Raw genomic sequence first — 71,160 nt, 5'->3', positions numbered from 1 at the left:
GTCTTGAGTTGCAAGCAAAAACTTGAGTTGAGTGTTAGGATGGTGCCAGCCACCAAACTTTTTAAAAGTTAAGTACTTAAAGGTCAGAGGACAAAGATTTTAAATGTTTTCTTGATAACTCTAGAACCCCTGCGATTGGCTGGTGACCAGTTCAGGCTGTACCCCGCCTCTCGTCCAAAGATAGCTGGGACAGGCTCCAGCACGCCCGCGACCCTAGTGAGGATAAGCGGTACAGAAAATGGATGGAAACTCTAGAACCCCTTTACAAACCACATCTGCCATTTCAAAGTGATTATATAGCAGATATGCAGCAGTTAAATCAATAACTATGATGCAGAATTCTTCTGCTTTCTGCATCCGGCGCTGTGACGTCACACGAGCCAAACGGCCTGTTCATTCGGCATTGTGTGCTATTGTTCCATGCTGTTGTTCCCGTTCTTGTATACTTGTTGTCGTATGATTTAACGATGCCACAATGGTTTATTGTGTGGCATTTGGTTGTACAAATGGTTCAGGCAGTGGCAAGAGTTGTTTTTGGCTTTCCAAATGAAAAAGGAAAAAGTGACCAGTGGATAGGGAAAGTCACTCGACAGGGGAAGAAACGTGGTCACCTATGGGTGCCAAGCAAGCATTCCAAACTGTGCTGATCACTTCAAGCCGGCGTGTTTTGAGCAAGACTTAGCAGAAAGCGTTGGATACAGAGGGAGAGGCTGAAACCAGCTGCGGTGCCAACTATTTGTCCTACGGCCATCGGGACCTCAATCGCCAGCAAGAGAACTCAATCTCGCAGCCGCCACGGTGCAGACAAGAGGTGAAGATTTCCTTGTATATACCTAGGGCTCTATGGTGGTTACTATGCAGTGGGGAGTAGGGGAAAAAAAGACCCACGCAGTACTTTTCAGTACTGTCGTCTGTACTTGTGCCTACATGACAAGCCAACAGACACGGCAAAAACTTTCTGTACGGCTCGTTATAACGCAACTCAAGCGAGGGGCACACAATAGGAATACTGCATACTCTGTAAAAGCTTGTGCCGTGTCACTGAATCATATATGAATATATAATACTTATAGTCATGTTAAAAAATATTGGCACCCCTGGGATGCCATTATTTCAAGCCATGACTGTATAAAAAGACATGCTTTTGACATACCGTCACATGGAGCCAGTGGCCAATCTCTTTTTCTGTCGTGCAACTGCTAATTGGCTGCTCGTCGTCGTCGCTGTCAGGTTCCGACCTCCTGATCGGCTCAAACGATGCCAAGTTTAGTTGGCTGCTCCTGTACGTCGAAATCCTCCTCTTCCTCATATTCCAACACGTTGCTCGCCATTGCGTATAGAGTGGAGCGCGCTGTGTTTGTCAATTGCAACGTCACTTCTGGCAGCCCTTGCGCTGGATAGAGTAACCACACCCCACCCCGGTGTCTTGAGCTTCGGGTATGTTCTGGGAGGACTCATTATGCGTCATAAAAAACTCATTTTTAGCTAAACTGTGGTTGAAAACTTGCTGGAAGTTACATGCATGTATTACGTAACATATAAACAATGCAAATATGAATTTTAACTGACCCCATAACATCTTTGTCATCTGACCCTTAAACAAAACTGCGCAACTTTGTCTGACAAAAGTCTACTAGCTTAATGCTAACACACAATACAAAATGTCATAGATGGGCTACTGAAACTAGCATCGATGTTGCAGTGTTATAACGCTTTTAGCAAAATGTGATATTCGAACATTAACAGCAGTGCAACACAGGTAGACGCACGAAACAACAACACGCACAGGCATATATTCTTTATCCTCTGTGCAAAACAAATAACATTACTTCATCTTACTGAGCAGTTGTGAAAGTCATCTTCATGTATACACACATATATATTATACTGCAGTGACCATATTTTGTTTTACACGTGTTAAAATGTAGGTTTTTTGCGAGCTGGAAAATTGCATTACAGGTAAATTCAGAGGGTTTGGAGGCTAGCACGTCCGCCCCACAGTTCTAAGGTTTCGGGTTTGAATCTGGACTGATATTAATAAATGGATGATTAGTCCTTAATTAGTGTTTCAGAGAAAAGGGAACGTATTTTTCATGTTTTACATGACTTGTTTTGGGATTTTAAAAAAAATCTACTATCAAACAATGTTATGTCCTATTCATGTGTGATCATTTTTATGCTGTTTTGCTCTTATGGACTGGACTTTTTTAGTTTTTTTGTTTTTACTTTTGTACTGTTTGGAGCATATGCATGTCTCCACAGGAACCAGTGCAAATGTGGTGGAAACAAAGACACTTCTCTGGACTGTTTCTAGCACACACTTGAATTTCCCATTTAAAAAGACACATTTATGACGGTTCCACAGTTTCAGGATTCCCACCATTCCCGCCATTTTCCTTGATACAACACAGACTTGACATTTTTAAATATTTGCATTTGTGTACGTTTTGGGTCACTTTAGGAAAGGTCATCCAATTTCAGGGTGAAAGGAATGACATTTAGGTTATTTTTATTGTTGTCAAATGTCAAAACAGGTCAAATGTGAGCCAAACAGTATGCAAGGGTTAAAGATACAAGCTTCAAGTGGGGAAATCTGCATTTTGAGTTTAAAAAAATACATGTAGGTTTAATGTATGGAAGTTTGCATTCTGGGTGATCGTAATAATTATAATGTAAAAAAAAAAAAAAAAAAAAAAAAAAAAGGGAAAATGTGGGTTTTCATGTAAAAATAATTTCCTTACAGATAAACCATACAGTACGTTTCATGTGTGGAAATTTGCATTATGGGTAAAAGCATGTGGAGGTTTCATGTATAGAAGGTTGCATTGTGGGTAATAGTATTCTTAATGGCTTAGAATGTGGAGATTTTATGTGGGCAAGTCTGCATTTATAGTAATGTGAGGACGTTTGCATTCTGGGCAAATCCCTGTGGTAAAAAAAAATATATATACATATATTTCATGGGATGAACTTTGTATTATGTGTAAAAATGTGGTAAAACATGCAGGTTTCATGTGGGCAAGTTTGCATTAGGGCTAAAATCACATCCCTAAACATGTTGGCTTAATGTGTAGAATATTGCATTATGTACTATATATATCACGGCTAAAACGCTGTAAAAGTGCAAACGTTTGAGCGCAATGCAAAAAGAATAAAGGGTGCAAAGTACAAATCAAGGAGAAGGTTAAGGGAGCAGTTGCAACAGGCGCCTCTTTGACGTCTGCCAAATGGTAATGCTAAAAGGTAATAATATAGGTTTCATGGGAAGTCTGCATCATGTGCTGAAACATTTTTTGTGTGTGTGTAAGTTTGCATTAGGTAAAGCAATGTGGTAAAAAAAAAAAAAATACAGGAAAACGTAATTATGGGTGCAAAAAAAAAAAAAAAAAAAAAAAAAAAACATGCGTAAAACACAGGTTTCATATTGCTGCCGTCGGGCTGAAACCGCCTATGTCCAAATGTAGTCAATTTCATATTTTTCTCACAAATCGCTATGCGTGGATCAGTCATTTTTTCCCAAATCATTATTAGTATTTTTTTTTCCGGGCTTCCAAAAAAGTGCTGGTTTTGGAGATGCGAGGATTCCACCCAACGCCAACGATAATGAGGAAATTTGCATCTTGGGTGAAAGCCTGTGCTTAAACATACATATAGCTTTGTGTGGAAAATATCATTATGAGTTGTAATTATATGTAGCGCTAAAACAAAACATCTGGAGTCTGCATTATGGGTAATGATGTGCTTAAACACGCAGGTGTTATATGTGCTTTATGGGTAAAGCGGAGCAGTCAACCTATAAAAATGTACTTACAGAACAATTTGTCCAAAGTTCCATATTTTCAAAACTTTGTCAAGAACATTAACCTTGTGACAGTCATAATCATAATCATTAATAAGTGCCATTATACGAGATTTCTATAACGTGGTTGCAGCCAGACCAATGCGACAAGTATACTGTATCACCCAATCACTTATTTCGGTGTTTTGCGACTTCATGACACGATAGCTTAGCAATTAGCATCATGCTTTTCCGTCTTTTCCTACCTACTCCTCGCCCTCTCTTTGTGATAACGTAAACGATACGTGTAGAAGCGTGGTAAGAAGTGTCGTTTATTCGCTGCCATGGAGGCGATGATTTGTAACTTAGAATGCGTCGAGACCGGACATAAAGAGAACTTTCGCCTCCGTGACTTGGCACCCGAGGGTCGAAATAAAATAACGTGTCCCCAAGCAGCTTTTTTTTCCTCTTTTTTTTTTTTTTTTTTTTTAAAAACAACATAGTGTTTATTTCATCGAATTTATTTATGAAATGAAATCTTCGTCCAGTGGCCAGACACAGCAGAGTACCGGCCTGCAATGTCAGAATGTTTTTTTCTACCCCAAGTAATTTCCGTAACAAAAATACGGACGTTCCGTAACATTTGGCAGCTCTGCAATATGGGAAAATCTTTGCATTATGGGTAATGAAATGTGTTTCTCCATATACTGTATACAGTTTTGTCACTGATTGTTTTAAAATGAATGGATGTGAAACGATGGTAATCTCTTAATCTACATGCTCACTATTTTATGCATTTACAAAATGTACTACTTTCCTGCTATTTTTTTCGTGTGTTTTTTGTGTTGGATGTCACGCTTGTGTCCATGTGTGTTTCAGACGATGCAGCAAAAACAAAGTGATGCACATCTGATTCTTTTCGGGTCTTTTTGCGGTCTGGGCTTGCTGTCAGATGTCCGTAACCAGGAAGCCCTTACCCCAAAAAGCATCTGCAGAGGATACTTACACCCTGCTTTGTCAGTGATGGCTCCCTCTAGTGGTTCGCGAAAGAATCACTGCCTGTGTACAGTTCGGTTGGATTTAACTTTTTCCGACAATACATCTGCATTTAATTTTTACGAACAGTTTGTTTGTAAGCTTTTATGTGCAATTTCTATTTATTTTTAAGTACACTATATTTTAATGGAATCATTATGACGTAGTTTTTTTCCTATATTAATGTGCATTGTTAATGTTCAAACTGCAAAATATTAAGGCTGATTACAAAAATATTAAATATACCTTTTTAGGATTAAAGCTCGGCCTGATATTTCTAGGTGGTACTTGGTGTAAAAAGGTATGAGAACCGCTTTCTTACACTATATACAGTATTTTTCCAGAACCCGTTTCGCTCTTGAATTATGTTGTGGTAACTCATTCATCCACAAGAGGGCGATATAGCACAATCCTCTGAATTGGAAAAACATTTTGTCACTGATGCAAAAATATTTTGAGCGCAACCTTGCTTGTTGCATCATACATTTTCATCATTATTACATCTAATGATGCATGGAACTGCACATTCCAACACTTATGACGTATATATTATAAATATATAAATATAAATATATTATAAATAATTTATTTGAAACAAGGAAATTAACACAATTTATACAAATTAATCATGGTTGACTTCCACCTTGCTTCAAATAATAACTTTTTAAGTATTTAATATTTATAATCTTTTGTACAGCAAAATAGGGTTTAGAACAGTGATTCCCAACCAGTGTGCCGTGGCACATTAGTGTGCCGTGAGAGCCGTGGGAAATTATCAAATTTCACTTAATTGATCAAAATATTATTTATTTACAACATATAATGTATCTTTGTTCATGTATGCCAGCGACATATAAAGACAAGACATAACAAATCAATGCTCTTTTATTAGATAGCAGAAAGTGTATAGTTGACTTGTGTATCCACTTTTTGTGACATTCTTGTTTGCTGATGTGCCGTAAGATTTTTCAAATGTAAAATATGTGTCTTGGCTCAATAAAGGTTGTGAATCACTGGTTTAGAAACAGCTGTTCAGTATAGATGCATTTCAATTTCCAAGCAGAATTTTGATAAACATCTTCAAATCAATCATTACAATGACGATTAGCTCTCATTCGAGTGTGCAGGCGTACCTAATATTGTGGCCACCTTTTAACCTTGGGAGTGCGTGTGGACTCCCATTCACTCAACAGCATCTCAATGCAATGCACGTCTCACCACACATTACAGCAGTAAGACATCACTCAAGTCTCTGGAGGGTGTGGGGGGCGCGGGGGGGGCGGGGGCGGGCGGTAAACGGGGGCAGTAGGGAGGCGGTGTAGAAGTTCAAAAACATGCCGAATCAGAATTTCCGTCATTTCCGTGACTCACCCGGCCAGGTCTTGCTGAGCGGAATTCCTGCGGAACGCATCTGGAAAAGTAACGTGATGCCGACTGCATCAGCCCCCCACCCAGCATTCACACGTTATTCTGCACCCAAAATTGATTATCGTAATTATTGCTTTTTTTTTTTTTTTTTGCACCATTCTCCTTCCACCTTTCTCCACTGATTCAAACTATTCAAACACCAAAAGTTAAAAAAAAAAAAAAAAAAATCAGGACATGATTAGGGATTGATTTGCACATTCCAATAATTCCACAGTTTCCTGTTCAGCACATTCACAACATTCTCAAAATTCCAACTTTCCAAATTCAATTCCCAAATGTGTAGCTCCTCCTTCCTCATTTCTTTCCTAATTCAAACTTCAGAAAGTTTGCTCATTCAGAAATTTTGATAACTTTTTTTCCCCCCACACTCCCAAAAATTACACCATTTTCACAGTACAATTCCCAAATGAAGAGACAAAGATACTTTACATATTTACCTCCTCCTTCCTCATTTCTTGACCAATTCAAACTTTTAGAATTCCACAGCATTCCAGTTCAACTTTTCCAGCATTCACCCACAATTTCTACCCAAACTGCATTTTTTGGTTACTGGATATAATCCTTCAAAAGTGCAGCTTTGTGGAATGGCTGGATGCATTTCTCCTGAAGATGTGACTCACAGGGTCCCACAAGTCACATGACTTATGAATAATTAATGAGAAGTGTCCCATCCTACCTCAAGAGTTGATTTCCTCGTCATTGATCCTCCTTTGTGGCTTGTAAATATGCTGCAAGGCATAAAATAAACAGAATAGGGTTCAAAAGATGAGTAGTTGTTCTTTGGAAACGTTAATGATAGGTAATAGCTTTAATTTCAAATTTTTCTTCATAGGAAATCATGTCAAATCAATTCGTCATAAAACCTTTATTTTAATAAAACTAAAAGTTATGTTTATTTAGTAATTTTAAATAAAGGGTGGTCTTTTTTCAAATGGCCACCACATTACGAATCATTTTAAATAAATCAAATCGGTACTCACCTAAATGGCGGCCTTTGCTGACTTTGATCCGAAGTGGGGAAAATGCTCAAATTTGGTTTGATGGTCGGTGCGGGTGTACACCACTTCAGGATTTGCAATCGCACATTTTGACAGGTTTAACATTGACGATTATCAGCCCCAAGTCTTTTCCAACAAGATAAGGGAGGGAAAATAACTCTAAACACACTCCACACCGTAGGATGATTGCTCAGGATAATCTTTGAGAGAGATGCATCAATTAAGCCTTTGGGTGGAAATGCTCAAATGTGGCACGATTATCGGTATGCGTGCTCTGCTTAATATTTCAGAATGTCGGACTGACCATTTTCCGAGAAGATTGGGGAGAAAAAATACAAAACTCTCTTCACACCCCACACCACAAGATAATTACTCCGGATAATCTTTCACAGACATTCCATAATCAGCCCTTTGCAGATTTTGATCTGATGGTGGTGAAAATGCTGAGATTGGGTCCGATTATCGGTATGCGTGTACCGAGCTTTTACCTTGAAGTGGTTCCTGTTAGTGATGTCACATTCTGGCAGGCAAAAAAACAAAAACAAAAATAAAATTCCTTGGTAAGAAACATTTTAGTGAGCGGCAGCTGTTATTAATCCCAGATGTCAGCGTTTATAACCCAGTTTGTTGCTGGCACAGAAGTCTCTCTTTTCTTTTTTTCTCTCTCAAACGTCAGCATCCAGTTCATTCCTCTATGTTTTTACTTTCATGAATAATAGATGATTCCCGGTGAAGTTTAAAGTGGAATTAAACTCTGCCACCGCTTGACTCTCATTCCCAGAAGCGTGTCCTTTACGGTACCTTTTCTCGTCAAGTTCCTTGATAACGTCACATTTCTGCTCGAGCTAAGCGCATAATTAAAGGCGATGTGCGATTTTTACGAGACCTCTGTTTTCTATCCCCCTCGGTGTGCGTGTGTGTGAGGTATGCAGGCTTTACAGTAAATTACCATGAGAGAAACCTAAAACAAACAACTGTAACAGGAATATTTGTTTTTTGTTATTTTTTTTAAGTTCCCATAAGACCTCCTTGAAGACACGTGGCTCTCTTTTGGCCTTTTTTTTTTTCTTTTTTCTTCTTGACGCATCTGTGTCACAGCACGAACACTCGTCCAAGAATAGCAACTCTGGATGATGAGAAGATAATGGGAGAAACGCAGTGCAACCAAGCAAGCGCAAGGCCTCTTGAGTAATATTTCGGGGCCAAATTGATTTTTTGGGTGGGGGGTTGTTCATCTGCTCCTCATTTACACTTGAAATAGGCCCAATTTGGACAGTTTCATTTAGAGGTGTACTCTCTTTTGTTTCCAGTGGTTTAATTAAATTTTTACTGATCACTTCAATTGTATTAAATAATCATCATTAGTATATATTACTTCCTCATCCAGCAGTGGCCCAACTAACGAAAAAACAAACGCCTCACTTGAAATAAATGCCTTCTTTCTATACTGTATATTATTTTATTTTAGTAACATTATTTGTAGAACATTACAATAATATATGCAATACATTATGATAAAACTTAAATAATAAATAAAATCCTACTCACTGATCACCACATTTCCTCTTGTAAATCTAAAATACAATAAAAATGTGGGTTAAAAAAATATAAAACTAAATTCATGCAAGTAAAGGCTTTCACTCTAAATAACAAAATGGGGCTGGGGGGGTGGGAACTCACATTTAATTCAGCTAAAATGTATTTTAGAGTATTTCAACGGTAGTCTCATGTCTGTGTGCGCTTCAAAATGATCAAAAACTCACTGATTCCTATTCCAGGGTTCCACGCTTACAAAATGAACACCTCACCTCAAATAAATGGCTCTTTACTAGTATATTATTTTACATCCGTAATCTTATTTTTGGAACATTACAGAAACATATGTAGATGTTTAAACTCACTACATTTTCTAAAAGCTTGTTATTGTTTTTCACTCATTATTTTTCTAATAATTCGCCTCTTCCAGGATCTCTGAACTGAGTTTTGTAGTCAAATGTGGCGAAAAAAGGGGTTGGAATGTTGAAATACCATTACGCTTAAAAAGACAATGTAAAATAATTATTTGGATTAAAATACTGACTGCATTGTCTAGACAATAGTTACGAATTTTTTACATTGCGTGTACTCCTTTTACATTGCGTGTACTCCCTTTTGTTTAATTTGGCAATAAATTGCCCACAAACTAGACTTTTTTTTACTCTTTTTATTAAGTACTGTGTGTTGTTAAATAAAAAAATATTTTCTTAAAATTTTAATTGTCCTGAAATGAAAATAATCATTAAAAAAAAGACAATCTATATTTCTGCTCAAATACTATTCTAAATAGTGATTTCAATATTAATAGATACAGTAGTTGTATGCTTTGCTAAACAAACACCACTGACCTGCTGGCTGGCATAGGGCAATATTTGGAATGAGCAACGGAGAACACCTCACCAGGAAGGCGTCCGGGAGGCGTCCGAATCAGATGCCCCAGCCACCTCATCTGGCTCCTCTCGATGTGGAGGAGCAGCAGCTCTACTCAGAGATCCTCCCGGATGACCAAGCTTCTCACCCTATCTCTAAGGGTGTCATGGGTGTGTGTTCCGGTTTTTGTCTTTCCCCTGTTTCGCACACACCTGCTCCTGTGCGCATCTTCACCACCTGTGCCTCGTTCACCCTAATTACCCCTTGTATTTAACCTCGTGTCTCATTCCCTCTCGTCGCCAGTTCGTTGTACCTTGTCGTCGCGTTCCAGCATTCCTTGTTTCCACGTCACAGACTCACAGTAAGACTTGACCCTGTTCCGATTATCGACCTCACCTCTTTGCCTCATGTTTTTGGATACTCTTGCCTTTCTTGGATTGCCTGCCTGTGTACCGACCTATGCCCGTCTATTAAACCTCTCTTTTTGGAAACTGTCCATTTGGTTTGGAGTCGTGCATTTTTGGGTACTATCCTCTGTTCCGTTCATGACAAAGGGAGAGCCCGGACACCCTGCGGAGGAAACTCATTTTGGCCACTTGTATCCGGGATCTTGTTCTTTCGGTCACGACCCACAGCTCGTGACCATAAGTGAGGGTAGGAACGTAGATCGACCGGTAAATCAAGAGCTTCGCCTTTCGGCTTAGCTCCTTCTTCACCACAACGGATTGATACAAAGTCTGCATCACTGCAGACGCTGCACCGATCTGCCTGTCGATCTCCCGTTCCATTCTTCCCTCACTCGTGAACAAGACCCCAAGATATTTGAACTCCTCCACTTGGGGCAGGATCTCATCCCCGACCTGAATTGGGCACGCCACCCTTTTCCGACTGAGGACCATGGTCTCAGATTTGGAGGTGCTGATTATCATCCCAGCCGCTTCACACTCAGCTGCGAACTGCTCCAGTGAGTGTTGGAGGTCACGCGTGGATGAAGCCAACAGAACCACATCATCTGCAAAAAGCAGAGATGCAATACTGAGGCCACCAAACCGGACCCCCTCTACGCCTCGGCTGCGCCTAGAAATTTTGTCCATAAAAGTTACGAACAGAATCGGTGACAAAGGGCAGCCTTGGCGTCGTCCAACCCTCACAGGAAACGAGTCCGACTTACTGCCGGATGTGTGGACCAAAATCTGACTCCGGTCGTACAGGGACCGAACATCCCGTATCAGGGGGTTCGGTACCCCTTACTACCGAAGCACGCCCCACAGGACCCCCCGAGGGACACGGTCGAACACCTTCTCCAATTCCACAAAACACATGTAGACTGGTTGGGCAAACTCCCATGCACCCTCGAGGACCCTGCTAAGAGTTTAGAGCTGGTCTACTGTTCCACGGCCAGGACGAAAACCACACTGCTCCTCCTGAATCTGAGATTTGACTTCCCGACGTACCCTCCTCTCCAGCACCCCTGAATAGACCTTAGTATAGAGGCTGAGGAGTGTGATCCCCCTGTAGTTGGAACACACCCTCCGGTCCCCCGTCTTGAAAAGAGGGACCACCACCCCAGTCTGCCAATCCAGAGGCACTGTCCCCGATGTCCACGCGATGTTGCAGAGGCGTGTTAACCAGGACAGCCCTACAACATCCAGAGCCTTGAGGAGCTTTTTAACCACCTCGGTGACCTCAACCCCAGAGATAGGAGAGCCCGCCTCAGAGAACCCAGACTCTGCTCCCTCATGTGAAGGCGTGTGGGTGGAAATGAGGAGGTCTTCGAAGTATTCTCCCCACCGGCTCACAATGTCCCGAGTCGAGGTCAGCAGCGCCCCATCCCCAATGGTGCACTGCTTCCCCCTCCTGAGACGCCGGATGGTGGACCCTGAATCTCCTCGAAGCCGTCCAGAAGTCTTTCTCCATGGCCTCACCGAACTCCTCCCATGCCCAGGTTTTTGTTTCAGCGACCACCAAAGCTGCATTCCGCTTGGCCAGCCGGTACCCATCAGCTGCTTCAGGAGTCCCGCAGGCCAAAAAGGCCCGATAGGACTCCTTCTTCAGCTTGACGGCATCCCTCACCGTTGGTGTATACCAACGGGTTCAGGGATTGCCGCCACGACAGGCACCAACCACCTTACGGCCACAGCTCCGGTCGGCCGCCTCAGCAATGGAGGCGCGGAACATGGTCCACTCGGACTCGATGTCCCCCGAAACATTCAAAGTTCTGTCGGAGGTGGGATTTGAAACTCCTTCTGACGGGGGATTCCACCAGATGCTCCCAGCAGAACCTCACAATACGTTTGGGCCTGCCACGTCGGACTGGCATCTTCACCCACCATCGGAGCCAATTTACCACCAGGTGGTGATCAGTTGACAGCCCACGGGAAGGAAGACCCACATTACCCTTTCGGGCTGTGCCCGGCCGTGCCCCATGGGCGCAGGCCCGGCCACCAGGCGCGCGCCTTCGAGCCCCACCTCCGGGGGGGACCCTAATATTATTTAATTTAATACAAATGTTTTGCGCAAAAGTGGTCTAAGTCCAAATGATGTTCACTTATACTAACACACAGCTAACCAAATACCATTTCCAAGTTTTGGCTGTGTATACTAACATACAGACAAAACGACCATCTTGGAAATGGTAGTTGGCCAAGTGTTGCTGATGAATCAGAAAAAGTGCAGAGTGCAAAATGGACTGCCCCCTCTAGGTCAAAATTGGAACTACACCTTGATTTCGTCCAGTATTCACCTGAGATATGCCTTTTTCTCTATTAATTTATTAATTTAACTTAAAAATTACCAAAATGGAGTTAGCCTACTTTTATTATCATTGGGCTATTTTTGGTACACCAAAACAAACAACTGTACTTAAATAACGGTTAAAAAAAAAAAGGATGACTAATAACTACTTTTACAAGTGTTTAACACGAACATCCGTATTTCTACTTAAGTACAGAGCGTGAGTACTTATGCCACCTCTGTAAACTTGTTGTATTTTAATGCATTTTTGTCCGGTGACTCAAATACAGCAGGTTGATTGTTGCGAAAAATAATATGTATATATAAAAAAAAAAGGCTATTGCATATGTAAACATGCATATGATGCGATCGGATGGGAAGAGGAAGGTGAGGGGATGGACGAAGGGAACGGGGGGTCGGGGAAAGTGATGAGTAAGAGGTGACTCAACATCCCATCACTATAAGACACGCCGATGGTGGCCCAACAGTGGACACACTCACCAGGCAAAGGTAAGCACAACTTTCCTCCACAATGTAGCCTATGGGTTTCTTTATGATTGGATGTTGGTTTGATTCATAACGAGACATTATCATGAGCAACTTTGGTATGAATATTATAATTAATAATAATTATAATAATATAAGATATGAATATTTGTTTGTCATAGCAATTATTTTAATAGATTTATGTGACAAAGAAGGATTGTGATTCGGTGTTTTGATTGCTAATTGGCCAAATCAACCTGATTCCACTGCTTTAAAATATATATACATATTTTTATTATTATTATTACCTAATATTCAATGCAATTAAAAAACAAAATTTCCTTAGGTTTATTGTACTGTTTTTTCCCCTAAAGTGTCTTCCAAGAACTCAGTACTGAATTTTGGTCCTTTTTATCTACCTTGTTGCTTTATCTTTCTGCATTATTTTTCTTTTGTTTAAATACATTTAAGTATTTGTAATAAATAGTGGAAATTTAAAAATGTTGTAGCCCTTTTTATGTACTTTGTGTTGTTAAATACATATTTCTTAGATAGTAAATACAAATACTCAAGAAAGATATAAACAATCAGACATAATTATTGCTGCAAAAGTAAGATCGGTTTAGTTTTTTAAATTAGTTTTTTAGTCCTTAGAACATACAAAAAAATTAGTTTATTAAATTAACTAAGAAAACAAACGAGTATTACAATATAACAATACTGTAAAAGTACTAGCCAGGATTTGACATTTCATTTTTGCTGCTGCTAGCTTTATCTGATTTCATAACTTATTTTTATATATTTATTATATAGCATTCACAATAAAACCAGCAATTAGTAGATATAAACAAAAACATTTATGAAAAATAAGAGTATTCAATTTGCTTAATTAAAAAATTGTACCTCATGTTGTATATATATATATCTATTACTAGTCTCATCAGCACAACAATACTGCAAAATTCTTTTAAATTAAAATCATACATAATCCCTAAAAAAAAAAGGCTAATTTTTATTAAAGTTATGAAATATACAACAAATACTGCGATTGATAATCATAATATGATGGTGAAGGTCTTGAGACTTTTTCTTCATTTGCCCATAAACAATGCATGACTCCTAGTGAAAAGGAGGGAATCCAAGTAACATTTAGCCTGGGCGGAAGCGGTCGATTTTTGTACCCAACATTTATTTGGAGGAATCTCAAATATTTGCACACACAATCAAACCACATTGCGTCAATGAGTGGAAGGAAGTGAACAGTTATGTTGGTTGGGGTGGGGGAAGTACACAAAAGACTTGAATTCTAACACTGTTGGCATTTCTCCAGGGATCCGCAGCAAAAAACAAAACAAAAAACAATGGACTGCATCACCTTCGCCGTCCTGGTGTCCATCTCGCAAATGTGGGGTGCGGCCACGGCAGCCCCCATGTCAGTGAAGTTCAGAGTCAAGTGGAGGTCCGAGCAGCTGGTATTGAAGCTCAAAAAAATCCAGGTAACAGCTACAGTCAGTCTCGACCTTTTTATGTTTGCAAACAATAGGTGACGGTAGGCGTAATTCCAGCTAGCACAGGGGTGTCAAATTCCTTTTTGTCTCAGGCCACATTGGAGTTACGTTTTCCCTAAGGTGGATGTTATGACTGTGAAACCATAAAAAAAGTTTAATCGCTTCATCATTTTATTACATATTAACAACAATATCATGGAAAAATTGTTTTGAAATCTGAGGGTCAAGGATAATAGTTTCTTCTACTATTGTTCAAGTAACTGTAAAAAGGGGTTTGGTAATCAAACATAAAAAGAGCTTGCTATATCTCAATGTTATTTATTAATTATATCAATTTAAATTTTGGTATAGATTTTAGTCAGAATCATGGAAGTTGACGCATATGAGTTGCTTTCGCGGGCCACATAAAATGATGCGGCGGGACAGATCTGCCCCCTCGGGCCTTGAGTTTGACACCTGTGGGCTAGCAGAAGAACTGGTTGTGTGTGGGGTTGCATCGCCAGATGTGTACTCCGAAAGGTTTAGGTTAGAGCTGCAAGTATTATTCGAATAACTCAAATAATTTGGTCACGAAAAAAAGTCAAAGCAAAACCTGTTCTTTTCTCCTTTTAAGTTTTTTTTTTTAAATGTTCATCGGGTCACATTGACCAATGAACATTTGAGCCACTGAGAGGCGCCACTCTTTTTCGACCACCATAATGAAAGAATCATACCCAAGTTCAGTTCAATTGTAATTAACTTTTTGTACAAAAAATATTTAACTCATTCACTGGCAGTTGGCGTATATACTGGAAAACGTAAATGGCAGTGAATGAGTTAATTGAATCATTAAGCAGTTTTTCTTTCATTTTGCCATATTTAAGCAGTAAGTGAGAGTGAAAATGACAAACTTGACTGGTTGTCCTTGGCGTGGCAGGTTCCTGCTGGCATGACGCTGACGCAGCCGGCTGACCAACTGGACGGGCTCTCCTCAGTGGTGGCGCTTCTGGACGGCTACGGCGAGCTCATCTCGGACTCTCCGTACCTGTCGCAGGTGAAGACCGAGATCTCGTCGCTGAAGGGTTCCCTGGCTTCCTTGAAGCAAAGCCGCTGCGGAGGAGAGGGCAAAGCTTACAGGACCTCCGCAGCAGGGGGAGCACTGCAGCGGTTGCAGAGTCAGCGAGGCTTCGTCCTCACCGTCAGCATGGAGGCGCTGGTCAGAGTCATGGAGATCCTCACTCGGTTGCTGGCGAACATGGAGAACCTGGACAAATGCTGAGAGACTGAAACATGCATGTTAGGTTTGTTGAAGACTCTAAAACAGGACTCTACCCCCACCCCCCCAAAAAAAATAAGTATGCAATGGCCAGTTTGACCTTTTTCACCTTTAATTTATTGAACAAACTAAAAACCAATCCATCATCGATGGTGAAGCTATGCTAAGCAAACAAAGAAGATATCCAAAAATTCACTGTACACTTCATTTTTTATTTTCATTTCAGCTATCATTCGGATAGACATGAGGCCAGCAGCAGTTCACAGTTTAGGCTTTTATCACTCTCTGAAGAATCTGTTAAATCGAGCTTTTGTTGATGCCGAGTTCCAGTGTAGCCCTCTGGGTAGATTTTCTCTGGATTTGCACATACGCCTGCTGTAGAAGTTCAGTGTTTTCATCAATTGTGGCAGGCCTTCAGCTGCGTAGTTTGTCAAGAACAGAAGCTGTTTCAAGAAATTTGTCGTGAATAGCATAAATTGCTATTGCTATATAAATTGCGCAGAACCGCAGTCGAGGAAAGAAACGTTTTTGCAACACTTATCCAATGTCAATGCATTAGCCCTGGGCAACGGATTGCTATGCTTACAAAAACTGCAAAATCTAAGCTCTCAAATGCTGATGCCCTTCTGTCTGCATGAATAATATCAGAAACAAAACAGAAAAAATGAATTATATAGTGACTTTTGGGACACGCAGTATTGATTTTTTTTTTTTTTACATTAAAATAAACAGTGGTGAAGCAAAAAGTGGATTTTTCTGAATTTTGGCATCATTCACAAACATGGACAATTTAGTCTTCAATGAACCAAACATGCATGTTGGAATATGGAAGGAACCCAGAGTACCCGCAGAAATCCCATGCAAGTACAGAGAAAACGTAAACTCCACACAGGAAGGCTGCAGTGCGGATTCAAACCCAGAACCTCAGAACCTTGAGGCAGATGTGCTAACCACTGGGTACCCACAACTCTTATTTAAATACTGGGATTTTATGTATGTCACCAGCTCTTCCAATACTGCTATTTATCACCTTCAAATGTGCATTTTGTATATTTTTGTACTGTATTTGCCTTTTATAAAAACAATTTAAGGAAAAATAGGTGGAATAAAGTGCCACTCTTTCAATTCAACTGTTGTGATCCGTCCATCCATCCATTTTCTTTTTCTTTTTTCCTTTTAGAGGGAGTTTCCATAGTTTCCTTATTGTTGCGTATGACAAGAAAGAAGCCTTCATGTTGGCAACTTTAGACCTAATTTATGTGGTTCCATGCTGTAAATATTTTTTTTACCAAGGTCGGACAACAGATATATGAAGCCATGCAGTTTGACGGCTCATTCAAAAAAAGAAAAAGTTTATTAAATATAACATTTGAATAATGGGACACATTTTCACACCATCTTAAAAAAAACAAAAAACATTCTTTTGTGTCTATAGAAGTTGATGCAAGTTAATGTTGGGAGGGAAAATCTATTTCAGAGAATGTTTGGTATCAGGAGAAAAAAAACTGGAAATACAAACTCATTTTGAATAATGTCATTGTCATTTATAAGCAAAGGCGAAAAAATATTTAGGAAAAACAGAAATCTGATTTTTTTGACATATTCACACCTTGGCACGATGGACGCCTGGTTAGCACATCTGCCTCACAGTTCTGAGGACCGTAGTTCAAATCCCGGCCCCGCCTGTGTGGAGTTTGCATGTTCAACCCGTGCCCCCGTGGTTTTTCTCCGGGTGCTCCAGTTTGCTCCCACATCCCAAAAACATGCAGGGTAGGTAAATTGAAGACTCTAAATTGACCATAGGTGTGAAAGTGAGTGCAAACAGTTGTTTGTTTCTATGTGCCCTGCGTTTGGCTGGCGACCAGTTCCGGGTGTACCCCGTCTCTCGCCCAAAGATAGCTGGGATAGGCTCCAGCACCCCCGCGACCCTAGTGAGGCTAAGCGGAACGGAAGATGAATGAATGAATATTCGCACCTAATTTAGAGTCTTCATGAACCTGATGTGCATGTTTGGGAATGTGGGAGGAACCCCACTTACATGCAAACTCCACACAACCACACCAGAGCTGGGATTCGATGAGCAAACATCAGAAGTGTAAGGCAGATGTGCTAACCACTTGTGCATCTTGCTGCAAACACCTATCATCTTGCAATAAAAGTCCACTGTCAAATTGAGTAGACAAATGTAGAGCAATTTGATTTCATAGTTTAAAAAAAAAAAAAAAAGACAGACTAGATGTAAAAACACTTCTTTCGGTGGCAGGGAGCGCCACAATAGTTTAACATGAGGTTCATACAAATATGGTGTACAATGATAACACCTAACCACAGAATCAGCATCTTAGGATAGATGCTAAATGTCCAAATTAACAAGTTTAGTTATCAAACCACTTGCTTTTTCTCATACTGGAGCTTTTCTCACTCCTGGAGAGAAGTTTCTTCTTGTACTGCTCCACTAGGCTGTCAAAACTATCGCCGTCCCTATTCCTCGAATGCCTCGTTGCTCCTTTAGCGTTCTGGGAGAGAGCACAGTAACACACAATACGTTTACTTACGTATATTATATTATTACATATTATTATATATATATATATATATATATATATATATATATATATATAATATATATATTATAATAATATATAATATATACATATTATTATTACAAAATCAAATAACTGATTCTGATTTATGAATGTAGAATATATATATATATATATATATATATATATATATATATATATATAAACACAGGCAAATAAAATGATGTGTAAACCTGGTTTCTTGTCTGTGTGGGCTTCTCCATTTGCCGCGTTTGCCAGTCTCTCTTGCTTCCTCCACGCTGCGCTTTCTTGGGGGGCGGAGCCTTCTGCTTCCCTTTGTCGCGCATTCTGGAAGAGCCCAAAAGCTCGTCATGATTCAAACTCTTCCGTCTGTCAACCACTTACCACCACACCAGTACCTGATCTTGGGTCCTCGGTGGGACGGGAAGGCCAGCACCTTCCTCCGCTTCTTTCCATTCTCCAGGTCTACGTGCTCCACCTCAGGCTTGGTCTGGAAGCCACAGTGCTTGCTTGGCCTCTGTTTGGCGTGAGGAGCTGATGATGAACACACAAAAGCAGATTGAGCAGGGCCGAGAGAGGAAAATGACAGTATGACCATTGGACAAAAGTATCAGAATACCTGGCCATGACAACTACAGTTGGTGAAAATGCTTGAAAATATGAATATTTGTACAATGTGTGTCCAGTTATCCAGATGATTAGAGGTCCAACTAGTTTTGCAGGTCTTTTACAGACCGTGATTTGTGCATTAGAAAAGGTCTCTTATTTAATCAAATCAGTAATTGTCTCAAAACTTGTGCGCAAATTGTCTACATACAAACACATACATATTTTGTAATGATTACTACTTTTGAATACCCTGTGTTTTATTTTGTATGACTGGTTTTGGTTTTATATTCATTCAAGTGGTTTTATAGATAGATATAAAGGGGGCCCGCGATTCACAGGACACAGGGACTGAGCTAGACCGTAAATAGTGAAAACCCTTGGATAAAGCACGCCCATTATAAAGTGCTGCGGAAAAGCCGCCCTTCTCAAATTATTTTTTTATATTTGTGCATAGTTTCACCATTTTAATGTTTAAGATCATCACACAGATGTAAATTGCATTGGGGAAAAAAACTAAAATAAGAGGGGATAATCCGCCAATATGTAAATATAAATAAACAAATAACAAACAAACAAATGTGCAAATAGGTGAATCCGCGGGTGCCGAACCACGAGTATGCAACAATAAAAATAGTTTTATAGATTTGTTTTCTATATTATGTATTTTATATACCAGTATTTATTTTTTACATACAGATACACATTTCAATACCTTTCTTCTTAAATAAAATGTATTTTACATTCTATTTAATATTCTTCAAATAGTTTTGGTTCAGTACTTTTATCTATTTATTTGTTAATATACTTTTAAGCATGAATAAATACATATTACCTTTGCTTTTATGTTTGTATTTTATGTATTTGGTTTATATTTTTTACATAAACATTAAATTCCTCTCCTTTCATTTATATTTGTTTTAATTTTTATATTATTTTATTTCTATCTTTTAATATAGTTTGAAATACTTATACAAAAATACACATTTTAATACTTTCTCCTTTTGTTTAGTGTTTAGTATTTCTAGTTATGTATATGCACTGTATATATTTTTTATTTATACTGTATATTTAAAAAATATTATTATGTCTGAATATGAATATTATGTTACCCCTTTTCACTGGTTTATTAATATATTTTTATCTAGGACACAGTTTTACTTCTACCTCGGTTGGTTTCTTTCCAATCTCTGCTCTTCTGAGGCATCACATTGCCTTTTCCACCTTGCTGTTTCAAATTATGTTCCTGAAGAAATAAAAAAAAAAAACAAGTCAGACATAATTTTAAGTTAAACAGGGTCTAAACCAGGGGTGCCCAATATGTCGATCGCGATCTACCAGTCGATTGCAAAGGTAGTGTGGGTAGATCACGTCATGCAGATGTACACAGACAGGCATGCGCAGGCGCACACAACGGCGCCTTCCCTGCAAGCTAGTGAGTTATCGTTTAATTTCAAAACTAAACTTAAGGGGTAAAAATGTGTGAGGGAGCTGGACCAAGTTAAAAGACGAAAACGTACCACTTCCATACGGAATGGGAGGAGGACTATTTTTTTACGATGTCACTTTCAAAGTCCGTTTGCCTCATCTCCCTGTCCACTATCGCTATTCCGAAAAAAGGAAACGTGGAGTGGCATTTTCGGACTGTGCATAAAAACTATGACATTGACTTTCCACCGAAAAGTGCGCTGAAAAGGAGAAAGGTAAAGGAATTAAAATCCCAATTGTCCGGGCAGCAATCATTTTTCATGCAGCGAACTTCGAAAGCAAAGGCAGCCACCGAAGCTTCATTCCGGGTGAGCCACTTAATCGTTAAGAACAAGAAATCCTTCCAAGATGGTGAGATGGTGAAAGAGGCATTCGTTGAAGCAGCGGACTCGTTGTTCCAAGACTTTAAAAACAAAGCGGAAATACTGTCCTCGATCAAAGCTCTCCAACTATGAAGAATGACAGTCACACGGCGCTGTGAAACCATAGCTGAGGATCTGACCCAGCTACTTTGGAAGGATATTGCAACCTGCAAGTGCTTCTCACTGCACCTGGAAGAGTCTACGGACGTGAGTGACACAGCGCAGTTGTGCATTTTTATTCGGATGGTGTTTTCTGATATGACCGCAAAAGAGGAGTTGTTAACGGTCCTAACCATGAAAGAACACACTCGAGGAGAGGACATATTTCAGTCTTTTAAAAACTTTATTGAGAAAACTCAGCTCCCAGTGTTGAAATTGGTGTCCATCACCACAGATGGAGCACCTGCGATGGTTGGCCGCTTGAATGGATTTATTGCCAAGTGCAGGGAGGACGACACTTTTCCGGACTTCCTTAATTACCACTGCATAATACACCAACAAGCACTCTGCGCGAAAATGCTCAACATGAAGGAAATAATGGATTTAGCAACGAAGATTGCCTGTTCTATTCGTGCCAGATCTCTTCAAAGACGGCTTTTCCGTGCGCATCTGGATAACGCTGACAGTGATTACTCTGAGTTACTGTTGCACACTGATGTCAGATGGCTTAGTCAAGGGAAATTCCTGCAAAGATTTCGAGACCTCTGTCCAGAGATTACGGTTTTTCTCAGTGAAGCTAAACATGAACAATATAGCCAATTAAATGATGACCAGTGGCTGCTGGACTTGCCATTTTTAACTGATCTGACCAAAATGCTGAATGAACTGAACCTAGAGCTGCAAGAAAAAGATAAAGCTGTGATCAATATGATAAGCTCAATTAATGCTTTCAAACGAAAAATGCGACATTTCTCCTCATAGCTCCAGCACCTTGATTTGGCAAACTTCAAAAACCTTGTGTCGGAGTTGGAGACGCAAGGGAAATCATGTGTGCAGCTTGACAGTGTATGCTACACAGAACAGATTGATTATTGTCTGTCAGAGTTTGACAAACGATTTCAAGACTTTGCATTACTCGAGCCAATCGCTACGTTCATGTGCTACCGCTTTCAGGAAGATGCTGAGGTTGTTTGACTTGCATCAACAATGGCAACACTCTTTGACCTAAATTCTACTGTAGTAGAGGAGGAGATTTTGACATTACAAGCAGATCTTGAGCTGAAGTCCAGCGCTCATGGACAGTTCTAGTGCTTCCTCACAGAGGAGAAGTACCCCAACATGAAGAAATGTGCAACCTGTTTGACTGCATTATCCGGCTCAACTTATTTATGTGAGTCAGCCTTTTCTCACAGGAAGATCATCAAGTCCAAGTACCGTTCCACCATGACTGATGATCATTTGGAAGTGTGCTTGAGGCTAGCTGTCAGCAGCTACTGTCCGGATTATTAATCTCTGGCTGATTCCATTCAGTGCAAGTCATCAGAGTAAGGTAAGGACAAAAAAATTGTTGTGTTCAGCAATATAGGTTCACACAGTTATGCAAGGTACACTACCATATATGGTTCATATAAAGAATTCTGAATATATTTATAAATAAATGTATGTTGTGCAATTTTATAGTAGATAGATCATTTTGACTTGGTAATTTTGTAGGTAGCACGCATGTTAAAAAAGTGTGGGCACCCCTGGTCTAAACCTTTAGGGTAAACAGGTTAAAAAGAAAACAAAAATCCCACCTTGCTTTTTTGCCGTCGCATTTCCTTGATCTTGAGCTTGCGGGAATCCTCCAGCGAGAACTCAACGATGGGCCTCTGGAAGATGGCAAACAAAAAGTCATAAAATAATACAGTGTTCTACCGCTATATTGTGGTTTATCGTTAATGGTCCTGCTATATTATAGATGCTATACTGCCTTAAAATAAAATGTCCAACTTTTTTCACAAAAATCCGATAAGAAAAGAAAAACCAAAAGAAAATGACGATATTCAAAACAAGTTTCGCTTTTTTTTTTTTTTTTTTTTTTTCTTTCCTCCGGATTTGCTTTATCTTGAAAACAAAACAAGGGACTACAGATACAAACTAACCTGGCATATTTACATGCAATTGTATGAATATGCTCCATCTTTTTAAAAATAAATCATAACAACTGTAAAAACACACGTTTTCTAAGTGCTCCGACAGACCAGGTAAAACACAAAACATAAACAAAGAACACCTGAAGATATTAAGTTGTAATCATATAAAAACAACAAACAACCACAAATGAGAAGCCCGAGGCTTCTAAATCAATCAATCAATCACACAGGCTTGTTAACTATTTTTTTATAACAAGACCACAGAAGGAACGTTTTTTTTGTTTGTTTTGTTCTGCTTACAGAAAACGTGAAAATAAAAGATAAAAGGGCTTCCTTTTGGAGAAAACGGCCTTTTCAACACAATACTTCATTCATATAAAACATTTGGCAATTTAACATCAATAAATTAAAAATATTCCAGTTTGTCTTAATATATAACAACAAAACTGTCACTCAACATAAGATGAATAAAAGGTGGTGCTCACATACAAAAAGTACTTTTGTACAAACTTTTGGGATTCAAAAGAATCAAAAGTGGGGAAAAACAAACTTGTGGGATGCAAAAGAATCAAAAGTGGGGAAATCCAGTGGCAAACCTTGTGACCACCAAAGATGTCCGGGTTGTTGTTGAGGTAGCGCAGCGTGGCCAGAGCGTGCTCGTGCTCTGTGAACTGGACAAAGCCATAGCCCAGGGATTGGCCCATCACCTGACCCTTCTCAGGCTTCCTGTCATACATGATGCGACACTGGGGTGGGTGGGTGGTTGTATGGGTGGAGGGGGGGGTAGTGTGAGTAAAATCAAAAAGCAACAAGACCGCTCTCTCGTGGACATTTTGCAAAGCTCACCTCTGGCATCCTGATGCTTTTGACGCCGCCGAGTCCACGAAGGCACAGCGCTCGCAGCTTCGCACTTTCCAAGGATTTTGGCAGGTTGTGGACGCACAGACGATTCTTGGAGACAAAAATGCTGATGTCTCGAAGTTTAGCCCTTTTTATCTCCTCAAACTTCACGTAAATGGCAAAAAAAAAGAAAAGAAAAGATAAATGAATGAATGAAATTCTACATTAAACGTAATGTGGTACCCCCCCATCATCCAAGCGTCCACTCACTCTGGCTCTCTTGATCATGTCTGCTTCAGGCACACTCTCTGCCGCCTTGCTTCCGGCACGGATCACTGAAGGAGGACACAAATTCACAATAACTATGTCTTATTAAGTATTGTTAATTTGCAAAAAAGGGCTTTCTTCTTTATAATTGTCCTAGATTTCAGTGAATAATGAATTACTCATTTTGGCCAAATTTAGTCTTACGCATAAGGTGATTTTATTTTGCATTTGTGTGCAATAAATACACACATTACACATATACAACTGATATTGCATACAATTGATATATTGTTAGTAAATTGCACGTATACAAACGTGTGTGTTTCCATCAACAAAGGTTATGCATATGCAAGTAAGATTTTCTATATATTTAAGGACACTTTAAATACAATTATATAAAAAATATATTAAAAATCACATTTACAAATTAAAATTGAAACAAATATTTAATCAGCACATTCTAATATGATTTCGTTATTAAATGTATTGTTTACATTTTATTGTATATTTTATAATTAAACGTATTTACAATCAAATATATTTGAGGCCATTAAAAATCATTCTCAAATATAGTTTAAAACAATATTTTGTATATAAAAATAAAAGCATTTATCAAAAATATATTTAAAAATAAGTAAACAGATAATTTTTAAATTTGAATTCAATTATCAAATTAATTTGTTGAATTTTAGTTCTTAATATAACAATTATTCACATTTTTATTAATAAGTGAATTAGATGTCAATATTAACAAATATTTAAAAATAAAAATTTAAAATTATATTTAAAAACAAAAGTACATTAAAATATAATCTTGAAATATAAAAGGATTCTTATATTTTTTATAATTTGAAATATTTACATTATTTTTAAAATAAAAAAAATAAAAATTATGACAAAAGTAGATGAAAAATGTTCAAATAGAAAACAAAAAAATGACATTGTAGTATTAAAGTGATATAATTATATAGTTAAAAACTACATACAAATTTATTAAATGTACATTATAGTACTAACATAATTACATAATAAATATAATTACAAAAGAATATTAAACTTACAATTAAATGAAAAATAAAAGTCCCATAATTACGAAATAATATAATGACAATATAATAGTAACTCGACCGAGAGACGTTGTGGCTATTTGACTTTTGTGTTTGTGTTGCGTTGAAATTCTCCAAAGAGGAGCAGGAGGGAGAAACTCACGTCCTTCTCTGGCCAGATACAAGTTCCTGCTCCCCGTTTGCACTTTGACTTTATTGACCTTCAACTTGGCCGCGTCATCTCTACTCACGGCGGCCACAATGAGCAGCTTCCTCCCGTCCACTCGGATTCCGTCGGCCTGCACGGGACGATGCCATCAAAACGCAAATAAGCGGCATCAGAAGCCCAAACCGGACACTAACTTTACCTCTGCTTCGTCTTGCGCAGCGGCAATGCATCTGTCTGCTGCTTCTTTGGCTTTAAACTGAGCAAAGGCACAACCTGGAGGAAAAGCGCGAAAAGTCAGGCGAAGAAAATGAACAGGAACGTCCCAGGCGATCACCGCTTGGCTCACCTTTCGAATGTCCCGTGTCTGAATGGATAAGAATCTTGACGTATTTCAGTTCTCCGTACTGGAGGAGAGCTTCTTCCAGTCCTTCTTCCTCAGTGTCAAACGACAGATTCCTGGAAAACGAGAAGAGTTTGACTGCAGAACAACAACAACAAAAACAAGAGCATAAGAAAAGTGCGAACCTGATGAAAATTGTTCTTCCTTCCTTCACATCTGACGGGAGCATCTTCTTTGACTTCTTTTGAGCTGGAACAAATGAACCAAACAAGACATTATGCACTGAATGTCATGGTTTTTAATTGCATTATTTTGCATAGATCTTTTCTTATGATAAAAACAAAAGGTTTATATTGATGCTTAGCATTTCCAGCTTAACTTTCCATGGAAATTTACCACCCCAAGAATCAAGAATTACAGCGCACTTTTGCCTGTTTTGAGGGGGTGGTCCTTCCATCCATCCATTTTCTGAGCCGCTTCACCTCACTAGGGTCGCGGGCGTGCTGGAGCTTATCCCAGCTGTCATCGGGCAGGAGGCGGGGTACACCCTGAACTGGTTGCCAGCCAATCGCAGGGCACATAGAAACAAACAACCATTCGCACTCACAGTCATGCCTACGGGCAATTTAGAGTCTCCAATTAATGCATGTTTTTGGGATGTGGGAGGAAACCGGTCCTGTCTCGTGCAAATCAGCCAGTGCTCACCCCTCTGCCGACGTTCAATATGCTTTTGTTACCATGGCGACCGGAGGCAGCCCAAGATGTGTGGATTGTGTTTTCATACATGGAGGCAGCACTTCACAAGAAAACCCACTAAATGACACTTAAAAATGCTCTATTTCATAATTTATTTGGTTGTTTTATTTCATTTTATTCCATTTGTGTTTGTTTTTTAGCTTCAGAGCAAAGGGATAGGTCACTACATTGACACATGAATAAACTTTGTATGATGTAAGACAAAACAAAATGCATGTTATATCTTGATTGCTTTTTCCATGTTTGTGTTTGCATATAATTGCCACAAGATGGCAGAAAAGCATTTTTTTACGATTAGACAAAGACCAAAGAAAAATGAGCTAATAGTAGTGATGTTACGAGATGTGCCGAGTCTTCGTGGCGTATGTCAAATAATTGAGGGGGCGTTTCCGCAAAGCACGTATCGAGACTTTCTTCATTTAGAGGCGTACCCGGAAGTGAGGACGTCCAAAGCCTCGCTGCCCAGCTGTACCACATGACTGATTTGGGAAGCGCTTCAGGGTTTGCCGCGAGGTTTGACAGCAATCGAAAACCCCTCATGCAGGCTCCATTCAAAATGTGTGTGTGTGTGGTTTTTTTTAATATAGAGTTGCGGTCAGCTCAGTTTGGATAAAGAATGTGTATTTTATATAGGCTAATAGAGTTTGAAGGGTGTTGACAGCAGAGTTTGGACATAGCTGGGACAGTAGATAGCGATCAATTTACTCCTCGGAATCCTTGGAAAGGGGCTGCTGGCCCGGCATCCTGGTCTAATAGCCAAGCCGTTGCACTCCTTCTTAACCTGGGGTATGGTGGTCGCCTGATTTCAAACCCAAAGCAAGACTGCACCGTATAAAGAACTATCATTGAGGCTTATCAATTACATTTGTTTACCAAAACCTGCATTTTCCACCATTTCTTATTTTATTAATGGGGAAAGTACTGTGTTCACAGAAAGTAAGGTAAAATAAAACCTCACTGGGAGAGGAGAAATTACTGTACCCCAATTTAAAAATCTTGGCCTTGAATGAATCACTCAACACCAAAAATGATGATGAACTGATATTTCTAAATAAGCACTTTCAAAATCCTCTGCCCTCTTAAGCCCATGCCATTTCCCAATGTGACAGAAAAACATTATACAATCTGCCATACCGGTGATGATGAACATTTTAAGCACACAGAATACGTTAAGAAATCATATATTTTACACTTTATGTTGGGAAATTACTTGGTCAAACATTGTATTGCAATGCAACACAGCACATGCTCTATGTCAGGGGTGGCCAACCCGCGGCTCTTTAACTAGTTTCATGCGGCTCTTCAGGCATCTTTCTAAGAGAAAGATGTTATTGAAAATTATTCTATTATTGTTTGTGGATTTGCTTGAACTGAGAGTTTGTGTGTGTGAGACAGTGCACACAATGTTAACTGTTGAAAATTACTGATATTATCATGTTGGTGTGGTTATTTTCATTAGATCTGGCTGAGCAGAGGTCTATGTATGCGTGCATACATGATTAAAAGATTATGTTCATGTGTACCCATGTGTATGATGTGGCTCTTTGCAGTAACACAGAAAAAAAAGTGGCTCTTAGTCTCTGACTAGTTGGCCACCCCTGCTCTATGTGGTAAAGCTGCCTGTGATTATGCACATGGCCACCAGGTGGTTTCATGTGCAATGAAGCATCAAGAAATGAACCATTACTCGAACCAATGGCTGAAGTTTTACGATGCTCCATGAAGCTTAATCTCGCCATCACTAGCTAATAGGCAAATTTGCGAATGCCAAAGTGTGAATATGCGGGGATTCACCGTAGTCTTGCTGTTGCTTGAAAATGGTCGATCTTCACACAGCCTATCTGCCAAGTCATGGTTGGAGAACCGATTATGATGGTATTATGTAAACTGGCTGAATTATATCACATTTTGATGAAAATTCAGAAGTACTCACACGGGAAATATGCTGATGACAATAAATTTACCTAATTTCGTAATTTCCTACTTGAAACCCAAGGTAAGCAATTAAAGACCATTTTGCATCATCTGTCATTTGAAATTAATTACAATAGAAACCCTACATGAAGGTGGAGTTGAATACCTGATTGGTCGCCATCCTCTTCCTCCTCCTCCTCATCATCTTCATCCTCATCATCCTCATCCTCCTTGGCTGTATCAAGGCTAGCATCATCATTTTCGACCTCCTGGGACACGTCATTGTTTCCATCCTCCTCTTCATCACTGTCTTCTTCTTCTTCTTCATCATCATCATCATCATCATCATCTGACAGCAACTCCTTCTTCGGTGGTCCACATTTGTTGGGACCGACCCTGTGGCCAATACAGCAGAACACACAAGCAACCTGAGAAGACTTATGCATGCTCCACATGACAAGGTTCCACACACTAACAGCCAAGCGGCTTGGTCATGAAGTGCTGTTTTCAGAGTGAAAATTTCACACCTGGCCTTTAGTGTCTTTATGGGTGCATCCTTTTTCTTCACACTCAGGGCAGCTACCACCCAAAGTAATACCTGCTCACCTTGTCACAACACCCGAGCTTTGCCCCCAGTTGTCATAGTAACAAAAGCTGCACTCTGCATTGGCCTCACACGAGAGGGGGGCTAAGCATCAGCTCATTTGCATGAGACAGAACCACATCCTCAAAAGAATTGGGGGGGTTGTTCTGCTCTTCTCAAAACTCTGTCTCCGAGGAACTAAAACGTGATACATTTTGCCTTTAAACAGTCACTTAAGTTTAATGTCGCACTGTGCACTTTTGAAGCTCGTACTTGTTGTTAGCGACTTGACTCTCTTCCTCGTCCTCATCTTCACCATCAGACTGAGGGTCATCTTTTTTCACAGTAGCGTCGTCACTTGTCGTAGTCTCTGTGGAATAAACAGATGGCAGTAATGTATTTTACAGTTTCACGAAGATGGTTTGTCAGCGAGCTAGTCACCATGACGTGACATGTACATAGAGCATGTGAGTTTTTTGTTTTTATATTTCTTTCTCCATAAAGCACTTTGTGTTGCACTTTCAATGGATGAAATGTGCAATATACATAAAAGATTATTAGAGTTAATCATTCACATTCCACAGTACAGTACCCTGGTGCCGATTGTTCACACATAATATAAAAAAGTCTGCGGAATTATAAACGTGACACTGATCACTACCTGTGGTGGATGTCTCCTGCATGGCGACATACTTGTCCTTCGGCACAGCCCAGTCGACAGCCACTTGGCGGCCTTAAAATGGAACAGTAAGCCAACATGAATGCATCCTTGTGATGTTAAAATATGAGATAAAAATAAGAATTACCTTTAATCTCCTTCAGGTTCATGGTTTGGAGCCCTTTGGCTGCCCCCGACATAGTTTTGAACTGGACGAACGCAAAGCCTCGCATCTTACCATCTGTCGAGCGGGCAAAAGAAGTAAATATGACAAGAAAAATAATAATCCCTTGGCAACTGTATGTTAATAATCTGCTTTTACAAAGAAAAACAATTATACAGCGTTTGTGCTGAATGTTATTAGATTGAGATGATGCACCTAATATGTTCAGATGAGTACATGCATGTATTCTAACACGCTTGTATGACAGTGAGGCATTTACCAGGTTTAAGAGGTATTTTAGCTTCAAGCACTTCTCCAAACTTGCCAAAAACCTCTATGAGCTCCTTCTCTGAGCACTGCAACACAAACCATTATGTCACGTGACCCCCACACTTCTTACATTCGCTGTGAATGAAGCACGGTGTACCTTAAAACTGAGATTCCTAATGATGAGTCTAGCTTTCAGGGTGTTTTTCCTGATGTTCTTAACTTTCTGCTCAGTTTCTTTGGAAGGCGGTGGCACTGCTTGCACTGCTGCTGCATCTGGCTCTTTTGTCGCTGAATATTAGAAAAACATACGTTGGATTAGTCGACATACAGTAGTAAGTTCTAGGCTTCACACGATCAGGATTTTTGGGGTCGAATCAGCGAGTTTAAAAAAACGATAACCGATCACAAGATGGAGGAAGGTGTCTATTTAAATGACCTGTTAATTTACTGTATATACTTGTGTACTTAATTGCTAAAAAAAAGTATATTTACAATAAATTATGTATCTTTGTTCCTCTAGTTATGCCAGTGAGGCATAGTGACAGACAGAACAAATGAATGGTCTTCTATTAGATGGCAGGAATTAAATACAGTAATTAATGTATCCACTTTTTGTGATATTTTTGTTTGTTGGTGTGCCGTGAGATTTTTCAATTATAAAATATGTTCCTTAGCTCCATAAAGTTTGGAAATCGCTGCTCTAGTCAGGTCATGTATTCTAATCAGTCAGGTCAAACCAACATTACAACATGACATAAATGATGGGTGCTAACTTACTGCAATTAAAATACTTTATTTTTAATTAAATTACTTCACCCACACCGAAACTTTAGAACATGATTCGACAGAACGGCGGCATGTGTACGTCCAACCGTTCGTGGTACCATTTTATTGCCCACTTGCGAGTAGTCGTATTAAAAGTACGTGAACATACCTCAAGCAAGCCTTAAACGAACGTACTTTCCTGTCCTGAGCACCGGTGACCACCAACACATGATTTTCCCCATTTTATCCTCACAAGATAGTCGGCGCGATCCACTCTTGTTGTCGTCGCCATGGTAACGAGTGTATCCGGTCGCATTTCAGTTGACAAGATAAAGCCAGATGATCGTAAAAAACAGGATGCGGTGGTATCGGAATACAAGATTTTATTGCAGTAGTCTGACATAGTGCAATCGTGAAAGAGCAAATTTGTCTTCTAGTCTCATCCGGGCATTACATGTTGTCTATCTCAGACGTGTTGTCTGTTCCACACCGCCGACATGTTTTTTTAAAATAACTTTATTGGCCATCTGCTATTTACAGGACTATGCCAAAAGACACGCGACAAGGCTAAAAATAAACGAGCTTTTGGATTCAAATATACTGTGCACGATGGCGACGCGGAGTAAATGTCTTTTGCGGAGCCGATCAATGATGTCATTGATCGAATCGGCGAATTATGACATTAAAGCCGATCAGCATAAAATGTTAATTATCGGCCGATACGGATAAGGCCGATAAAATCAGTGTAAAGTCTAGTAAGTTCATTAAGTAACCACATACAATCAGGACAATGGAGATAATTTTTACCTTTAGAAAAACAACTATTCATAGACATGGACCATTCATAGACATATAATGTCTCTCTCATTTTAAACATCACTTAAAATGTATGCGTGTACTCCGCATGAGGGCTTTTGATGCACACCTGATTTCTTTTTGTCCTTCAATTTCTTTTTGGCCACCGAAATAGAAAGCTTCTTTCCATCGTACTCCTTTATGTCTTTTAACGCTCGCTGTGCATCCTCCTCCATGGCATACGTGACGTAGCCAAATCCTCGACATGTTTCTGCGCCTAGTTCAAATAAAGACAAGACGTGTGATACAACACAGGAAGCTGTTGTTTTACATGTTGGAAGTAGACTTTCAAAGGGTGTAAAATTCATGGAAAATTTTCAGTAAGTTTGCAGTAAATATTGAGGAAATACTCCAAATTGGAAACTTCCCCTAGGAATGATGAAATAATGAAATTAGAGCAATATATTGGAAAGGTATCATATTCAAGCATAAACATTTAAACAATTTGTTTTGTAATCTGCAGATATCCATGCAAAATTGATAGCTCTCCTTGCAAACATGCAAGGGCATTACAGTACCTTCACTGCTCAAATTTTTTCAATTCACTCAAGCGTCAAATGATATTGAAAAACTTCGTAAGACACTGTATTTGCATGAAACCTGGTTGATTTAGTCAGTTTTATATGAAATTTTAACTATATTTAAGACCATTATTAAGAGCAAACTTTAAATTTTGTAAATTCCTGGTTTATTCCCCTAAATTCCCATGTAAGGTTTCCAAATTTGAAAATTCCCATGATTTCGCAACCCTAGTTGGAAGTTAGGCCAAGGGGGGAATTCACCTTTCTCTCTGACCACGAAGCACTGCTTGACGGGACCAACCTCGGAGAAAATCTCCTCCAGGCGTTCGTTCGAAGCTGACGCCGGCAGCGAGCCGACGAACAGAGTCTGAGCTGGCATGGCTGCTCGAGCTAGCACGCTAATGCTAGCCTTTCTGTCAAGACTTCTTTTTAAAAACACACACACAAATCCGCAACGGTGTGTCTTTCCTACCGATAATGAAATACCGAAAGCAACGCACCAAATTTACAATACGGTCCTGAAGTTAGAAAAGCGTCTCCAATGTTAAACAGATAAAATCCCTGCAACTAGCACGAATAAAATGCGAGCAGCCATTTTGGAAACCAAACCGAACGGAAGTCGTCATCCGTTCCTTATTATGCGTATTTTGCATACACAAATGTCGCCATGTGTTTCGTCCGGTAGCGGTACATATCTGTTCGCTTTCTTTTCCAAGTTAAACATTTACTTTGGCTCAACCACAACAAACAAAACATGTTTTAATACGGTAACTCTTTGATGCTGCTAATCGGAGTTGGGCTTGAGATAACTTGCTAGCGCTAGCTCTTTAGCCTTGAGACCTGTCGGTTCTAGGCATATAGGTTGCGTCGTCAACGATAGACTAGGTATGGGTGGGGGTGCCCATGTAAGGTAGCGTGGCCGAGCGGTCTAAGGCGCTGGATTAAGGCTCCAGTCTCTCCGGGGGCGTGGGTTCGAATCCCACCGCTGCCAGTGGTGTTTTTGAAGGAAGAAACATTTTAATGGATAACCGTGGAATGTATTCCACGCCACAACAAAATTATACCCACAAAGTCATACTCAAATAATTTAGATTAACCATTATCTGATTTTTAAATTCAAACATTGATTGTCGGAGCAATAGTTCTCAAGATACATTTTCCGCTCTGAAACAGCATGTACTGAAGCAAGAGGTTTTATTGTTTTATAAAACATTAGCAATCAATCAACACAATTACATATTTTACTATGGGTGACACGTTTATATGAAAATACATTTGGCAGCTGTGGGATTTGAAACTTTGCCAAGGGAGGAAAACTGCAGCCTGAACACAGTAACCACTAACATCTCCGTATGACAGCGCTCCAACATTGTGTCGCTGTGACTGGTCAAATAATTAAGTCAAATATTTCTCCACTGGCCAAATGGAGCACACCAAGCGACCTGGCACTAAATGTTGAAGTCTGCACACCACAGTATGCATTAAAATTTCATTTTCAAATACAAGACAATTTCACCAACCAGAAATGTAAATGAACAAAAATGCTTCAAGTGACACTGCTTCCACTCTCCATTCAATCTGTATTGAAACCAAGAAACTTGCCACTGTAAAAACACTTAGTAAGTTAGTAACAAGACCGTTGGTCAGCAGTGATGGCGTAACAGTAAACAGGCACTTCAAAGATAACGTTTTGGTTATGTATTTTACAGGAAAACATCCCGAAGAATCAATCATGATGCTAATTAGTGAATCATGTCCAAAAGTTTAAACTAGTAAGTGTTTCACTGTAGTTCTTTCTTGTGGAAATATGAGGCACTTTAGTGCCACTAATGTAGCAGCTATCTTCACACACACACACACACACATACATACATACAAAATAAAGGAAAAAAACTATAAATCAAGAGTAGATTTGGACCAATTTGTTTAAATACATCTGTTGCACGAAATATAAAAGTCGTGCCGAAGTCATATAGGTCGTCATGGTACTGGAGCGAAACTGAGTGCTTTAATGCTCGCCGCTCGGCCCCACAACCGTCCAGGGACTCGGGGAAGGCTTCCCCTGAAAGCTGGATTCCCACCGATCGATTGTTTAAAATCTTAGCCCACTAGTTCGAAATTAAGCACCCTAAAAGTCACGCTAAATTCACAGAGGTCCTCATGTTACCGTTTTGGCAATAAAGGCCTACTACTGGAGCGAAACTGAATGCTTTGACGGTCGTCGCTCGGCCCCACAACCGTCCAGAGACTCGGGGAAGGCCTCCCCTGAAAGCTGGAGTCCTAATAATCGCGTGTGTCAAACTTCAGCCCACTAGCTCAAAAGTAAGCGCTCAAAAGTCCTGCCAAAATCACATAGGTCCTCATGTTACCGTTTTGGCAATAAAGGCCTACTTCTGGAGCTAAACTGAGTGCTTTGACGCTCGCCTTTCGGCCGCACGACCTCGAGGGGCTTGGAAGAGACCCCATCTGAAAGCTGGATTCCCAAGGATTGTTTGTGTGAATTCCTAGCCCGCTAGGCTGAAATTAAGCGACCTAAAGTCGTGCCGAAGTCATAGTGGTCGTCATGGTACTCAAGGTATAAATTCACAATTTAGAGGGAAACGGCATGTATTTGAACAAGGAATATATTCTTTATTTAATGTGTAATATTACACTTATTTTTTTATTGTAATAACGATTTGAGGTAAATGGCAATATATATTGCAATTACTATCAAATGTTATTATGAAAATGATTTGTACAAATTAAGGCCTTCTCTGTAATCTTCCAAGAATAAATCATCAAATTTTGGGAGTCATAATCTTATGAGTATAAGGTCGCATGTTTTGAGGAAAATTTTTTTGGGGGAGAAAATATAGTAGTAACTTTATATTTTCAAGAAATTATCCACAAAGATAAAGTTGTATTTTGATGGGAAATTGTTGTAATCGTACAAGTTGCAAATTTTCGAGATAAAAAGTCAATCTTACAAGAATACGGTCGCATCTTTTGAGAAAACTAAATCAAATATTTTCTATATAAAACATGGTAGAAACAGTGGGGAAAAAAGAGACGAGAATAAAGTTGCAATTCCAGGAGGAAATTCGAGGAGTCACCTTAAGAAAATAGTCACAAATGTTCGAGAAACCATTTTATATTTTCAGGATAAAAAGTCGGACTAAAATTGTATATTTTCGTACCTGTTAAGGTGCATATTGAAGGTATCCTAATTCAACGTAACACGCATTTTCACGACACAAAATACGACTAATCTTAGAAGTCATTTTTAGAATGACTTTCTTCAAAATATTCCACTTTATTATCATAAGATTAGATGGCTGTGGCAGCACGGTGGGTGGCTGGTTAGAGCGTCTGCCTCACAGTTCTGAGCAGTGGAGTTCAACCCCCAGCCCCACCTGTGTGGAGTTTGCATGTTCTCCCCGTGCCAGCGTGGGTTTTCTCCGGGCACTCCGGTTTCCTCCCACATCCCAAAAACATGCGTGGTAGGTTGATCGAAGACACTAAATTGCTCGTAGGTGTGAATGGGAGTGCGAATGGGTTTTTTGTTTGTATGTGCCCGGCAATTGGCTGGCAACCAGTTCAGGGTGAACCCCGCCTCCTGTCCGTTGATAGCTGGGATAGGTTCCAGCACACCCGCGACCCTAGTGAAGAGAAGCGGCTCAGAAAATGGACGGATGGATAGATGGCTATGAATATTCTCATTCATCCAGTTCATTTTATTCTCAGGGCCTTGAATCGATCGTTCAGGTTGTCTTAGTAGACGTAAAGTATGACTTTATTCTCGTAAAATTACGTTTTCTCCAAAAAATATACATGTCGCGAGATCATTTCGATTTTTCCCTTGAAAACGCAATTTTTTTTTTAGAAAACAGACAACTTTCTACCTAGAAAAATATATCACTTTGTCTCGATAAAATCCAATGTTATTCTCTTAAGATCAAGACCGTACCGCTTATCCTCACTAGGGTGGCGGGCGTGCTGGTGCCTATCCCAGCTATCTTTGCGCGAGAGGCGGGGTATACCCTGAACTGATCGCCAGCCAATCGCAGGGCACATATAGACAAACAATGATTTGCACTCACATGCACACTTACGAGCAATTTAGAGACATCAATTAATCTACCATGCATATTTTGGGAATGTGGGAGTAAACCAGAGCACCCGGAGAAAACCCACGCAGGCACAGGGAGAACATACAAACTCCACACAGGCGAGACCGGATTTGAACTCTGCTCGTCAAAACTAAGAGGCAGATGTGCTAACCAGTCAGCCAAGATCAAGACTCTTTATCTCAAAAGTATTCCTTGATTTTAGCCATACAGCGTAGCACCCAAAACGTAGATTAGTGTACTTACCGTTACGTGTTTCACATGCAAAATACATAAGTTGACTAATATGGTTAGAACCTGAGAAGTTAAGCACAAGTAAGTCACAGTACTTTGGCGAAGTTTGAAATAAGGAAAGTAATTTTTTCACTGCTACATCTTGGCCTTGAGCGGAACAATATGGAGCGAGTGGAGGAACGATTCCAGAGTGTCCACGTACTCTTGGGGATGTATCTTCAGGTGGCCGGCATGTTTGGAGTGCTCCCACTTCTTCGCGGTAAGTGCCACGCCACGCCCCCGCCAGAAGTCGATGCACTCCTCTAGCGCGAGCGGGTTGCTCAGCGGATCGTTGTCGCAGTAGAAGAAGAGCGCGGGGGCGGTGACGGGAGAGTTCCAGAACACTTTGATACTCCTGTTGTAGTACTCGATGGTTTGGCGCTTGAAGGCGTTGAAGTAGAGCAGGCTCATTTGTTTTACCGGCGTCTCCCAGCGAGGAAACACAATCTTGGCCACACCTGAGCACACAAGACAACGCTCGGTGACCAGGGGTAAACATTTCCCTGCCCTTACAGGTAGTACAGGGCTATTGCTAACCTCAATTGTGTTTCATATTACTTTACCGTATTTATATAGAGCTAAAAAGTGGATTGCTTTAATGTTTTAATTCAGAGTTGAAACAATCAATCAAATAACCTGAATAATTAGATTCCAAATTATTATTATTTTTTTAAAAACAGGGACGTGCCAGTACAGACACCATGTATCAGTATGGGACCAATGCCGGCCTTATTTCAAGGTATATGGTACTCATGAAGGATGCGGATACCAGCCACAGATACTTAAGGCAAAAATATAAATAAATCGGACAAATTTTTTTGGGACATTTAACAAAACATTCTTTGGCCGATTACTTGATTGATCGTTGGGATCATCAGCAGAATACGCAATCTAAAAATTATTCAACAGCTGCAGCCCCAGTTTTAATAAGGTGCTACTTATGCAGATATGGCTAAGCATGTTGTTATATTTAGGAATTAAATATGTTATACAAAATTATAAGAAGTCATTAAAATAACAGCGTCGCTGTTGGGCGGAAACCTCTGACCAAATCTGGTCAATTTGATATTTTTTCACAAAATCGATACTACTGGGTGAGTCCCCACATGGTCTGTTATTTTTGCAAATTATGAACGAATATATCCATCCATCCACCCATCCATTTTCTGAGCCGCTTCTCCTCATTAGGGTCGCGGTGAACGACTATAAATTGTTGAAAATAGCCTGAGAGCAAATATCTTAACTCTATTGGACTGTCTGCGAAGTAGGGCTTGGACTCGCCCGCTGAAGCAGCATTTGTTATTAGGCTTTACACAATCAGGATTTTTGGGGCCGATTACCGATCAGCAAGTTTAAAAAAACGATAACCAGTCCGATCACAAGATGGAGCAATGTGTCTATTTAAATGACCTGTTCATTTACTGTATATACTTGTGTACTTAATTGCTCAAAAATTATATTTACAATAAATAATGTATCTTTGTTCATCTATTTATGCCAGTGAGGCTTAGTGACAGAAAGAACAAATGAATGGTCTTCTATTAGATGGTAGGAAGTATATACAGTAATTAATGTATCCACTTTTTGTGACATTTTTGTTTGTTGGTGTGCCGTGAGATTTTTCAATTGTAAAATATGTTCCTTGGCTCCATAAAGGTTGGAAATCACTGCTCTAGTCAGGTCATGTATTTTAATCAGTCAGGTCAAACCAACATATCAACATGACAGAAAGAATGCGTGTTAACTTACTGTAATTAAATTACTTTATTGTAATTAAATTACGTCACCCACACCAAAACTTTAAGCAAAGCAAAGCAAATTTATTTATATAGTGCATTTCATACACAAGGTAACTCAATGTGCTTTAGATGATTTAGGTGACAAGGCTAAAAATAAACTATCTCTTGGATTCAAATATACTGTTCAGGATGGAGACGCGGAGTAAATGTCTTTTGTGGAGCATCAATCGGCAAATTATGACATTAAAGCCGATCAGCATAAAATTAGAACTATCTGCCAATTCCGATCAGATCGGTGTAAAGTCTATTCACATTAACAATAACAAATGAATTCAGAATGAAAGCTATTAAGCTATTTCCGTAGTGAATGTCCATGGAGAGGAAAAGGCTTCAAGTGTGCAATATCTGGAATATTGGAGTTATCGTTTTGCTATTTTCAGAGGTTGAAGTGGGCACGAGTAGAAATGTCCACATAAACTATGGTGACTCCTGATGGTAGCTTGGGGAAATTAAGGGTTGTTAAGCTTTTGGTGGTGCTTTTCATATGCAAAAACAGCAGGAGGAAATGGCGAGAGAACTGGAGTTGCACAATGGCTGTATACATGTAGAAGCTAACATGTCTTTTAGCAGATGCCATGCACTATGGACTGGAGGTGTCATGTGATTGAATCTATCAGAACAGAGGCTGGAATTTAACAGGAAAATAATCGATTACACCAAAACGCCACCAGAGGGAGGCAAAGCAACACAATTACAAGCTAACACACAGAACATGACAAAATTCTAAGATTCGTTGTAATTTGAATGCAATAATTCTTATTCGGTGATCGCTTTTTCAGGCCCAATCAAATCCCAATTCGTCGATTCGTGCACAGCCCTACTGTGAAGCGTTGTACCGCCACCTCTTTTTAATCCTGCAGGATCCCCGCGCCATTATAGCTCCTGAAGACAATGTCGCAACAAGTAAGAAATCCCTGATAGACAATAATGAGTGAAACTCGATAAGTTAGATACATTTGATTTGGCCTCTTTTCCATAGCTGTAATGCGTTGGTGCAGAAGGAACTGGTCAACCACAAAGGTAAGTGCGTATAGATTAATTTCCACCTATTAAACTTCTTAGTCAGTTTGTTTTATTTATTGCATCACTTATGGCTTGTTTGGAAAGATGACATAACCACAGTCACTAACTTTTGTGAAGTAATGAAGCCTTTTCTATTGTCAGGAGCACAATAATTGATGAGCAAGATTTCTACAGTATGTCTGTACCATTTTAATGAATAAGACAATTTTTATCTTAGATTGAAAATTATTGTTGGAAGGTGTTTTGTTAATGTTTTTCTACTCTCTTCTACTTTTGAAAGTTTTCTACTCTCAAAATTTACTCAGTATTTCATCCTTAGTTAACGCCGGACTGACCTGAAGCCATCAACTCCAGGGATCCCACCACCAGGCTGTCGTAGATTTGTCCTTTGATCCTCCCCGTGAGCGCCTCGTATTTCTGCGGGTCCTCGGACACCAGCACTAGCAGCTGTGAGAAAGTGAAGCCGCCGATGGACAAGGCGTGGACAAGCAGCGGCCGCGATGCGAAGCGCTCGCTGTGCAACAAATCCAGCAGCTTCTTCCCGTGCTGCAAACTCCAGCGAGGCCACAGGAATTCTTGTACCTGCAAACAAAGACGGAAAAGAGACATCATTCGATCGATCGATAGATAGATAGATCGATAATAATAAATCCTTACCTCACTCTCAACTACGAGCACATCAAACCCGGTGTGGAGGTAAATTTCACAGTATTTGGCCACGGCCTGGGGACGCGCTCCCAACCACGGTAGCAGGAGTGTTAGAGGTTTATGGTCCCCGCAGTCGTGAGCCCCCAGCACAGGCTTGATGTGCTCAGTCATGTAGAAGGTGACATTTTTACCGAGGCGGTGGGAGGAGAAGCTTCGGCGCAAGATGCTCGCTGCCAGCATCGCTGATGTCTGTTCCGGAGGTCCTGGTGGAGTGCAATCAGTGGGAGGACCAGGCTCCATAAGCTGTGGAAACTTTGTAGATACACTTATAAATTTTAAAATTCTGAAAAATTGGCATATGATGATTGTGATAAAATTCTAACTATGCTATCCAGGCTTGCAAGATAGCAATCCAAGTACAAAATGCGCGAAGGCAATTTGAAAAGTTTTGTTTGTTTGTTTGTTTTTCGTTCTTGGACTGTATTCTGGCACCAATTCTAATAAGATTGTATCAAATGCTAACATGCTCATAGCACGCGAACATATAGTGAAAAAATGGATACCAGAATAGGGAATGTATTATGGGTAACTAATTAAAAAAATAATAATAATAAATAAAAATATCTCGTCCTCTATTTAGGTGACACTTATGAGAATAGTTAAAATTCTAACGTGTAAAAATATAACAAACCTATATCTTTACCCTAATGTATACCTAATGTTTTGTCCGGTGAACGACAATTTCAAGACAATGTTCGACATCGTTGTCTTGACGTCATTAAGGCCCTGATAAATACACATTTTATACGATGTTTTAGGACAATGGTATCATGTTTTAGAAATTATTTTCAACGTGTTGTTTGATGACGTTGTACAAATAACGAATCTGCGAGTAAGAAATTACAGTACGCTTGTTCTTTTCTTATTCCTAGTTGTATTCCTATATAGCAAGCACATGAAGGTTAGAACGCAATGTATAGTTATACATTAATATGCATCATATAGTACCAAATGTGACTCGTTAGTTTCGTGCCCATATGCTAACCGAGTCACAATTAAATTAAGCCACTCAACTCACTGACCGAGAACTCAATGTCGAGACGTTCTAGTGTCCTCTGTGACGCATTTTGGATTTCAAAACGAATGGTCGATATTGTTCGCGACGCTCTACAATGTTTTGGCAGTTGTTCCAAGTGTCGAAAAGTTTTAACTTTGACGAAAACCAAACCGGAGTTGAATATTTTTGTTCCCTCTTCCTTTAGAAATTAATGTTGTTTCTTAGCCGTAAATTCGTACTAACCAACTTTCTCTCTCTCTCTCTCTCTCTCCTTCTCATCGCAGTGAACGTGTTTTCGTCATGAAACTTCTCAGTTTTTATATAAACTAAGAACGACAGTGATAGAAAAGAAAGCCTTCCGAGCCAAAATGATGATTGAGGGCAAAAACATTCAAATTCTTTCAGCGACTTCTTCATTGTGTTGCAACTGCATCGCAAAGGGAAATGGCGCCCCCTTTAGGAAGCAGACGAATAGGAAAAGAAAATATACACGCGACCGTGGACAGGTTCTATCATGCAATCAAAAAACATGTACATTTGTGAGAGATTAAAGTGTTTTTTTTAAAATCACATTATGAAGAAACCAGAGAGACAGTGAAAGACAGTGACTGACTGTAAATGTTAACCTTTTAAGTAGTGGATAGTTTTTTTGTCTTTAAAATGTCAATTTTCCCCAATGAGGGGTACACTACGCAGGTAGGGTATCTATCTATCTATCTATCTATCTATCTATCTATCTATCTATCTATCTATCTATCTATCTATCTATCTATCTATCTATCTATCTATCTATCTATCTATCTATCTATCTATCTATCTATCTATCTATCTATCTATCTATCTATCTATCTATCTATCTATCTATCTATCTATCTATCTATCTATCTATCTATCTATCTATCTATCTATCTATCTATCTATCTATCTATCTATCTATCTATCTATCTATCTATCTATCTATCTATCTATCTATCTATCTATCTATCTATCTATCTATCTATCTATCTATCTATCTATCTATCTATCTATCTATCTATCTATCTATCTATCTATCTATCTATCTATCTATCTATCTATCTATCTATCTATCTATCTATCTATCTATCTATCTATCTATCTATCTATCTATCTATCTATCTATCTATCTATCTATCTATCTATCTATCTATCTATCTATCTATCTATCTATCTATCTATCTATCTATCTATCTATCTATCTATCTATCTATCTATCTATCTATCTATCTATCTATCTATCTATCTATCTATCTATCTATCTATCTATCTATCTATCTATCTATCTATCTATCTATCTATCTATCTATCTATCTATCTATCTATCTATCTATCTATCTATCTATCTATCTATCTATCTATCTATCATGGCCTTCGCACTTCTTGCAATTGTTTATTATTACATTAATTAATCGCCTTTTTGTTGGCCTCAGGATGTTTGAAAACTCACAAATATTTGTAAGTGCATGTATCCTGGTGAACGTATTTTAGGGGTCCCCCCACACAACTCCCCAAACATTGAACAGGAAGTCGGCCATTTTGATTTGAAGCAGCCATTTTGGGCAAATTTCATGCCTCGTATACTGATGAACTCCTACCAGGGAATTTGTGGAAATGAGACACAATTGTAAGCAGGTGTCCTAGACAGGTGGGTGACACAAAATTGTAAAGCTTTTTTTGCCTACTGTATAGCTACCATCTAATATGGGCGGAACGAGCCGTCAAAGTTTGCTAATCGTTTTGAGATTGGCCCTGGCACGGTCGTTGTGAGGGCCCATTCATCGCTGCTGTAACTTTAATTGTCATTGTGATGATTAAAGTGACTCATCTCTATTGCAGGTGAACCCAATGAATGATCTGAAATATAAAACTTTTTTTTCTGCTACATGTATTCCATCATTTATCCATATCTTACATGTAGTATTTTCACATTTCAGATTATGGCAACAGCATGAGGAAAGACCATTTTTGCCATGAGGTCTTTGTTGTCCCTGACTTTGCTTGTGCAGCTTTGTTGCGGCGTCTTTTTCTCATTCCCGGTGGGATCCCACCCTCCGCCGGGGTCCCTGCTGACTTTGTCTTGCTGGATTACGACTTATCCAAACAGAAACTCGGATGGATTTAGACCACCAAGTGTTAGGCACCGACCATTTGGTCGCATCTCTCGCTGACCTCATGTGTTTAGCCTGCCATTGTTCCTTTCCGGTCCCCTTACTCACGGCTGGCTTGGTGCTTTCCTGTATCCTCGCCCGATAACGGATGGATCTCACTGAAGGAAGGTCACATTTTCACCGCACTTGCCAGCTGTGTAAATCACCGACAATGTAATCAAATGTTTCTGTCGCTGTGAGTGGTGGGAATAATTTTATATTTTGTTAGAATTTTCAGGTCCTACAATGAAAAATACATCCAGATATTTTAAAAGGATCTGTACTTCTACTCAAGTAGAGAGTGTGAGTACTTTTGCCACCTGTCATCACTGCTGATTATGACCATAAACATGAAAGAGAGGATAAGATATTTAAATTTGGCCGAACCTGAATGTACTCAGTTGATACCCGTTAGATGATGATTGTAACCTCAAACGTGCTAGCCAGTGGAAGGAGATAATGTGTGACTTTGTTTTACATCCATAGGTACAGTATGTGGATCAACATCTATTTTAGAACCAACTGAGGGAATTGAATTAGGCTACGAGGCCAGTGGATTTCTCCCCCTACCCCACCCTGGATTAAATGTACCACCTAAGAGCCAATTTGATTAAGATGAACGGGGTCTCGATCTTTTTCATGGAAAATCCTAGAATTGATCGGATCCTATGATGTGAAGACACCAAATTTCGTGTTGGTCAGTAGAAAAGGTGTCAGGGTCTTGCTCGCTTTTTGTTGTTGTTTTTTTTTTCAATTTTCCAGGGGGCGCTACTGAGGGGGTTATGTCCAAATCCCTAAAATGCATACTTTTTTCAAATGTGTACATATATATATATATATATATATATATATATATATATATATACACACACTCGCAAAAATTGTTGCGTTTTCTCGCATGGTGTAACCAACATGAAAACCAAAGTGTTTACAACTATCTATCTCGAGAAATTGTCATTGTTCTTTTTTTCTTGAAAAAATACGACTGTATTCTCATATCATATCAACTTTTTTTCCTCTAAAAATGTTAATTTGTTATTGTAATTTTTTTTTCTGAAAATAGGCAACTTTTTGATTGTTATGGCTTTAAGGATACAAATGGTGGTTATGTTTAATAGGCATTAGGATTATGTGGTGGTCCACTTTTGAAGCATTTTTCTCTGTACAGTGTCCCTGGACCCAATATATTTGAGAACCTCTGCTTGTGTGTGTCATTTAGGATTAGATAATTAGATAGATACCCTGCGATTTGGCTGGCGACCAGTTCAGGGTCTACCCAGCCTCTCGCCCGAAGATAGCTGGGATAGGCTCCAGCACGCCCCCGCGACCCTTGTGGGGATAAGCGGAACGGAATATGAATGAATGAATAATTAGATAGTTCTATATATTGTATTCAGATTTTACATGTGTGGTATGTATTAAAAAAAAAAAAAAAAAAATTGTCCAGAAGTATTCATTTTCCTTCAGTGGGGAATTGTTCTATTGCCCACGGGTAAGTGAAGGATCTCAACTTCCTGACGAAATACAATCTACTAATTCCCTTACTCGTACACAGCATTTGCATTGGTATTCCAATCACAGTCTGTTGTTCAAGTGTATTCCCAAGTACTTGTCATGCTGCACCATCTCATAGAGGACTGTGTACATGCTTACGCCCCCATCAGACCCTCTGCCATGCATTATACCTCTTCGATGCCAGTCAAAGAGAATATTATTCTTTGCCAGGGCTGCGTGTTGGCCACTTTAGCACAAAGGCTACAACAACATCAGCTGTCAATAGCATCTAACGGTGTGTATTGATCCGCTCTGGTTAGCCCACAGTTGGCTACCGCAATGCTTCTGTGGCGGTCGGTTGATGAGCTCTCACTGACGTATTTATGACATTTTTATGTACTTGATGTACACTGCTGATATAGAGTTAGGATTTCTAAATAGGCTTTAAAGCCAGAGTTTGGGTTTCAAGTGAAGTTAATCATTCAAATTAGGGTTTCAAGCCTGGGTCAGAGTTTCAAACAATGTTTGGCGTTTTTAAGACAGGATTCAAGTTTCAGAGTATAGGTTTCATCTCAGGGTTAGGGTTTCAAAGTAGGGTTTCAAGCCAGGTTAGGCATTCAAATAATGGTTGCAAATTAAGGTTTCAAGCCTGAGTTAGGATTTTATAGTAGGGTCTTAAATCAGGGTTAGGCATTCAAGTTAGGGTTTCAAGTTAGATTTAAAAAATAGGGTTATGATTTCAAAATAGGGGTTTTAAGCAAGCGTTTGTCATTCAAATTAGGGTTTGAAGTTCGGGTTACAAGCCCGTGTTAGCGTTTCTAACAAGGGTTAGGATTTCAAGATGGGCCTAGGGTTTCAAAGTAGGGTTTGAAGTCAGGCTTAGGCATTCAAGTTAGAGTTTCAAGCCTGGGTTAGTCATTCAAATTTGGGTATTCAATTATGGTTTCAAGGGTTATGGTTCCAAACAAGGGTTGAGGTAAACCACCGTGCTTAAATGTAGGAAAATAAATTGTACTTAAATGATGATTTATTTCAAATATATTGCAATTTCACATACTGTAAAAAAATAAATAATAAGACTTGTACCATGTTTAAAAACAAACAGTTCTTTAAGATTAAATGCAAATGCATTGAACTGAAAAGTTAAATACAACTGAACTAAAGCAGCGATCCTTTCACATGCCACTAGTGGTACCACACTAAGAGGATCACTGATGCAGAGCACTGTCAATGTGTGGAGTGAGTCAGTCTTTTCTGCAGGGGGTGGAGTCTACAACTGTGCGTGTGTGTGTGTGTGTGTGCATCCATGCATGCGTGTACAAAAAGAAAACACAGCGCACATGATGCAGTGAGAGAGCAGTTATGCAGCGTTCCAGTGTTGGAAGCAGCAGAGTGAGCTACCAAGGAGGTAAGAATGCTGAAACAGGCACGCTCGATTCCAGTCGCTCCAGTCTAGTCGTGCTGTCGTGTTTTTAAATGTCTGTCGTTTTCCCTCTAGGGGTACAAATCACCAAGACATCAATCCAAGATGTGACAAGTGAGATTTCATAGACCCTCAGCATGCTCTTTCGGTGGAATCTTTACCTTCTCTTCCTCGTCTGTTGGCTTCTGTCATTCCACGTTGCGTTCCTAGCCGGAGAACATCCCAGGGGACCCTCGAGCAGACCTTTCGATTCTGATTTAGTGGAAAGCACGCTAGGACGTTCCTCAAGTCCATCTGTGAGTTGGGAAGACAGCTGGCAGGGGGTTCTCGGGGAATATAGCGATGTCGAGGAGGTTTCGGAGACAGCGCCGTCGTATCGAAGGGACGAGGAACCGGCGAGCTCATCAAAAGCTTCTTCAACTAATGGATTTATGCTACTCACTCCCCCAACTGGGCAACCTCCTCCAGATCTTACATCCGACACTGAGAACAGCACGCCACTTGTAGCCACTAGCAGACCGGGATGGACATTTACTTTCTCTGAAGATGTGGTTCCGATCAGGGGAGCACCGACCACCGAGACAGAAAAAGGTACGGTAAACTCCTGACTGTTCGTGGGGGATGAGGACCGAGTCCTGCCATGAACAGTAATTGCAAGTAATTGATGTTGCCCCTAAATTGTGTTATAACTGCCTTTATTAATAGTTTAAACTGCACTTATCCCACATACTAGCAAAACACTCAAAACACAACACAATCATTCCAAACTACTCTTACTATGTTAGACTTAAATATTAATGGCTTACAGATGATTTGATTAAAAAAAAAAAAAAAAAAAAAGTATCATAAGAGCGACTCTCCATAACCTACCCTAACAACCCAGGCTAAACGTAGCTCCTTCCCTACATACAAAGATCCTTGTCTTTCAGTCACAATCACTTCAACATACACTACTCACAAACTCTAATACTACTCTGATTTTCAGGATGAACCTAAAATGCACTTTAACTTTAACAGGTGATCCTAATTTGACCTTCTCCAAATCTTTGAATGCACAAGTCTAATTTTTCAATATTTCAGTACTTTTTGCACAGCTTGCTGCTCTCTAGCACAGATCTGAAAGGCAAAATTAACAAGTGGTGTATAATCTGTGAAAATTTGCAAGGATTTCCATGTCTATGCCTTTCTGTGACTCTTCCAGTCTCTTTGTTGCAACCTGCTGATACCTCTCTAACCTCAGTGTCTACTTCCTGTTTGAAGCTTCGCAAATGGCGAGGCACTGTTGATCAATTGTTAGGCGTAGTCTTGGTCTCATCAATGTCATAATGTGATCGGACTGTGCCAGTTGGTTTCCATAAGAGGAGTGATGAAATTACTTCAGCCTTTGCTGATTGGCAATGTCCTGCAAATTGCAGTGAGCGTTTTAACGTTTTTGATACTGGCGAAAAATCTCCGTGTAACTGTTCGTGTGTGGCATTCTCTAACCAATGTCTGCCTTTGACATGGCAGAGTAAGTTACTATACATCCCATGTAAACGCTGTTGTTGTCGTCTGGTTCGTGTCCAGGTTTCTGATCCATGAAGTACAATTACTCCTTTTACTTTCCACCATGTCAGTGATGGACATACTTTTGAGAGCGTACTTTCTAACTCAACTAGTTGGGCTCGAAGCAGTACAGTGCAGAATTGGTTACGCTAACCCAAACCCTAATCTGCATCACAGTTCCCTGGTTCGTGGTTCGAAAATCTTTAGCTCACTGCCGAAGAAAATGGATGGAAGCCAAGGATAGTTGAGCCTGCTATTTTATAAATTGATCCGTCACGCATCTAACAATATTATCTGTCCACGTGTGACAGTTTTACAATGTACTCTGGTGGTTGAAGCAATTAATTCACATTCATAGAGGATACATTTCCAGGAAAAGCACTTGTTGGTGTTGTTGGACTAGCAATCCATTTGTAATGATGGAGGACAAGAACTAGGACACATTCCATTTATAACCACTAATAAATCTGAACATGAGCATCCTTTTCGTGCAAATCAGTTACATATCACTCATTAGAACTTTGCTAAATTGATTCAATAACAATATACAACAAGGCCTGAGTTTATTAATAGCCGGGCAAAATGGGAGCGGCGGGGAAGTCGATATTGTCTCACTCTCATTTGCACTCGTTACTTGCGCTTGCTCCCCACTCTCTGTGTTCCCCACTCTCTGTGTGACCCACTTACAAGCCTGTTCTGTTTCATAATGGATTAACTTCACATACTCCATTTCCTTACCACACATCACTGGAGAGACTGCATCCTCGCAGCGAAGGCCATCATGGAAGACCCTTTCTAACAAGTCAAAATCCTTCACACAGTCTCTTCTCTTTAGTTTTACAGGAGACATACTATCAATTTCCTTCACAATGTCAAACAGTTCTCAGGTGTCTTGTCCTCCAGGGCCAATGTTGATTAGAGCTTTTCTTAATAAGACGACCAGGGGCGTAGTACTACTTCTGTCTAAACAGTAAAGAAAAAAAGCAAGCCCCCATAAAGACAGCAAAAGCATGGACTGTATTTTCACTCATGAAGGCTGCACTTCATCAGCAAGTCGCTGAATTAACACTTATCAATGAGTGTAGCGGATTTATGCATTAGGCGCATGCAGCGGGCATTGGTGGTGGCGGATCGATCCAAATGTTGATCGTATCGGTATTGACATTGTTATTGATATTAAAAGAGATCAGGATAATGTGATCTATACTAAAGTTTCTGTTTCAATTCCCACTCAGTGACTGAAGGTGTGATTGAATGTGAATGTTTGTCTTATGTGTCATGTAATTGACTAGTAACCAATTCAGGATGTCTCTTAGCCACATTCAGCTGAGATAGGCTCCAACTTAACCATGACCCTGAACAGGATAAGTAAGATGAGGATGAAAAGGATGGCGTCAGACAAAGTGCAACATACAGTATTTGCCTACAATATTGGTAAGCACTTCTGACAGTCTCACAGTCGAGAGGAGTTTGCATGTTGAGGCCTTTGCTTGTGTGATTTTTCTACAGGTACTTTGGCTTCCCTCCTCATCCTAAAAACATGCAAGTTAGGTTTACTGAAGACTGTCTGATTGAGTGTCGTTTTCTTGTTTTTTGACAGATGGCTCACAAGGTGCCGATGATGACCAGCAACTCCAAAAGTCTAGTGGTCCTCTCCAGACATCAGTCACACCATGCGGAACGACAATCCCGACCTGGACTCCCATGTACCAGGATGAATTTCCACCCAGTCACTCCCTGAGTCCCTCTCTGGATTATAGTCCTTCCCTTTTCGTTCCTCTGTACTCAGACTGGAACACTGCCCTTGCCACGTGGGGATTTGCCTGGGAAGCCCACGTCTACGGTCTCGGCTCTGTCTTCACGGTGTTTGGCCTGATCTCGGTGGTCTGCCTGTTGGGTCTGCCCTTCCGCTGTCCATCTGGAAGCCCCTATTTCACCCTGCTGCATTTGTTCCTCATCGGATTCACAGGAATTCAGGCTTTCTGCTTGCTTTATGACGCTTACAGACATCAAGATCGTCTCCCCACTCTGAGCTCCCTGCTGCTCTCCCAGCTTCCCTTCCCTTGTTTGATATCTGCCTTCTCCCTGGCCTTCTTTCTTCTTTCTCTGCGCTCACGCAAGCGTCTTTCCCTTTCACTCGCCATCTCGCCCTCGCTGTCTGCACTCCCCAAACCTTGCCTCCTGTTGTCTTTATCCCTGGTGCACTTTGGTGTTTCTCTGGGCTGCGTTGGCGTTCTGCAGCTTTTTCACAGCCTCCCCAGTATCATTCTCCTGCTCCCTCAAGGTCTGTTTGTGTGCTTGACACTCATTCTCTCGTGCTCCTACGTCATCTTTTACTGTCTGATAAAAGTAGACACCAGACACATCTATAGGCTGAATGACAATGGGGAGGGTGGAGGATCTCCTGAGATGATGCAACCCGCAAGTTGCCCTTTTGCAAAAGTGGAAGATTGGGGTCGGGCGGCAGGTGCTGGAATCGGGGCTTCCTTGTGTTTATTAGGATGTGGAGGCCTACAGCTCTACGGAATCTTACATGCTCTTGGTTTGGGTGGGGTTGAACGCGACGGCTTCCTGCCCTGGCCCTGGTGGGGCTATCAGATCGGATGCCGACTGTGTGAGGCCGGAGTTTGCCTCGGTTTGTCTCTTATCGGCACGCATCCTCTGTTCTGTCACACCAAGTCCTTCAAGGCTCATCCTAGGCCAGGGTCTTGGTCTCGACTGTCCTGCAGCTCACCCTCGCGTGGGATCACTCTGCCCACTCCAGGACGTGCAAATTCTACCATAATTTCCTGGTCTCAAGACAAACCAGAAGAGATGGTAGTGTGTGGTGTCACGACAAAGGGACAGTCAGAGGTTCTTCCTCTTGGTTTGATGGTGGATCGTCCTGGAAAGGAGCTTGCCTTTATCTCTTTGCCGAACCAATCCCACACTGCTTTACTAACTACACCAACAAGTCCAGCACACAAACCTAAAAACGTAGACTTCCAGCTATCCTCCCTGAGTCTAGGGGCTGACTCTACTGTGGACCTACGGCCTCCATCTCCAATAGACTTGTCCCGCAGCATTGACCAGGCTCTCTATAGCGAATCTCTATTCGCTCACAGTATATTTGGCTTGCCAAGACTCTTCCCTAGTTCTTCCAGCCATTCACTAGGCTCTCCTAAACAAGGCACATCAAAACAAGGGCCTGCCTCAGAGGAAAGTTCTCTCTATCGAACCTCTTCCTGCGGAGACCTGGATCAAGAGGACAATTCTAAACCTTCCCAGCCTCACGGTATACTGAAATCACAAAACAAAGCACCTGTGTCATCAGAGCAGTCTGACTGGAAAGGAAGTGTCTCTGGTTCCACTTTGGGCCTGTGTAGCAAACCCAAGGAGACCAGAAAACTGCGCTCCAATTCCTGGGCAAACAGAGGGCAAAACATGGCACAGAACAGCCTACCACGTGCCATCCCTCATTTGTCTTACCGCAGACGTTACCGAACCTTGAGCGTCGCCTCCAAGGATGGCCCGGGGTTTGGGCAACTGGCGGGGACTAAACATCTGAGTGAGAGCAAGCAGCTGGAGTGGGATCTGGCCGTGCAGGCGGAGTTTGTCAACGTGTGCAGGCAAATTGACGCTTTGAGCATTTGCAGTGACACCATTGAACTGTAGACTGTGACGTTTCTATATGAAATTTGAGTGCACTCGAAACACAACGAGATTAAAAAAGATTTATAGATTACATAGAAAAGTCTACATTTGTAAAAATACACTTGTTTAACAGAAACAATGTATAGAGTAAATAATGTGGAGAGTGGCAAAGTACGGGTGCATCTGAATGAATTTTAATATCTTTGAAAACAAACCCCAAATACACCATCAACAAATTGGAAGACATGATCCATCCCTCCATCCATTTTCTGAGCTGCTTATCCTCACAAGGGTCGCGGGAGTGCTGGAGCCTATCCCAGCTATCATCGGGCAGGAGGCGGGGTACACCCTGAACTGGTTAACAGCTAATAGCAGGGCACACATAAACAAACAACCATTCACACTCTCATTCACACCTAGGGACAATTTAGAGACTTCAATTAACCTACCCTGCATGTTTTTGGGATGTGGGAGGAAACCGGAGTGCCCGGAGAAAACCTACGCAGGCACGGGGAGAACATGCAAACTCCACATAGGCGGGGCCGGGGATTGAACCCCGGTCCTCAGAACTGTGAGGCAGACGCTCTAACCAGATATACACCGTGCCAGAAGACATGATAAACAATTAAAATTATTTTTAGTAGAGAAATTAGTTAGCAATTGACCTTAAAAAGTATTTCATGTTTTGTGAACCTCTGTATGAGTTCCACTTTTTGAATTGAAGTTACTGAAATTGTTTTAATTTTTTTACTGAACTTTTCTAACATATTCTAATTTATTGAGATCCACCTGTAAAGTATTTTTGCAGTATTTAAACCTTAACACACTGTATGTTCCACGTTCTGAATTTGTATTGTACATATTGAATATACAGTATTAAAAATTTTTTTTTTTAAAAAGCTATTACAGTACTATGAGGACAGTTTCCTTTTTTTCCCCTCCAGAATTAAAATGACTTAACAGTAGGCACACCTGCACAATCTAAGGAAATACAAGAGCTACTTTACTAATTTACTCTTTATCAGCAGTAGCAATGCTCAGCTTTGATTGACACTGTCAGACAAATGTACTAAAGAAGTTTTATTATATTTGTAACTCAGTTGTAGGCATTTGACCTCGATTTTCTACACGAAATAGGCAAAATATTAGAAAGCCCTCTCAGTATGACACAGTGCAGTTGATGTTGCAAACTAAAACCACTTGAACAAGCATGACAGTACAGCATTGTTAAATTAACACCTGTCTGACAGTGTCGAAGGTGATCAATTATCAGAACAAGAGCGTTTTGTCAATCAGTGTCATCTATTTAATCAAGAATAAAGGTGTACGCTCCAGCAGTCTTTCTCTCACACAGACACACAAAACGCAGCAAATACACATTCTTACATATTTGTACAAGTTGGTTCTTTTGTTCCTTCTGTCATATTAGTCAGCCCATTTTATATAAAGCGTACACCAGAAGATCCTGAGTGAGGTCATATACTGTACATACCATTGGGAGAAATTACCCTGAATGTGTACTCAACAATCCAAACGAGACACGAATGAAGGAATGTACAATGAAAAAAAAAACATAACATTGTTCCATAAAAGTACATGTTTGTGATGCCTTCCTCTCATAATGAAATAAAATATGGAATAGTCAAAACACAAATGGACTTTTTCTTCTAGTACCCGACTTTCCAACTTAAACATTCAAAACCCACTCAGCAGACACTTAATAAGGTACACCAATACAATCCAATGTCATGTCTTGTTGTTTTGCAGTGCATTTTTACGCCACTGCAAATTACATTAATATACATATTGTTAAATTAATGTTTTATGAAAAAAAAAAAAAGCATTATCTTATATACACAGTTATTGATACAGTTCTCAGGTCTCATTAGTTTGTGTAGACCGAGGGTGGGCAACTTTATTTTTAAAACGGTACGGGCCAGGTCATTTGTAAATGCGGTAATTAAATAAATCGATACATAAATAAAAGGGTAAAATGTTTATGTAAATATGTAAAAGTTAAATTATAATTTAATATATTGTTATACATTTAGAATTTGTTTAACAACATACATTATTTTGTGTTATGTATAATTAAATAAAAGAAAGTAAAGTCTATAAATAAATGTCTATGTAAATTGTTTTTATTTTTATTTATTTACAAGAAATACATTTTTTATTGAATGAGATAAACGAATAAAACATGAATAAATATATTTTAACTATCCAATTTTGGGGAAATAAGTGAGCACGTAAAATCTAATACCTACATTTTAAATGAATTATTTAAATACACATAAATACACATACATTTATATGCATGTATTATTTTATTTTATATTTTATATTTTTTTATATTTTAATAAAATATTAATTTTAAATGTTAATGATGTATATTATTAAACCAATTATTCAATAGTCTAATAAAGAATACATGTCTATTAAACATTATTTTAATGATTTTTAAAAAAATTATTTATTTACAAGAAATTCATTACAATTCAAGCCTCTTGCATTTGTAGTTCTGCTGCAACCACAGCTGGACCTTTGCACACATTCACAACTGCAAATACATATTTTCATCTTTTTTTTGACAATTAAACTCCTTGAATCCTTGAAATGCACAAAACATCAATAAATACACTTCAACTAAAAATATTGTATGGGGAAAATGGCTACTTTAATGCAACAAATATTACAGAACTCTTGATAATATAAATGCATTGTAGGCCAGATTAAAAAAACTAAACAAAAAAAAAACATTGCCCTCCCCCGGTGTAGGTGTACCTTACGCTTTACAGATGAGTGTGTCGAAGCTTCTTAAAGCGGGGTACACACAAACTGAAATTTAAATGTGAAAAACCCCACACATGATGAGGAAATATGGTCACATAATTAATTTACCAACTGGCTGTTTGCTCTTCAGAAATTATGGACAGACAAGTTTATGAGTGAGTCAAAGCAGTGTATGATGTCTAGAAAATGGTTATGAAATATGAAGTCGAGCTTGTTCACATGTGAATCATGCGTCTGCTCAGCAGGGCAGGTGCCGGGACGTCGGGCCCCGATCGGGCGTTTCCCTTTCCTCTGCCCTCAGTAAAGTCGCTTCTCATAACTGCCAGGGATACAGAATGAGTGAAAATGAACATTTCCCCTTGTGGTAACGACTCTCACTGTATGCTATACGAATGATGCCCAACCTCTGTGCCAGATGTGTTGCAGAAAATGTTACAATTTAAGGTAAACTGATCCAGAAATCACTATTTATCTATAACAAATAATGTATCTTTGTTCATTTATCTACAGCATGCCAGCGACGTACAGTGACAAGCAGAACAATTCAATACTCTCCCACTAAATGGGAGAAGGTACAATTGACATTTGTGTCCACCCGTTGCCATTTATTCAACAGAATTGTGTTCGACTAAAGAGGCCCAAATTTTCAGGCTTAAGTACATTTGAGATGAGATCATCATTATTTCAAAATACAGTAAACCCCTGCTAGTCACTACCCAGACAATTTTTTTAAATTGCCCTTAGATACCACAAGATGCCGGCAAAGCATTCTTTTCTTTTAGACAAAGCTATGGCCTTAATAGATGACACTCCTAGCCTCAGTTCACCATTGGTGCTCGACATCAAGATGCCACCAGATGGCGCAAAAGCAATGTTTTTAGAAGATGCACAGCTTTGGACTGGGGACAAAAACAGTAAATCAGCAAGTTTTTAAGCAAATATTGTAGGATTGCTTGCCTCTAAAATCCGAATGTCAAACCGCGAATATGCATGGGTTCTCGGTATATAACAGGGGTGTCAAACTCATTTTAGTTCACAGGCCACATTCACCCCAATTTGATCGCAAGTGGGCCGGATCAGAATATTCAGGGGTTAATAATTTATAAATACTGTAACAACTGTTCCAAAATGTTCCAATTTTTTTGGTGCAAATAATTACAAGTACATTCGGAAAATATTCACTTTCATTGATTATTATCTTGTTGCAAATGTTTTTGCAAAACATATGAACAATGTGAAAATGATTTCAATCAACAGTATAATGAATCAGTTTTCTCACTTACACATGTGCAACTGACAGATCAAAGTGGCTATATATATATATATATATATATATACACCCACACACACACCATTTATTAAATAACTTATTATGTAGAAATTATTTTAAATTTACAAACATTTTCACATCCAGAATGTCATTTCAGTGGTAGCTGGTCCTTTAGGTGGTCATCACTGCGACTTCCAGTGGACAAAATTTGCAACAGCAAATACTTTTATTGAAAAATAGCAGTTAACGTGTTCTCTTGTCACATGGGCCGGATTGGACCCCCGATAGGCCGGTTCCTGCCCGCGGGCCGTACGTTTGACACCACTGGTATATAGTGCACTTTTTGTAAATTTAAGAAAGTAATTTTTGTTCGGTGGCATGCCGTAAAATACCGTTCGCCTCATAGCATGATTGCCAAAATCATTTTTCACATACCGTTACAATGTCAACATAAATACCAATGTAATTGCCAAAAATGGTGTGTTTCGTTTTCCAAGAAGATTCAAATATGACTTTGACAATTATGCTATTAGAGCAACAATACGGTATGTGCCTTAACTGAATAAAGGTTGGGAAACACTGGGTTATATTTCATTAGGGTATAGATAAGTGAGAAACGGATTATGGAAGAAGGAGAAAAAGCAGCATGGTTGTACTTACATGGTACAAAAGAATATCTAAAATGACAGCATGAGCAAGAAGAGGAAGAGAGTATGATGTTTCATGGCCATTGCATCCAACAACAGGACCACATAAGGTGAGTTCAAAACTGTACGGTTGCTAGGGGTCTGCCACCACAATGAACACAAAAGTACTTAAATTGGATGACACAGGGACACAATGGGAAAGGAAAACTTTGAGGGTAAAAGGTTTTGCAATATAATTACGAGTGAAGGCCGTGGACTCCTCCTTCCATCTGAGCAGACATTGTTCTCTTCTCGAACTTCAGCTCTCCGGAATACATCATCGACCTTGAATGAAAACAACTCGGTATTAACTGGCTTTTCCAGCAGATGGTGCTGTTTTTCGTTGTTTCAAATCTTTATTTATCTCGATATCTTATTGACTGCTTGTGTTCTGTGACAATATAAGATAAAGTGTAGACTCTCTCCTTTCTCCAGAAAAAAAAAAAAAAAATCCATTTAGCAATCAGCAGTAGAACGTGGGTCGGTTTCACCAAAAACATCGGTTTCTGTCTCAAAAGCGGAAAAAATTAGCTTTTTGTGAAAAGAAACATATCAAGCAGTACAGTGACTCTGACGCTATTATTTTTTTTGCGCTTTTGTGATGCATCAAACAATAAAACAACAAAGACGAGCGAGGAAGGACTTCTTCTCGCTCTTATTTACTGCTTATTCTCACTAGGGTCGCGGGCGTGCTGGAGCCTATCCCAGCTATCCCCGAGCGAGAGGCGGCGGTACACCCTGAACTGGTCAGCAGTCAATCGCAAGAAAGGACTTCTGATGGCAAAATAATAATTGATTTACAAACAGACAACTATGAAATGCGCCGTGAGTGACGCTGACCACCATATGGCTGGAGCTGAATGTCAGTGACTTTTTTACATGGCGGATGCCATGCACTCCATTCACTCCATTCAAAGCTGTGCTGATTTCAAATTTAAAGCGATGCAACAGGCATCTGTTGGTCAATACAGTGGTTTACAAACCTGAATTTTACAGTAAAGCTTGACGAGACCCTATTCGCCGTCTAAGTGGAACGCTACCTCCACAAGATAAGAGCTGCACTGAATTATTTTTATTGGATGCACGGATTAACATTCGCCAACAGCGTTAGGGTCCGATGAGCAGAACACACTTCATTGCTCAGTGAATTTGTTTGGGTGCGGGCCTGCTGGGGCATGAATGGTTGTTTTCCATGAATTCCACATAGCAACAAGTGATGCAACAATGAAATTTTGAATTTTGGGACATTAATAAAGAACAGTGATTTTAGTTGCAAAATCAATTAGTATGCTAAATCTCATCTCATGAACTTTATATTACCCTATAACCGATACATTTTATTTTTCAAATGTATTTATAATAACGTAGTGTGTGGGTGTCTAACTTCCTGTTCCTGCCACTTCTTCCTGTCCTTTCTCTGCTGGGGTTTCCACCAACTTGAAAAGTAAACAGTTAATGTGACTCTTGGGTACCAGTTTTATCTTTGTTGGACTTTTCTAGAACAACAAGTTTGTTATGTACCCATGAAAATGTTTCATCTGAGAGAGAAATTGCATGATAGCGTGTACTGTATGTAAATTGATATTTTTTCTTACCGTAAAATTGACAAACTCTTGGCTCCGATGTCCTGGCAGCCATGTTGAATGCCAGCAATGAGGTATGGCACAAACTTTTGGATGGAGCCTTTGTCTTGAACTGACCCTGATACGCCTTGAGCCACCTTCACCTTGTCTCCCTCACTGGACACGCAAATAAAAACCAAAACAAAACCAAAAAAAAGTGTAAGATAATAGCATCACATGACAATGTTGGTTTTATAGGAAAGGTGACAAAGAAACCACCATAGCCCACCTAAAGTAGCGCTTCTGACTGTTGTTTTTCTCCATGGCATCTAAGGAGCCCATTCCTCTGTACTTTTTCAAACGCACCCCGTCGGAAAAGAAATATTCTCCCGGAGCCTCCGTAGTTGCCGCCAGCAGTGAGCCCATCATCACTGAGCGGAGAAAATAGTCGTGACAAAAACAGTAAAATAATTCGTAGTATGATGCAGTACATTTATACGCCACATATATCTACATTCATAAACATATTGTCAGATTAGTAGCGCTCTAAGAGTCACAATCAAAACGGCATCATCACTTTAGTTTAGGCAGAATTCTTGTTCTGGTTCTCAATGCATTGTGCATGTGTACCTAATGAAGTGGCTAGTGATTGTAACTCACGACCAGTCCAGGGTGTGCTCTAACTGGGATAGGCTACAGCTCAACCCGCGACCCTGATGACGACAAGCGAAAATGGAAAACGGAAGACTGAATTTCACATCTCACCTGTCGATGCTCCCAGAGCCAGCGCTTTGTCCACGTGCCCCACTGTCTCAATGCCCCCGTCAGCAATTACGGGCACTCCAAAGCGCCGGGCGTACTCTGCAACCTTGTACACCGATGTGCCTTGGGGCCGCCCGCATGCCATCACTGTGGAGCCAAGAACGAAATGTCGAATATAGGTAAAAAAAAAGTTTAGCATATCTGCTAGTAGATTTTTAAATGAATAATAGTGTTTTTACTATCGGAGTTTGAGAAGTCCTGTTTGGTCGGCGGTCCTTGAACACACCTTGTGTGAGGTGAACAGTCAGTTTCCCTCACGTTTGGGTTAAGTGCTTATTGTATAGCATATTTCTTTGCTCATGTGTGATGTCACGTCAATTTGTGCTGACGTGTTATTCACTCTGTATGCGAGCTAATACTGTTGAGCCACATCAAGGTGAAGGTGGTTTGTTTGTGTTGACTAATTGAACGACCGAATACAATTGTTTATGTAACATGGGTTCATGATTGTGTACATACTAGATGCATGACGTTGATGCTATGCTGATTCTTCTTTGTCTGTGTTGTTACAGACCACAGTAAATAAATCAATCCAAATGGATTGCCACTCTTGTGTTCTTTAAAGACCCAGTAAAGCCTTAAAGATTTTAAGGATTTTTAAGGATTTTGTGCAACTGAAGCCAACGTTCTTGTTTTTGCCACCGACTATTTTCTGCTGCTTGAGCTGCCGTTGCCATTTTGTGGCGTGTCTGTTTTGTCAAACAACTGTGATGTTTGTTGCCATTTGATGACGTATAGGTCGGCTGCGTGCCTCATGAGCATTCATACTGCACTCATGTTGGATACATATCCGATTTATATCCATGTATGAAAGAGAACTGGGTCGGATATGAAAAAATCGGAACTGTACTGTTCACATTGACATGAAAAAAATCAGATACACGTCACATTGGACAAAATAAAAAAAAAACGGAATTGACCTGCAGTGTGAACATTGCCTTTGACTGACAGCTGAAAGTTCCGCATTGTTTTTGCAGACACATTCATAGCGACTGAAAGCGTCACCATTTCTTTACCATTTTAAAACCTAATCTCGTATACCATTTTTCTTGAATTCATTCAAATTTAGCAGACTTGTTAACAACACAGTTCTCAACACATTGTTTTGGCTCACTTTACAGGGTCTTTAACTTGAGCACTGTCACTCTGAACATCGAGCCATTATGATGTCATCAACTCTCAAATGCAACGTCTGACTTAGGTGACAGCTTTTGTTGCTGTGCCTGCGAGCTGGCTAGCAGTTTGTCTCAGTTGTGAATAACTAAGTTGTTGGGCAACTTCATTTTTGTTTGTATAAAAAGACCACGGGAAAGGAGTGAATGTTTGTAGATGATTTGCACACTGTATCATTTACCTTCCTGGGTGATGCAGATGGAGCCACTGCCCATGCCCACCCTGAGGGCATCGACACCGGCATCAATGAGATTTTTAGCCTGAGCAGCTGTTACCACTAGAGAGATACAGACGTGAAAAAGGCCTGACGATACTTTAGTATGGGAGATCTCACAGTAAACAAGCTCACCGTTTCCTCCAACCACCTGGAGTTCCGAATACTTCTGTTTGATGTAGTTTATCATGTTGATTTGATAGACTGAGTTACCCTGGGAGGAGTCCTAGTGAGAAGAAGACGGTTAACGGGAAGGTGAGCCAGCTATTTGATGTCTAAACCAATGTTTCTCAAAATGTGGTCCCAGAGAAACAATATGTGGTCCACATTTAATTGAATTTTGTTTCACCGGTAATGTTTTGCAGGAGGCATATTATGTTTTTTTTTTTCACAATTCAAAACAGTTCCCAAGTGTCTTAGGAATTCCTTCATCTGAAAAAGTTTGATAAACACAGGTTTAAAACATGAGCAGTGTTTATTCAGGATTTTCTTATCTACAGCATGTTGTTTTATTCATAAACTTTATCATAGTGCTGTCGAAACCCACCAGGACCACCACGTCCACCCCCGCCTGCATGAGGAGGTCCAGTCTGTACTTGTCATCGTCCCTGGTGCCGATCGCTGCCCCGCAGAGCAGCTGCTTACGGGAGTCCTTAGAAGCCAGAGGGTAATCTCTGTTCTTCTTCAAGTCGGTCCTAGCGATGATGGCCACCAATTCGTCACTGTCGTTGACAATCGGTAGCTTACCTAAAAAAGTAAGAGAGGATATTTGTGTTTGGGTTCAAGTGTTGATTATTTTCCTTCTATCATAGTCCATGTTTACCCTTTTTGCTACGTTGTAGAATATCATTAGCCTCTTTTAGCGTGACACCAGCGAGTGCGACAACTAGATCCTCTCTTTTGGTCATTGCCTATAAAAATAGGTCAGATTGAATCTAAATGACAGATATTTAGCATTTCTATGATCTTAATATGATTAAAATGAATACACACGTCCTCTAGAGGTCTGTCGTGGTCCTTCTCAGACAGGAAGTCAATGTCTCTGGAGGTGACAATGCCGACCAGCTTGCTTCCCATCTTGCCGGTTTCCGTAACGGGGATCCCAGAGAAACCGTGGCGGGTCTTGGCCTCGAACACGTCACCCACGGTGTGTCGGGGGCTCATTACCACAGGGTCTGTAATGAAGCCCTGCTCAAATTTCTGAATAAGAACAAAATATAGCAAAGTAAAACGTCAGTTGTATTTAAGAGCGTTTTCACATAGAGTCGTTATAAAAGAACACTTTCACGCTAGCACCATTTGGTTGATCTTACTCAAATTTCTTTTCCCTCTTAATGTGGTTCCTTTGGTCAGATGTCAAAACATAATTGTAAAAAGAAAGCAGACGAAAGCGGAAACAGTATAAGTATACAAAACCATTAACTGATTTGGACCAGACAAAAAATAGTAAAAAAGTGTACAAAGGGACACAACTTCCTTTGCATTTACATTGCAAGCTAATTTGATAGAGGATCCACTTCATGTTCTGGTTCTTCCCAGTTCTGTTGGCACTTCAGTCCAGACAGTAGCATTAAAAGGTAATGCAAACTTGGACCACTTTGTGTTCACATTGCATAAGTGAACTGTACCCAGGACTTCAATCCAACAGGGTTTGGAGTGTTCACACAAGCACAATCAACCCTTACTAATTAATCTGATTTCACGCCTACATATATACTTAGCTTTCTCTGGTCCCAAACAGTTGAATGGTCCAACCCTCCTGTTTGGTTTCTTTTATAAAAGGACCAAGGAAAGCAAAATCACAACAAACTGCATGAGCTGCAGAACAGTTGGTCTCAATGACTGTTCTCACCCGACTAAGCAAACCACACCGATTGGGAAAACCCATGTGAAAAGAAACCAAACATGTTCGAAACAGACTGTGTTTACAAAACAGGTGATTTGGACCAGACAAAACAAAACAAAACCTCAAACGAAAAGCGGACAAACTGTGGAGGGGATAATTTTTCTTTGCGTTCACTTTGCAAGTGATGAGAAAGATGATCTCGTTCCTCTTCTGGGGCCTCAGTCAATACGGTTGCAATACAAGGGGAAGTAAACCTGGACTTTTTTCTGTTCACATTGCATGTTGTTACTTGAACAGCAAAAGGACTTGAACCAAACGGGTCATTGCAACAGAGTTTGGGTTTGTTTGGAGTGTTTACAGACTTACTAATCAATTTGATTTCAAACCTATTGTGCGCTCTGCTCTCTCTGGTCCGAATAGCTGATTTCTTTTCTTTTCAGACAGTTCACAGAAGTGGTTGTGCTCACACCGGATCAAACAAATAACACCTATGAGGGAAACTCACAACAGTTTAAAACAGACCAAAAAGGGCTAGCATGAAAGAACCCTGGTCATTTGGACATCTGAAAAGGATCAAGCCCATGTCCATGTCCGGATGCAAACACATGTGATTTAGATTAGGTTTTGGGAAGATGTATGTACTGATTGTAAATGGAGAAAAATGTGTTAAGTATTTTTGTGTTGCACCATCACTAATGGCTTATGCTCATATTTTACCTTGACTTTGCGCACCTCATTGGCCTGGAACTCAGCTGTACAGTTATGATGAATGATTCCAATTCCACCCATCAACTGAAACCGGACAATCAGAGACAGGCGATACCTTTTCAGTATGAAGCAATCAGACAGATATACTGGATGCACAATAACATGCCACATGAGTGCCAGGCTGCACTCACTGCCATAGCGATGGCCATGGATGACTCTGTGACTGTGTCCATGGGAGATGAAATGAGAGGTGTCTTCAGTGTGATCTTCCGTGTTAATGCAGATGTTAGGTCCTACAAAATAGCAAGCAATTGACGCAATACAATGTAAGTTTATCAAGCGAGAGTGACTGTATTGCCACAAAGATGTGTGTATTAATGTTTACATTTGCACCTTGCCCATGCACAGACCACATTGCAGAGCTGCATCTGAAACTCATTTGTTAACCAAATGCATTTGGTCTGAGCATGCTTATTTTGTTTCATTGCACACAATGAGCCCAAAAGGCAACCCCAGACCATTAGAGACCAAATTCACTCGCTCGAGGCCAGGTTGCACAGGTGTGTGTTTCTTGCGAGCAGCTGCTTTCTGACGACGACCAATGTGATCCATGCATGAAATCAATTTAAGGTCGCAGCAAAGTTTGCAAAGGTGTAAACAAGGCGAGTGTAATAAACATGCGATAGAGGTGAATGACAAAGGATGATACTGGAGCGTTAATGGTCAATTTCTCACTGAATGAACCTTGGTCGTAATGATTGCTGATACTCACCACCTCATCAGAAGTAAAATCTATGAAACCAGGCAGGATCAAGAAGTCACTGGAAGGGGAGACAAAATATAGGTTAGAAGCATTGTAGTTGATTGACTGATTACATACAGTATGTACATAACATTTTTAAAACATTATGGGAAATGTATGTTTTTGTATACAAATACTTGGGTGTCCCACCCATCAAGTGTGAAATTAAACAAACAAGTAAATCTTTTGTTATTTGCCTATTTCTGTCTGTGAATGAGCCGTTCTGAATATTACAAATTGTGTTGTCATGATTTGGCAAATTTACAGAATTAACGCCCACTCCGAACATCCACCATTTTCAAGCAGTGTATGGTTTACAAGGAAACACTATGTCAACCTTTAACAGCATCTGATAAGCCGCACATACTCGAATGTTAGGTTAAGTTGTCGACAGGGTGGCAAAGAAATTCACGAAAGTTGAAAACTTGGCAACACTGAGTGGACCAAGCTCTGCGCCTGGTGGTCACGGTAATGAAAGCAATACTCTGCATTTGATGAGAAGGAACCGCCCCCTACAAACCAGACTGATTTCAGACATACTGACAAGTGGATATGAAGTATCACTGTACCAGTATCGTCCTTGTTGCTGTCATCATGGTACTATTACTGTCATTGATGCGGCTGTTGTGCCCATTGTTCTCTCGTCCCTCTCCTGGCTGCTCAACCCCTCTATCCCGTTATCGTTTTTTTTTTTAATTGTAAAACAAAACAATGTTCCCTTTAAGGCTAGTGTCGGGGTAAGCTTTAGTTTACATATGAATTTCTGCTTATTTAAGACAGCTTCAAATCCAAATGGAAAGGTTCTGCTTTGAATGTATCCACTTGGCACTGACAAACCCTGCAAACAGTACAACCCCCATTAAGGAAACTAGTGACACCATTATAATACATGCACACACACATGCTCACACACACATAAATACATGCTTTTAACATCCACTCAGCACTCAGTCATCCTTGAAAGTAGTGCTACTTGAAATAATCCTCCATATAAAACCCATGCAGATATGTTATCGGTGGTAAGATTACACAGTTAATGGAAGATGTTGCATAACTGTGCACTTTTGTTGCACTTTCTGTGTCAGCTGGAGAAATGTATGTTGTGCACATGGCTGCGTTGTGGACATCCCTTACTTGTACGTCAGCCCGTCACCGATGGCAAAGAGCTGTTGCGCTGTCAGCCCGTCCTCGGGAACGTAGCCTGTGCCTCCACTGATCAAGTAGTCGGCCATACTGAAGTATAAAACACACATTCAAGTCCTCAGAATGGATGGTATACTCCTTTTTATGTTTGTTTGTGAATAATAGGTGCCAGGGTACTTCAAGCGACTGACAACCGCCGACCTGAACTGCAAATATGACAAAAGCTTTTTTTTTTTTTTTTTTTAGCAAGTAGTAGCAAGTAATTTAGCAAAACATAATTGCCAGCCAGTCACTGATGATGTAGTGGTACATTCGCCTGACTTTGGTGTGGGCAGCGTGGGTTCAGTTCCCACTCAGTGACGGTGTGAATGTGAGTGTGAATGGTTGTCGGCGTCTACATGTGCCCTGCGACTGGCTGGCAACCAGTTCAGGGTGTAGTCCGCCTTTGCCCGAAGTCAGGTGGGAGAGGCTCCAGTGCGACCCTGAACAGGATAAGCGGTATTGAGGATAGATGGCTGGATAATTGCTAGCGTGCTAATTGACGAAAGCGTGATTCCCATTTCACTGTCAAAAGAGCACACCTGTGCCTTTAATCCGAGCATCAAAAAACTAAATGAATTAGTCAGTCCCTCAATGATCGTTACCTATGTCTGAATTTCCACCACAGCTATTTTTATTTTTTTTTTCACACACACATACACACACACTGGTCTGATTAGGCAGCGGCGGGCCTGCCTCGGTGAGGGTCTATTATGATAAACGGCCAAAACACTCAGTGAAGCCGGGGTACTCAACTGATGATCTGTCACATAGGTGAAGAAAACCATGGTCATTTGAAGCTTTGACAAAAGCAAAGAAACTTTGCTTTTGTCAATCCAAGCAAGTGTTGACGGCACGGATTTTAACACCCAGTCTTTTTAGACATTCACTGCCATTGACGGCTTTAGAAGTCAAATACCCATGTTAACTGGGAAGGCTGGCAGTGAATGAGTTTTTAACTAACCTATATTGCGTCATTTGGGTAGTTAATTGCACATTATTATTACCTGAACCAAATGCAAAAGAGAGGTATTGTTAACTACCATACTGGTTGGTTAACTGGTTTGTAGATTAGACTTTTAACAAGAAACTGTATGTACAAAATTTGGAGAGAAATAAACTCATACTGGTGGCACGGTGGGCGACTGGTTTGAGCGTCTGCCTCACAGTTCTGAGGACCCGGCTTCAATCCCCGGCCCCGCCTGTGTGGTGTTTGCATGTTCTTCCCGTGCCTGCGTGGGTTTTCTCCGGGCACTCCGGTTTCCTCCCACATCGCAAAAACATGCATGGTAGGTTAATTGACAACTCTAAATTGCCCGTACGTGTGCATGTGAGTGCGAATGGTTGTTTGTTTGTATGTGCCCTGCGATTGGTTGGCAACCAGTTCAGGGTGTACCCCCCCTCCTGCCCGATGATAGCTGGGATAGGCTCCAGCACGCCCGCAACCCTAGTGAAGAGAAGTGGCTCAGAAAATGGATGGATGGATAAACTAATACTTATCCTGCCCAGAATTACAGCAAACTACACAGATTATCCCCACAGGCTCCAAATATGTCATTTGAATAGTGATTCTTTCACCTTGTTGGAGTTCTGCGTTATTCCAGTTTTGATCTTATCCCTTAGAAAAAACACGTAACATAAAGTGACTTTTGCAAAGACTAGCTGCAATGCAGTTTTGTTTGTTTGTCTCTCTCTTGAGCTCTGTCTTGCACACATGCTCCTGCCAGATCCTCCTTCAAATCATCACAGGAAATGCTCTCAAAAAGGATCTGTCCTTGTCAATTGAAACTCCTTCTACACACTTAAGATAGCAAGCTCAGTGGGGTAAGAGGATTTGGGTGCGTGATAAACAGACTTGTGAATGTGCAGAGCAAACAAACAAGGGGAAAGTTCACTGTTGACGCCAGGGTTGCCCAAATATAGGGTTGGAACCCCAAAATGGGTCCCAGCACAATCATTAATGGGTCACTGATTGTCAAAAATAAGAGTGATTGTATTGACCATCAAGCATTTTATTAATGCTGTGGTCATAACATCCATTCATCTTCTATACCGTTGGTCCTCATTAGGGTTATGGGGGAACTAGAGACTCACAAGGCACATGTGGATAGACGACCATTCACACTCACGTTCACAAGTTTGGACGATTAAAGAATCTCAGAAGACGGAATGCATGAGGAAGCCAGAATACCTGAAGAAAACCAATGGGAGCCTCACAACTTGGTTTACTGGTACCAGGAACCTCAGAACTGTGAAGTAAATGTGCTAACCAAACGTGAGTCAGACGTCCTGGTCACATACCTCACCATTCTGGTTATGGCCATGCGTGATACAAATTTATTTATTTGGGTCTCAGGGAGGAAGTAGATATCTAATTCCCAATGAAAAGTTGCTCTACATTTCTGTGCAAAGTTATTCTCAGGTCAGTCAGTGCAGTTTCATAGTCAGACTAACCTCTCTGGTTCATACCCGGCTTGGATACGCATGGCGCTGTACCGCTGCGCAGCAGTCTCGTGACCGTGACCGTGTGTCGTGGTGTGGACGTTAGCGCCGTAAAGGTGGGCCTGCTCCCCATCTCTGCTGGGCAGGCGAGGCCGTGCCGGTTCCATATCCCCCACAATCCTCCGGTAGTCAATCTGGTAGTTGTCCCTCTCCTCCTCCCCGAAGCGTTCGTAATTATGACCATCCATCTCAAGGAAATCCAGGGCTACGACGGAAACGGTCCGTTCAGGGATCGTCGAATTCCAAACAAAGTCACTCTGTCGCAATTAGAAGCAAGCGTTCACAACCATCGCTTGGAGTGCATGCTCACACAAACACCTTTCAGACACACCTGACATGGGCTGAAGCTGTCCTGTCATCTGTTTTGCTGCCATCACAGCAGAACCCCAAAGGAAAAAAAGGATTTGCAGGGACAAGTGATGATTTCTGAGTTAGTGTCAAATCAAAGTCCTTTAAAAACAAAAGTACTCCAGTCTCTCAGCGTTCATCCTTCAAGCTTCTAGGAAGTCTTTTAAGTTGTTTATGACCAAGGTACACCATGTTTATTTGCCTAAAGGTCCCTGTGGCATGACCAGCATCTGGGGATGGAGATAACTCTTAGGTAGCAGAGACTTGTCCTCCCTGGAGACCCCCACCCACCCAGCTACAGAACTCGGTGTTAATTGGTTATTCCAAAGGTTATTCCTATACCCAATCTGGTCACCACCGTTTTCCTGGAGCAGGCAGAGCTTAAGTCTGTTTCTGACAGTAGCGGACGTCACTCTGCCTCAAAGAGGATTGGGAGCGTTAATACAGGATGGGGTGGTGTGAGGTGGGTGTGTAGGGTTGAGTGAGGCGGCTGGGCTGAGAGAGAGAGAGTGTGAGAGAGAGCAGTCAAGAAGACGCTTCAACCCTCCTGGGGATTAGTTTCGTGTGAATGTGCATGTTTATGCCAAGCTCAAGGAGACAGCTCTGTGAATGAGACCGAGGTCAAATCCCACATTGATGTTTGCGAGCAGCCCGTCTGGTCGAGGCAGAAAGAAGCTCAATTGAGAATTGACTTGTGGTTATTGTGTAGTGTAGAGTTTTCACTTGATTTTAAGACTTTTGCGTTAAAAGTGCGTTTTTTGACAGAATTTTTGACTAACTTAACTGAAACATTGATTTTATTGTCATGATCTCCATGTTTCTGATGGTCAACAATAAACATGAACACTAAAATGAAATAGTAGTACTGTATGTATTTGTGTTGACCTGGGTGCCCTTGACACCATCATCTGCAGGTGACTGACTGACTGCTTGTGACAGTTACCCAGGGATTGAACCAGAAAAGCCTCTTACTCTACTCTCTCTCTCTCTCTCTCACTCTCTCTATCTCTCTCTCTCTCTCTCTCTCTCTTTCTCTCTCTCTCTCTCTCTCTCTCTCTCTCAAAAAACAAAACAAAAGCATGATAATAACATTGATTGCAATCATTGGCCGGCAGGTTTTTGGCTGGTTAGTGTGCCACAACTCTCTGATATTTATAAAAATAATTGGAAAGTCAACATTTTGACACCAAAAAATAACTGACTAAAAAAAATTTCAGTGTCCCACATCTTACATCCATCCGTTTTCTGTTACACTTATTAGGATCCTGAGTAAGCTGGATCCTATCCCAGGTGAATTTGGAGTGAGAGGTGAGGTACACCGTGGACTGGTCAATTGCCGAGCACATACTGTCACCATTCACACTCACATTCACACCTATGGACACTTGAGAGTATTCAGTGAACATAGCATGCAAGTTTTTTTTTTTGAGGGGGGGGGGGGGGGGCAGTGGGAGGAACCTGAAGTATCAGGAGAAAACCCACTCAAGCACAGAGAGCACATGTACACTCTACACGACTTTCGAACCCAGAACCCCAGAACAGTGAGGCAGACAGCTTAGCGACCATCCAACCTTCCATTTTGATTAATTATGGCGAGTCATAGAGCTGTCATTATCATCAATACATTTGGTTCTGGTGGCACGGCGAACGACTGGTTAGCACATCTGCCTCACAGTTTTGAGGACCTGGGTTCAAATCCGGCCTCGCCTGTTGCATGTTCTCCCCGTTTTTCTCCGGGCACTCCGGTCAACCTCCCACATCCCCAAAACATGCATGGCAGGTTGATTGAAGTCTATAAATTGACCGTAGGTGTCAATGTGAGTGCGAATGGTTGTTTGTCTATGTGTGCCATGCAATTGCCTAGCGCCCAATTCAGGGTGTACCCAGAGTCAGCCGAAATAGGCGCCAGCACACCCGCATCCCTAGTGAGAATAAGCAGTACGGAAAATGAATGGATGTACAATATATTCCTTACAGTTCACCATTAAAATTGCTATAATTGTATTGTGGTAAATATACTGTTTATTTGTTAACATGAACTATTCTATGACTGTGTAGATTCTGTACATACTATTTTAACAGTTTGCACTTTCTGTACAGCAATGCTTGGACTCACTAATGTTATGATGAAAACATATCTTTACCATATATCTGTGAACATGTTTTTTTTTAAATTGCCCATTTCAAAAGGTAGACTTTCTAGTTGATATGTGTTTTATTTCACCAAATAATCTGGCCACTGAAAATGTCCTGTACTATGAACTATTTTCTACGGTGTATTCTATTCATACTTACCTAAATTTATGTCGTGTTTATGTGTAGTAACACCATTTAGTCGAACATTTTTATACATTTCACACAGGCATTTTGGACAGCATTGGGGTCCTTCGGGGTGAACTACGGCAGCAAAAAATCTATTATGCTAATTTGATTAGATTTACCTTTGCGGCTTGATTCCAGCTGAGCAAAACTACCCAAAAAAAAGTAAATATCCATAGCGATGTAAACAGGTGGATACTTGTTATAAATTAACAATAATGTCAGCCTGCTCTTAATGTGGTGCGTCACTCGGAAATTTGTCACTTGTTGCCTGCTCAAGTACTGAGTAGAACTTACTCAATATAATTATGTTTCACTATTCTAGCGAGGAGATAATACACTAAAAACATGAAATGCATGTAAGACAAATCCTGGCAACGAACCCTCTAAAGAAGGACTCTTGCTCAGCAGTACCATCGCCTGTTGAACTCAGGTACAGCATCTTCCATTTACACTCCATTAAACGGTTGACATATGCGTTGGTGCATTATCAGACCAATCGGTTAAAGTACGATTCCAGAGATATAAGTATCAGTCACAAATATGAAGAAAGTTACGTCTAGTTTAAAACGGAGAAAATGCACCAATTTCTGGCCAACGTCTTCATGCAAAGTCAATGGGATTCGGGATTTTATGTGTGCTTTTTTTTTTTTTTTTAATTGTAATTTTTTTAAATGTTGAATTCGAGTTTCAAACTTTCTCAATCTTTATACTTTTCAAAAATCTGGTATCATTGGAAAGCTGGATAAACACAGAAACAGACAACATATGACATTTGTGTTAATTTATAGTCAACTAATTAGTTAATTTATTAATTACAGTCAAATAATAATAATAATAATAAAATAATCTGAAGGGACCCTTTTAATAAAGTAATATACCCTTTTAATAAAGTAATATAATGCACAACGCAAAGTCATATAAATGTAGTAAAATACAGCAAATAAAGTTCTATAATGACTCTTAATCTTGTATGTTATTTTGTGCCATGCATAGAAAACAAAACAAATTAAGAGTTAAAAAAAAATAACAAACATGCATAAATTGTTAAAATACATAGTAAAGGAATACATCACATTTTTTAAAGAGTAATTGTAGTTGATAAAATTCAGAAATTACTGTTGCAAGCCAGTGGTTGGTCAAAGTAACATCACAAGGGACCTGGCCAGCTGTGAGCCAATAAAATGTGTCTGTGCATTGACAACATTTACATCAGATTTGGCAGTCACAAAAAGAAATATAATAAACACCGGTATATGGATTTGAAAACACACCTTACTCACCTAAAGGTTTTTGACTGGGGTTTGTCGACGCTAAATCCGTGAAATGTTATCAGAGTATTATAACGCGTGTACTTGCTCTTTCGAGACATTTCAAAGTCGTGATTAAAACTAGGACACCTGTTCTATGTCATCGTTAATGTCGTATAGAAAACAGTGGTTCCAAAATTAGTCTATTGTGGACACAAATGATCATTTTATGCGGACGGTACATCTACTATGTTGTGGCCACAATATAACTTTTTTGTTTTTTTTCCCCAGTATGAACTAGTACAGTTTTACACCACTGCAAACTACAAGCATATGGACATATTACATTTTTTTGATAAGGATTTCTTGATTCATGCTCTTGTATTGGATGACACTATATTGTGCAGGTGTTCAGTGAGTATGTATGGATTTTTGTATGTTGTAAACCTTTAGTGAGACTTTATACAGATTATTATTTATTTACAGGTTATGGATTTTTTTCACAATTTAAAATAGTTCCCAGTTTTCATTTATGATACCGATATTGCAGCCTTGAGTATTGGCCGATACCGATATTGATCCGATACGATATCGGCACGGACCATACATACCTGCCTCACAGTTCTGAGGACTGGGGTTCATATA

The 71,160-nt window shown here is 40.1% G+C and overlaps 5 protein-coding genes and 1 non-coding gene across 10 annotated transcripts; 3 read left to right on the top strand and 3 right to left on the bottom strand.

The window, feature by feature from the left end:
* The first annotated feature begins 13,912 nt into the window (after window positions 1-13,912).
* Window positions 13,913-16,736, top strand: LOC133403141 (leptin-A-like). Its single transcript, XM_061677742.1, has 2 exons — window positions 13,913-14,360; window positions 15,289-16,736. Exons 1-2 carry the CDS (start codon window positions 14,226-14,228, stop codon window positions 15,628-15,630), a joined length of 477 nt encoding a protein of 158 aa, XP_061533726.1. The 5' UTR covers window positions 13,913-14,225; the 3' UTR covers window positions 15,631-16,736.
* On the bottom strand, window positions 15,847-32,472 carry rbm28 (RNA binding motif protein 28). Its single transcript, XM_061677741.1, has 20 exons — window positions 32,131-32,472; window positions 31,419-31,565; window positions 29,886-30,016; window positions 29,739-29,814; window positions 29,444-29,536; window positions 29,299-29,370; window positions 28,911-29,007; window positions 28,221-28,450; window positions 25,570-25,633; window positions 25,391-25,500; window positions 25,244-25,317; window positions 25,039-25,174; window positions 23,833-23,897; window positions 23,569-23,727; window positions 23,319-23,468; window positions 22,384-22,458; window positions 19,965-20,043; window positions 18,590-18,725; window positions 18,404-18,518; window positions 15,847-18,143 (listed from the first exon to the last, which is right to left on the bottom strand). The coding sequence occupies exons 1-20, from the start codon at window positions 32,246-32,248 to the stop codon at window positions 18,003-18,005; spliced, it is 2,268 nt and encodes a 755-aa protein (XP_061533725.1). The 5' UTR covers window positions 32,249-32,472; the 3' UTR covers window positions 15,847-18,002.
* A 306-nt stretch (window positions 32,473-32,778) lies between these two features.
* Window positions 32,779-32,860, top strand: trnal-aag (transfer RNA leucine (anticodon AAG)). Its single transcript has one exon. It is a non-coding gene; the product is annotated as a tRNA-Leu (tRNA).
* Window positions 32,861-35,342: 2,482 nt separating this feature from the next.
* On the bottom strand, window positions 35,343-41,181 carry si:dkey-5i3.5 (uncharacterized protein LOC565091 homolog). Of its 3 annotated transcripts, none has more exons than XM_061676530.1 (4): window positions 40,804-41,181; window positions 39,731-40,033; window positions 39,409-39,655; window positions 35,343-36,709 (listed from the first exon to the last, which is right to left on the bottom strand). In XM_061676530.1, the coding sequence occupies exons 2-4, from the start codon at window positions 40,019-40,021 to the stop codon at window positions 36,348-36,350; spliced, it is 900 nt and encodes a 299-aa protein (XP_061532514.1). In that variant the 5' UTR covers window positions 40,022-40,033; window positions 40,804-41,181; the 3' UTR covers window positions 35,343-36,347. The 3 variants fall into 3 exon arrangements, with proteins under 3 accessions (XP_061532514.1, XP_061532513.1, XP_061532515.1); XM_061676529.1 differs by having other exon boundaries at window positions 41,022-41,181; XM_061676531.1 differs by having other exon boundaries at window positions 39,731-39,984; window positions 41,022-41,181.
* A 4,609-nt stretch (window positions 41,182-45,790) lies between these two features.
* Window positions 45,791-52,681, top strand: prrt4a (proline rich transmembrane protein 4a). The gene is made up of 3 exons (XM_061677737.1): window positions 45,791-45,845; window positions 45,936-46,451; window positions 49,006-52,681. Exons 2-3 carry the CDS (start codon window positions 45,998-46,000, stop codon window positions 51,057-51,059), a joined length of 2,508 nt encoding a protein of 835 aa, XP_061533721.1. The 5' UTR covers window positions 45,791-45,845; window positions 45,936-45,997; the 3' UTR covers window positions 51,060-52,681.
* impdh1a (IMP (inosine 5'-monophosphate) dehydrogenase 1a) lies at window positions 51,513-67,348 on the bottom strand. 3 transcript variants are annotated; one of them, XM_061677738.1, is made up of 17 exons: window positions 66,930-67,348; window positions 66,551-66,803; window positions 64,049-64,147; window positions 62,885-62,933; window positions 62,304-62,405; window positions 62,122-62,196; window positions 60,552-60,758; window positions 60,382-60,469; window positions 60,106-60,305; window positions 59,694-59,784; window positions 59,526-59,621; window positions 58,115-58,258; window positions 57,639-57,780; window positions 57,383-57,526; window positions 55,989-56,072; window positions 55,762-55,778; window positions 51,513-54,150 (listed from the first exon to the last, which is right to left on the bottom strand). In XM_061677738.1, the coding sequence occupies exons 1-17, from the start codon at window positions 66,970-66,972 to the stop codon at window positions 54,047-54,049; spliced, it is 1,938 nt and encodes a 645-aa protein (XP_061533722.1). In that variant the 5' UTR covers window positions 66,973-67,348; the 3' UTR covers window positions 51,513-54,046. The 3 variants fall into 3 exon arrangements, with proteins under 3 accessions (XP_061533722.1, XP_061533724.1, XP_061533723.1); XM_061677740.1 differs by lacking the exon at window positions 55,762-55,778; XM_061677739.1 differs by lacking the exons at window positions 51,513-54,150; window positions 55,762-55,778 and adding an exon at window positions 55,791-55,889.
* Window positions 67,349-71,160: the final 3,812 nt, after the last annotated feature.

Source organism: Phycodurus eques, chromosome 5 (assembly GCF_024500275.1).
Source record: "Phycodurus eques isolate BA_2022a chromosome 5, UOR_Pequ_1.1, whole genome shotgun sequence".
Taxonomy (NCBI): Eukaryota; Metazoa; Chordata; class Actinopteri; order Syngnathiformes; family Syngnathidae; genus Phycodurus; species Phycodurus eques.
The sequence above is the reverse complement of the archived record's forward strand: the minus strand, read 5'-3'. Positions and strand labels throughout refer to the sequence as shown.

Coding starts and splice junctions, on each gene's coding strand:
- LOC133403141 (XM_061677742.1), top strand. CDS start 14,226: ATGGACTGCATCACCTTCGCCGTCCTGGTGTCCATCTCGCAAATGTGG. Junction 14,361..15,288: donor TGAAGCTCAAAAAAATCCAG/GTAACAGCTACA, acceptor TTGGCGTGGCAG/GTTCCTGCTGGCATGACGCT.
- impdh1a (XM_061677738.1), bottom strand. CDS start 66,972: ATGGCAGCAAAACAGATGACAGGACAGCTTCAGCCCATGTCAG. Junction 66,804..66,929: donor ACAGCTTCAGCCCATGTCAG/GTGTGTCTGAAA, acceptor TTTCCGTCGTAG/CCCTGGATTTCCTTGAGATG. Junction 57,527..57,638: donor AGTCAGAAGCGCTACTTTAG/GTGGGCTATGGT, acceptor TTGCGTGTCCAG/TGAGGGAGACAAGGTGAAGG.
- prrt4a (XM_061677737.1), top strand. CDS start 45,998: ATGCTCTTTCGGTGGAATCTTTACCTTCTCTTCCTCGTCTGTTGGCTT. Junction 46,452..49,005: donor GACCACCGAGACAGAAAAAG/GTACGGTAAACT, acceptor GTTTTTTGACAG/ATGGCTCACAAGGTGCCGAT.
- rbm28 (XM_061677741.1), bottom strand. CDS start 32,248: ATGCCAGCTCAGACTCTGTTCGTCGGCTCGCTGCCGGCGTCAGCTTCG. Junction 23,728..23,832: donor ACATGATCAAGAGAGCCAGA/GTGAGTGGACGC, acceptor ATTTACGTGAAG/TTTGAGGAGATAAAAAGGGC. Junction 22,459..23,318: donor ACATCTTTGGTGGTCACAAG/GTTTGCCACTGG, acceptor GCCATCTTCCAG/AGGCCCATCGTTGAGTTCTC.
- si:dkey-5i3.5 (XM_061676529.1), bottom strand. CDS start 41,057: ATGAGAAGGAGAGAGAGAGAGAGAGAGAGAAAGTTG. Junction 39,656..39,730: donor TGCTCGTAGTTGAGAGTGAG/GTAAGGATTTAT, acceptor CTTTGTTTGCAG/GTACAAGAATTCCTGTGGCC. Junction 36,710..39,408: donor CCTGGAGTTGATGGCTTCAG/GTCAGTCCGGCG, acceptor TTGTGTGCTCAG/GTGTGGCCAAGATTGTGTTT.